General features: G+C 39.8%; 7 protein-coding genes across 10 annotated transcripts; 1 reads left to right on the top strand and 6 right to left on the bottom strand.

Moving 5' to 3' along the window:
* Nucleotides 1-596: 596 nt before the first annotated feature.
* On the bottom strand, nt 597-7,295 carry LOC140573862 (GTPase IMAP family member 1). Its single transcript, XM_072693463.1, has 4 exons — nt 7,140-7,295; nt 6,631-6,700; nt 3,993-4,159; nt 597-2,887 (listed from the first exon to the last, which is right to left on the bottom strand). The coding sequence occupies exons 2-4, from the start codon at nt 6,695-6,697 to the stop codon at nt 2,030-2,032; spliced, it is 1,092 nt and encodes a 363-aa protein (XP_072549564.1). The 5' UTR covers nt 6,698-6,700; nt 7,140-7,295; the 3' UTR covers nt 597-2,029.
* A 1,721-nt stretch (nt 7,296-9,016) lies between these two features.
* hmgxb4a (HMG box domain containing 4a) lies at nt 9,017-20,110 on the bottom strand. 2 transcript variants are annotated; one of them, XM_072694218.1, is made up of 14 exons: nt 20,096-20,110; nt 19,870-19,939; nt 18,019-18,113; nt 17,828-17,934; nt 16,794-16,869; nt 15,715-16,359; nt 14,645-14,878; nt 13,924-14,120; nt 13,377-13,458; nt 13,059-13,123; nt 12,790-12,889; nt 12,213-12,385; nt 11,278-11,400; nt 9,017-9,689 (listed from the first exon to the last, which is right to left on the bottom strand). In XM_072694218.1, the coding sequence occupies exons 3-14, from the start codon at nt 18,053-18,055 to the stop codon at nt 9,645-9,647; spliced, it is 1,884 nt and encodes a 627-aa protein (XP_072550319.1). In that variant the 5' UTR covers nt 18,056-18,113; nt 19,870-19,939; nt 20,096-20,110; the 3' UTR covers nt 9,017-9,644. The 2 variants fall into 2 exon arrangements, with proteins under 2 accessions (XP_072550319.1, XP_072550318.1); XM_072694217.1 differs by lacking the exon at nt 20,096-20,110 and having other exon boundaries at nt 17,798-17,934.
* Nucleotides 20,111-20,631: 521 nt separating this feature from the next.
* On the bottom strand, nt 20,632-26,933 carry ankrd54 (ankyrin repeat domain 54). The gene is made up of 8 exons (XM_072693192.1): nt 26,250-26,933; nt 25,431-25,478; nt 25,258-25,356; nt 24,442-24,513; nt 24,033-24,080; nt 23,722-23,846; nt 22,376-22,483; nt 20,632-21,012 (listed from the first exon to the last, which is right to left on the bottom strand). The coding sequence occupies exons 1-8, from the start codon at nt 26,605-26,607 to the stop codon at nt 20,938-20,940; spliced, it is 933 nt and encodes a 310-aa protein (XP_072549293.1). The 5' UTR covers nt 26,608-26,933; the 3' UTR covers nt 20,632-20,937.
* A 476-nt stretch (nt 26,934-27,409) lies between these two features.
* foxred2 (FAD-dependent oxidoreductase domain containing 2) lies at nt 27,410-35,316 on the bottom strand. Of its 2 annotated transcripts, none has more exons than XM_072693191.1 (10): nt 35,193-35,316; nt 34,091-34,313; nt 33,093-33,398; nt 32,616-32,867; nt 32,161-32,493; nt 30,826-30,992; nt 30,360-30,525; nt 29,985-30,211; nt 29,490-29,660; nt 27,410-28,717 (listed from the first exon to the last, which is right to left on the bottom strand). In XM_072693191.1, the coding sequence occupies exons 2-10, from the start codon at nt 34,306-34,308 to the stop codon at nt 28,485-28,487; spliced, it is 2,073 nt and encodes a 690-aa protein (XP_072549292.1). In that variant the 5' UTR covers nt 34,309-34,313; nt 35,193-35,316; the 3' UTR covers nt 27,410-28,484. The 2 variants fall into 2 exon arrangements, with proteins under 2 accessions (XP_072549292.1, XP_072549291.1); XM_072693190.1 differs by having other exon boundaries at nt 35,186-35,316.
* A 1,703-nt stretch (nt 35,317-37,019) lies between these two features.
* On the top strand, nt 37,020-41,712 carry hmox1a (heme oxygenase 1a). The gene is made up of 6 exons (XM_072693356.1): nt 37,020-37,287; nt 38,092-38,203; nt 38,504-38,719; nt 40,080-40,352; nt 41,015-41,063; nt 41,171-41,712. Exons 1-6 carry the CDS (start codon nt 37,244-37,246, stop codon nt 41,296-41,298), a joined length of 822 nt encoding a protein of 273 aa, XP_072549457.1. The 5' UTR covers nt 37,020-37,243; the 3' UTR covers nt 41,299-41,712.
* A 71-nt stretch (nt 41,713-41,783) lies between these two features.
* mcm5 (minichromosome maintenance complex component 5) lies at nt 41,784-48,200 on the bottom strand. Its single transcript, XM_072693599.1, has 16 exons — nt 47,920-48,200; nt 46,951-47,077; nt 46,632-46,760; nt 46,295-46,467; nt 46,017-46,172; nt 45,742-45,911; nt 45,433-45,604; nt 45,183-45,294; nt 44,861-45,004; nt 44,040-44,105; nt 43,771-43,947; nt 43,540-43,652; nt 43,227-43,355; nt 42,963-43,105; nt 42,574-42,701; nt 41,784-42,256 (listed from the first exon to the last, which is right to left on the bottom strand). Exons 1-16 carry the CDS (start codon nt 48,087-48,089, stop codon nt 42,155-42,157), a joined length of 2,211 nt encoding a protein of 736 aa, XP_072549700.1. The 5' UTR covers nt 48,090-48,200; the 3' UTR covers nt 41,784-42,154.
* A 926-nt stretch (nt 48,201-49,126) lies between these two features.
* Nucleotides 49,127-54,773, bottom strand: gcat (glycine C-acetyltransferase). 2 transcript variants are annotated; one of them, XM_072693535.1, is made up of 9 exons: nt 54,506-54,773; nt 53,471-53,601; nt 53,236-53,337; nt 52,885-53,031; nt 51,609-51,763; nt 50,801-50,883; nt 50,365-50,536; nt 49,661-49,782; nt 49,127-49,456 (listed from the first exon to the last, which is right to left on the bottom strand). In XM_072693535.1, the coding sequence occupies exons 1-9, from the start codon at nt 54,723-54,725 to the stop codon at nt 49,305-49,307; spliced, it is 1,284 nt and encodes a 427-aa protein (XP_072549636.1). In that variant the 5' UTR covers nt 54,726-54,773; the 3' UTR covers nt 49,127-49,304. The 2 variants fall into 2 exon arrangements, with proteins under 2 accessions (XP_072549636.1, XP_072549635.1); XM_072693534.1 differs by having other exon boundaries at nt 54,491-54,773.
* Nucleotides 54,774-69,392: the final 14,619 nt, after the last annotated feature.

Raw genomic sequence — 69,392 nt, forward strand, 5'->3', positions numbered from 1 at the left:
TGTAGCGAAGGCACAAATACAGGGACGGGTTTTTTTTGACTGATGGGTTTAGCAGACTATCACTTACATCAATGTCAAAACCATAAACCTGCCCTGACAAAAGAGAGAGAGGAACCGAGTGTGCGGGTGGGTCGAAGGAGAAGAGTGCTATAATTCTACATCTCTATCTGGCTGCTGTCTTCCTCCAAATGGCACAAACGCCCCCGCCCCCTCTCTCTCTCTTTCTCTCCTCTATGTTATCTACAACTGATCTCACACGCCCTGGGATACAGCCACTGGTAGCTGAGAGCTTTATATAGAAAACGAACTGGGAAACATTCCCGTATCTTCCCAACTGTTTGGTTAGCTAGGTCATAACTCATTTGGTGTAATTCGTTATTTTAGGTCATTTTTATATAGACAAGTCTCCAAGCGGGTTTTTTATTGTGTACAATTTATTTATATTTTATGCTCTTTTATTTCATATTTCATTCCCCAAGTCCAAATTCCCCAGGGCCAAAGCTGGCAAGAGACTTTCTCCAAGTCAAAACCAGGAGATCCAGTCACTGATAAGAAGGAAATGAATCAGCAGGAAAGTCATGAGTTACTGAGAGGAGTTATTCAGATTATGTCCATTTATTTTCAGTTTTTCATGCAGCAACATAGGAAAAAAGTGTTCTTTGGAAATCCACTGTCGACAAGAAACAAAACAGAGAAAAGTCCAATTGGTTTTCTCAGTGGATTAGCTAGCTGTTTAAACTGTGTGTGTGCGTGTGTGTGTGTTGTACGTTTAACGTGGGACTGCCTGACTTCTCCAATCGGTGTGCAGCGTACCCACTGTTTAACAATTGCAATTGGTAACAGACTCCACAAAAAAGCTATTTTCAATTACAGTACAGCCCATATGAATCTACAGTAGATGCACTGTGAACGATCGTGACTCCAATTTCTAAAGTTGGGTTTATTTTCATTCATTGGCCTTTGCCTCCTAAAAGCATTTGACATCAGCTAGAGCTGCTGAAAACGTGAGGAACGTGCACACAGACTTAACTGCGGGTTACGGTTTAATGCGTGCCATATATTACAGAGTGGTCTGGTTATTTTTATGTAATAAAATCATTATTTAAAAAACACAACATGCTGTCATTTCTCACCAAATATGATTTTGGGTAATCCTGTGAATTTCCTACATCATCAACAAGGCAATGATATAATCTCCTCAGGCATTTTCTTTTTTTTTTTTTTTACTTTTTTTTTGGGGGGGGGAAACAAATAATATTCTCCAAAAGAACACATTAGCGTTCAGATAGCTCAGCAGCTTTGAAGTCATGTGTAGAGTGAATGAACAGTCCAGAACCCGCATAGTTTAAAACAATAAGTCAGGTGTAAAGCAGCTTGGATATGTAGTTTCATTAGGGGGTCTACAGATATTTCTACTTTGGCTAATTGTGTAAAGAGGCAACTTCATGTCATCCTGAAAGAGGGATATTACGAAGTAAACACGCGTTGCTATTACAGCAATAAGTTTTGTTATCCTATCATAGCCGTCAAGCCTTTTACAACACTTATTTTGATCACTGGGTCTGGCAGTAATTTACCACAATAAAGAGGCTATGCAGCCAAAACCTGAAACGTTCCCTAATACGTCCACCCATAAAAAACGTTTCAGTGCGTAGCCTTAAGGTGCTCATAAATCTATTCAGTGTCTTCACAACTTTATCTTAATCCTAGTTTCATGGACCCAGTTTATATACATATGCATAGCTTCAAATTAGCACTGAGGATTATTATTACTTATTCTGGGTCTAACTTTCTGATACCCAACTCCTGTCCTTGAGTAGCCCTGTATTGCACATGTTTTCCTTCCTAATTAACAAGCCTTTACTGAGCTAAAAAGTGTGTGTGTGCATTTGAGCAGAGGAAATGCAAAAATGTGCAGAACAGGAGTACTCCAGGACTACTGATCGACAACGAGAAATCAGTCGTTTGCGTCAGCTCACATTGCTCAGTGACCCATTAATGAAGTTTTAGTGTTCTAATGTATGCGAAGTCACTTAGATTTTGCTTTTTGTGGTTTTCTCCTGCCCACCTCAGTGGCCACAGAGCCCACCGTAGCCCCCATGACCCCTCCAAACATTCCTCCAACAAATAGCCCCACAAAAGAACCAAGTAATGTGCTGCCCCTCAGCAGGCTGGGCAGCCACAGCACCCATCCAACCACACTGTCCCACAGCCAGCGCAAGAACGAAGGGGGGGGTGAAGGAGGAGACAAAGCATTGTCTTCACCCTCCACCACCTCCAAACCATCTGCATTCCCCTCAGCCATCTCCCCACTTCTTTCCTCTTCTTCATCTTCGCCTCTCCTCCTCCTACACACAATTTCGGCCGACAAGTCTTCCTCTTCACTCCCCTCAGTTCCTCTCACTTCTGAATCTGCCTGCATGAGTGGAGGGAAGGTGTAGAAATCATCCCCACTCTCCTTTACCATCTCCTCCACCTTCTCCAGCAACTTCTCCACGCTCTTTTTTTCCTTCTTCTCCGCTTCTTCCTCCTCCTCTCCTTCTCCTCTGAGCTCAAGGACCTGATATCGGTCCCCACACATCGTCACCAGCTCCTGCAAATCTTCACGCTCATTGCTGAGGTGCTCCTCTAGCGGCAGCTCTTTGGAAAGACGTTCTGTATGAGTGAAAAGTACAATAGTGTGCTTGCTGACAGCTTCCGGGCCAAACACCTTCTCTAAAGCGGCCAGTGCTTGGAGACCCTGCTTGTCTGGCCGATGCACAGGGACGCACAGCAGGAAGGCGTGGGGTCCCGGGGTGGACAGCGATTTACAGAGAGCCAGCTGGTGATGCACTTCCTCCGGGGGGCGCTCTGAGTAGAACCAGTCTGGAGTGTCGATCACGGCCACCTGCCGCAAAGGCAGCAAGAAAACAACATTACAACATGTCAAAGTCAACTTTTATGTAATATAAAACATACTGCAGTTTAAAAGTTGCCACAAACACACACACACACCTTATTAACGTTTGTTATACATAACTTATTGCCGCTGTCATGCAAAAACTCTCTTTATCCATTTTTGTTGTTTTTTCACTTTGTGACACATTGTGTATTGAGGTACAATGATCAACCATGATCAGTGAACCAACAGCAATGCTTAGACTTAAAATAAAAAATGAAAATTTACAACGACTTCCATTGAAGGTTTTTTCCCTCTCTTATTGACAACATATATTTTTTGATGTTTTATTCAATAATAATTTAGTAAGTTAATAAAAGTGATACATAATACACTGCAATTATCTATGTACATTTATTTGGGTGAAGTCCTTTACCTTTATATTTTTGACCTCCACTTTTGAAATCTGATCAATTCTAGATATCTTTTTTGACTTAATTATTGATGCTGTACAGCTTTTTGTTTTATTTATTATACATTTATTATACATATACATTTTTTACAGCCCCTTAGAGTCATCCTAATTTAAGTACTTAATAATTATGTAGTCTAGGACAGGTTTAATATATCATAATTCATTCCATTTATCAGCAACCATATTGGTTTGATTTTGTTTTAAAATACTGATAACAAATGATTAAATGTCATTTCTAATGTTGTATGGTAGCGTTTACAATTTACTTTAATAATATAAATGTTATATATTATATATTATATCCATAGATATTTAAGTCTTAAGTCTTAATTCTTCATCATCCTAATAAAATAAGTAAAATATAGAACACTAAGTTATATATTATAATTAATTTAATAGTTTAAACATAAAAAATAAAATAATAATATATAACATATAGCTATATTACATATCAAAGTCAATGTTACACATTACAGACGAAGTGACAATATACAAAGTTGCCGAACACACATTATTACACATTGTGTTAATTATAAAAAAAAACACAAACAATGCACCAAAAATATTTCTATTAAAGGACAAACCCTGCAAATGTGATGTATTACAGCATCATATCAAATGACAGAATGTGCTTCTGACCTTTCTCCCAGCTGCATTCGCACATTTCTTCTCACACTTCACAGAAACTGGCTTCTCGGAGTCGGCACTGAGGCGAGTTTCGAATGCTTTGACGCCGAGGATGGCATTCCCCACGCTACTTTTCCCCGAGCCTGCCCAGCCCAGCAGCACCAGCCTCAACTCACACTCTACACACATACACAGTGAGAGACGCATTCAGCAGGGACATAATATACAAATTGACTGTGTTGTATTTTGAGTCTTCAGCTTAAGTATAATATATATATATATATATATATATATATATATATATATATATATATATATATGCTTTTGAAACAAAAGGCAGAATATCTTTTGTAGGTTGTTTACTCTGTAAGACAACTGTGTAAAATGGAAATAATGCGAGGTAAAATGGAAATAAATATGTTAATAAATAAATAATAAAAATGTTATAACAAAAAAGCAGAACTGCGGATTTTGACCTATTTTAATGTTTTTAATTAACGGCTTTCTATTATATACAAAAAGATCTTACTATAGTACTACTATGAGTTACTGCATTTATTGTCAGCAGAGCTAATGTCCGTTATGTATTTTAAAATGTTTATTTCCAGTAGATTTTTAGCCTAATAATACAGAAACTCTTGTGTACGGTCTTCTGAACACATTTGGCACATTTCACATTAGTATATCACAAATATATGTGTACCTAATGCATTAGTTATTTTTTATAATTTTAATAATAATAAATGATTATTGTTACTTTTAAGTATCACATTTAAGCAGGACATACTGCAGCTGACCATATGTTTCAAATGCAAGAATTTTCCTCTTAAGCAATGTATGGAGAGTATCGCAAAACCAAAATCTTGCCTTTTTTGTTAAGCCATTCAACACAATTTCAAGCAGATCTCTTTCTTCAACATTCCATTAGTTTATACACTGATCCTGTGTCTTGTAATAAGTTAAATGGTAGTGGTTTCATGTGCACTCTAATCAAATCCAGTCAAGAGTATCATAATAATAATTACGCCATTATTTTTACCAGGTCTAGCGGACCTACTGTATCATTGCCCTCCCTCTGAAGTGCATCAAGAACAGATTCTAAGCCTTTGATTACAGCAGACTAACATAAACAAACACCACATCATTTATATTTCAGATTAGATTATGTTCGATTACATTATTCTTGAAGACTTTAGCTCATACGAGTTTCTCCATAAATCAGCTATGAAGTTCTTTATAATTCTACAGGAACCAGTAGAAGCTGTAGCTGGTCTCTCTCAATCCAAAAGATAAACAAAAGTGTAAGAAAAGTGACCCTGTTGTTTGTTTGTGTTTATGAAACAAAGAGACCACCCACACAGACCAAACTGCAAAGGCGATCATGCAGGCTCAAATATTTGCTCATATGTTTGGCTTGCATTATGGATAGCTGGCAGCATGACTCTTAGCCTTAGTCTCAGCTTTTGTTAGAGGCTCAGGCTTTGCCTCAGATAATGGTGAAGCAACAGCTCCATCTACTGGCAGCTGAGCTGCTGCACACTGTTAAAAAGTAATGAATGAGTAATGCAATGAGTAAGAAATACTTGAATATACTTCATTGTTACTTTGAATTCAGGCTGTTTATAGAAGACTCTTTGGCTAAGTAGAGGCCTGGCCAGAGAAGCCTGTTCCCACTGGTATCTGCTAACAATGGGCTGGGTTTAGCCCTGGGCTAAGGTGCAGCGTGGGCACCTGTTTAAGGCCTTTTTATAGGCATTGCTCTGCAGCTTCTTTGTCTGACAAGGAACCACAGAGATGAAACAGGAGTTTTACACTCTGCAGTAAAATCATCTCAAGACGTCACACTTAGGATCCTCCTAAGAATGTCACCATTGGCAATTATCTAAAGACTCAATCTGTGAAGAGGCTCATATTTATTAAGCAGAACACAGATTTAAGGACAGATCTCAACACTTTTTAGCACAACGTTGGAAATGCAGGCCCTGATCAGCACCATAAAACAACAACATTCTTCCACTGATTTTTCAAAATAGCCTAAAGGAACTTATTGAGTGGGAATTGAGCACAATGACAGTGATAGTAACCACCTGTTTAAAGTCTCTGAAAGCTACATCACAGACAGTCATTTATACACAACGGCTATAAATATACAGACTGAAGCCTGAGTGACTGTTTTACCTTTTAAAGTTACCTATCTGAACTACATGCAGGCTGTTGTAAGAAAAATAGTATCTCAAGAAACAATTTTTTTACATTTAAAACTCACGATATGCGAGTAGCTTCACTGGACGTTTGGGTGATAAAGGAAAAAGAGTTAGGCCTATATTTACAATGTAGATACCAAATGTATACTATACATATATAGGAAATACATGGCGATCCATTTGTCCATGGTCTGTCATGTTTTCCCCAAACCCTCAACATAACTTCGGTTACCTTTTAAGAAGGGAACTAAGCTGACATTTTTACAAATCTGTGAACTTCCCCTTTAACCATTATGAAATCATACCACTATATTTCTCACTCTTGTCCAGTCAGGCCATGGTTTCAGACAGGCTCACACGAGGCACTGACTCTCAAGTGACGTGGTAGAAGACATGGCACTCATAAGCCTGTGGCCTGAAGCCAACAAGACACAACACACACCAACCTGGTTCAGGATCTCTCCTCTCCTTTCCTCCCTCCATCTCATGGCTTTGTGTTGTGGGCTCTTCCATGTTCTGCAGGTGAAGCAACAACAAAAAAAAAAGCAGTCTTACAGTCTAGCAGAGCTTAAATTCTCTCTTCAGAGAGGCTGAGGGTGTGTGTTCAGGACAGAAAGAGAAGGGAGGGGACGGGGAAGAGGGGTTTGGCAGGAGAAGAATGGAGGATGGTCGTTTACATGACTCAGCACTAGAGAATGTGTTCACATACAGGCTCATTTAGTACAGCAGAGGCTCTGCACTCCTATATAAACTCAGCAGTGTCTTGTTCTCTACTTTCTGCTGGTATTTTAAATAGCTAAACATAAGCTAGTGCTAGCATCTGGATCAAAACTCTCGGCCCAGCTCGGTATTTTGATGCAACCCCATAAAAGCACCCCCGTAATGAAGGCATATCGAGTAGTTCCAGCTGGAAGCGCAGTCCGGTGGAAAACGAGGTCTTTCAGCAGTAGCTTACCTCTGAAGGGGTTCGGTGTGTTGGCAGCCAGCTCTTCGTCTCAACACTTCCTCATTCTCCAGTCGCTCTTCTACCAAAAAAACAAAAACCCAGCCCTTGTTTCTCTGCCTGAACACATGACTGTTTCGGTCACACAGCCCTTTTTTCTCCTCCTCTAACTCCCAACTGATACAGACAGGGTCCTGTCAGCGGTCTGAGGCACTGTTTCTTTACACACACCCCTGAGACAGTACTTTAGTGGTCGTTTTGGGACACACACACACATTTTGCATTTCTTTACACTAAAAGCGTTTCGTCTCAGACCGATTAAGAGGTGTTTCTGATAAACTATAAAACAAAAACAGCTTGGAAGCTCAAATCAACTGTTTTTTTCTCCTTCTCTGTTTCTTTCTGTCTCTGATCTGGATGATTTTCTGAAAAGAAGTCTCGAAATAATGACCAACTTTCTCAAAATAAATAACTCTTTAAAAAATTACCTAATTTCCAAAAATTGCTTCCTCAAATGTACTTAAATTTGCTAAATTAAAAGTATATCTTTTTTTTTTTTTTTGACAAATAGTGGCATTCAGAACTTTAGGCACCCTCAAACTTCGTCCCAACAATCAGCTCCCTAGCATTCGATGCTCACAAAGTAGGGGAATGCAGATGGTTAGCAGATAGTGAAGTATTTTCTTTTTCAGTTTGTAATGTAAGGAACAGCAGGAACTGTGGCGGTTAAGTTCAAGTCTGGAAAACCAGGAATATTGCTAGAAAGGCAAATCAGAAGTCCTTCAGGTTTTGGAGTGGTGGTGCACTATTCTACTGTGCAGCAACACTGGCACAAACATGGAGTTCATGGAAGTCATCAGAAAAAAAAGAAACAGTACAGTAAATGCATTTCCATTACAACGTTCAGCAGTTTTAAAGGAACCTCTAAACAAGCCTGATAAAGAAGTTGAAAATAAGTTCTGTGCACTGTTTGGAGAAAATTCATTCATGAGAAGAATACCTCTACAACTGTTTATGTTGCTCAGTCATTCTTGGGACTTGTGTTGCAGCCAGTGGCACAGGGGACATTTCAGTGGTAGAGGAAAGAATGGATTCAATTAAATATCCGCTAAACTTTTACTTAACTATTTTCCTTTTTTATCATTTATTATAATATGGAAATGATTGCAAAATTAGCTTGCTTTAATATTAAGTGTGATTTTTTGACCAAGGAAGCCTAATCTTTCACATGCCACTGTACCTCTAGCATAGAGAAAAGGTGGTTGTCTCAGACAAACAGTCTCAGTCTAAGCCTATTGTTGTGCATTTTTAGCACAAGGCAACAGGCCTTTTAGATATAACAATATAAAAAAAAGATTTAAAATAAAGATGTCAGTTTCTCAGAGTCTCCTTTTTCCTCCAGAGAGATGATATTTGTGCAGGAGAATCACCTTGTACTTGTATCCCCCTTTTTTTTTTTAACACAAAACATCTAAAAACATGCTCTATGTGATCAAACTCTCTCTGACAAAAAAATTAATTACATCACCTTATTAGACAAACAGATTCGGTGAGTTGTTTTGTCAAATGGGACTGCTGATGTTTACAAAATTGTAAAAATCCAAACTGAGTGAAGTATACATTACATGTATTAACAAATGTACCAATCAACAGAATGCTACGGAAATGCATTTTGACACACACTTATTAAATTGAACTACTGAATTATTAAAAGTGAAAAATTACACCTACAATATTCATGATCATTAAAAATGTCAATGTTGCCAATTATCAAAGCAAATCTGGCAACACTATAAAATCAACACTATTAATAACTGTGTTGTTTAACTGAAGTTGAAAATGTGCTTCCAATTCTAGGTAATAAAATAAATTACTTTCAAAAACATTCACAAAGTTTCAGTACATGCTTTTACTATAAACAAACTTTTTAACATTTAAATCATAGTATTCCATTTTTTGTATGTGTACAAAACTGTAAATGACACAATAAAATGACTAACTGCAGTCAAACTGCTGTTTGTTTGCATTAACTTAACGGTAAATGAATAAAAACAGCCTTGGGCCACAACATGAAACTGTACATTTCTGCATAAAAAATAAATTGCTCTGGACGTAATGAATGTATGCAAGTCGAATAAGAACAATAATAAATTGCCTTCCCTTCCCTTCCAGAAACACATTCACACAAACATACACATACACTCGCACATACACTCACAAAAACATACACGGCAATGATAAAACCCTACACAGACATGTTCTCTAAAATAGGATTCCTGATTCCTTTTTTTTAGTACAATTAAAAAATATTCAACATTTAAAAATTGCTTTTAAAAAACATCTACCAACTACAAATGTCCATTGTTTTTTTCCCCTCACGCTTGAATTGGGCATCAGTAAAAATCCTCTGGTTCTCTTTTTGCTATGTGAGCACAAAACTGGTGCTGCATGATGAGTGAGTCCAGTTTGTCTTGAAGTGCGGTTGGGGTAAAGCAACCTGGTCTCTGGTGTAAGCGCTCATAGTCCAGGCATTATGTAAGCTATGTTGTCGAGGGTGTTTGACTGCAAAAAAGACAAAAAGATGTTCATAAAGAGTTCAGACATTTATTCAGTGGCATGCAAAAGTTTGGACACACCTGGTCACAGTAAACAGAAGCGAGCAGAATATGAAGTGATTTCCAAAAGGCATAAAACAAAACATTCCTTTTAAACACTTTAAGCAAGATTAGTGTATTATTATTTGTTTATACAAAATTACAACTAAATAAAGTTTAGCAAAACTTTGTGCACCCCAAGAAATGAGCTCTCAGAAAACTTACCAAAATACCTTAAATAACTTGTTAGGGCTATGGTTTGTTAATAATCATTACTAGGAAAGGCCAAGTGATGTGATTCTCAAAGCTTTATAAACCTTGTGCCAACAATCAGCAGCCATGGGCTCCTCTAAGCAGCTGCCGAGCACTGAAAAATAAAACAACTGATGCTCACAAAGCAGGAGAAGGCTATAAGAAGATAGCAAAGCGCTTTCTGTTAGCCATTTCAGCTTGCGGTCAGGAAACAGCAGTTAACAGGAACAGTGGAAGTGAGGTTGAGGTCTTATCACAGTAAACTTGACTATGACGTTAGGAAACCAAGTCATCTTTTACTTGCTTAACTATTCACAGTACCAGAGACTGTGAAAACCAGAAAAAACAGACCAAAGGTGCCCAAACTATTGTAGGACACTGTATATAGTTAACTTGTAAATGACATTTACTCAGTGACACATTCTACACAAATCAAATATGGATAGATTTCTGTTGTAAATAAAAAATAATTTTACTTCTACCAAAGTACAGAGGAAAGTACTCTACTGCTCACTCAGTAATTAAATGTTAGGGACTAAAATGTAACTAAATACTTTTTTGCATGTAATTGTATTATGTGCACAACAACATCTGTATTACTTTGCGACTGGTCACTTCTACAACGTCACTTTTATCATTTAATTTTAGATCAAGAGTGCATCGAAAGAGAAGAATACGACTATATATAATAATAATTTCATATACTCATAGACTGTGGGTGTACTAAAAAGAAAAATACTGGTGCATTTCTAGAAGATACTCAGTGCTTAAGTAGTTTTTGACCTAGTTGGTTTGGTACTTCTGTAGTCATCTTAACCTACATATTGTCGCTGTTAGACAAAAACCTTGTATCTCCAAAAAGACAACTTTACAGGAGAAGGGGAAAAAATCTTAATTTTCAATGGAAGTCAAAATATTTTATTCCAAGTCCCGTTGGAGCATTTCTATTTGTCCATTCATGTAAACTTTGACACAGTATGAAGAAAAACTTTAAAATTTATATTATGTCAAAAAATCAATAACAGCAAAATGGAAGATACAAGGGATTTTTGCAGGACAGCAACATACTCCGACTTCCTCGGGCATTACATTTGCTTGTTTCTGTTGAGCTGACCCAGGCCATCCTGCCTAGCAGTGTGGGCTGGATTTCTAAGCAGTCTCTTAGCACTTAGCACTTAGCACTATTAGAAAAAAAATAATAACAGGAGCTTTACTTTAAACACTCTCTCTAATCCTCTTCTTATGAAAATTACAATACTACAAAACCACTGCTGAACTGGGGTGTATGCCATTAAGTGTCTCACCAAAACGCTGCGAGGACAGCCGTTGAGCTGGGGCACCTGGGCAGTGAGGCAAGTTAACGGACCAAGTGCGCACAATATGGAGTCTAAAAGGACAGAGAGGCTGCCAGACACTGCCACCATCCCCTGCAGAAACAACAGAACATTGCATAGCTTGTGTAAATGTTATACTGTACAGGTACACACAGTAATGCTTATTGTGATCTATTCTCAATCTCTTTGATAAATCATGAATCCAAAAAGAATCGCAGGACATGAGTATATGCCCTTGTAGCCATGGAATTAAGATTCATATGACTCTGAAAGTAATCTTTATAAACAGAAAAATGATGTAACCTCCTTTTAACACATGGTATAATGTTGAGCTGCCCATCACATTTACGATGTTTTGGACGGACAGAAACAAGCTCCATATCAAGTAGCAGTGTTGAGGAACTGAAGATAGGGTTTGCACATTTGGTTAGCTACAAAATACAATTCAACTAGTGTCTGGTGTACACATGAGCCCTGTGCAAACTCATCCATTTCATTCCTAACTTCAAGTCAGACTTTGAACTTCTCTAGTATAACCTAGCAATAATGCAGGATGAGATAATGCAAGAAAAGTCATATTCAAATTGCACTGCCTGCCAAAGGTGTGGAGACACTGTAATATGTACATAACTGTATACTCTTCAACTACACATCACCTGTAACTGCTGCACAAAGTGACTGCTTGTATGAACAAAGCTTTTATTTTTGTGCTTGGATATTTTAATAAATAATAGCATTTATTAATCAATAATAATATGATTAAATACTATTATAAAAGAATAATACAATTTTAATAATACAAATACTTATAAAGTTGTATTAAATGTAAGGGAGTGCCTGCATTTTTCTTTATCTTTAACAGATAATGGCAGTGTAGTGATTCAGTGATTTCTTGATATGCTGACCTCTGTCTCCTGCAGCCGATGTCCAATAAGTGAAAGAGACTCTCCCAGCAGCTGCAGGTGGGCAGCAGCATCAATGGGATCCACCTCTGGCACCCGCACCGGAGACAGAGCCATGCCCAGAGAAGAACGACCTGGAGAGGTCAAACCTGATCCTAATGTAGCCTTATTGGTCACTGATAGGGAGAGGGGAAAAGAGAGAGAGTCTGGTCTAAACAAATACTACAGAATATTACCATAATACAAATAGTATTTCTGGACCAAATACATCAAAAGCTTGGCATACTGTTGATTGGTTGTATTCCTCTACTATGTAAATGGTGTTCAGTATATATATATATATATATATATATATATATATATATATATATATATATATATATATATATATATATATATTAGAAGCAAAGCACTTCCTTGACCTACTCAGCCATGTCTGGCAGGCTACACAGTACCTACCACAGAGTACGAACACAGCAGCAATGACACTGCGACTCCTTGTTTAAGTAATACACCGACAGTAATCAGAATGAAATGGTGATAAAGTTAAGAATCCATTGAGAAAAGACAGAAAAGTTACTTTTGCTTTTGTTGTCCAACAGAGAGCTCTTCTGCCTAATTGTGGTGGCTTCAGCTTTATTTTGTTTATGTTGAAGATACTGAGCTTTCTGCTTCCAAACCTGCACACAAAAACAACCACACATTCAGCACTACTGGCAGTAGTTATTCAACTCACACTGTAGAAAAAAAAACAATAACAGAAACAGTAACTCAAATATCCACTACTTAATACTAGCATGCAGTACAAACAGGGTAAATTTGAGGTTTACCGTAAATTATTATTCTGACCTGTTTTTCTTTTTCAGGCAATTGCTTCCAAATCTCTGCAAGCTTCTTGCTCAGCTCCCCAAAAACTACAAAACAAAAATACAGGACAAGCCATGCCAAAATGCACTGAGGCTCAATTGTAGATCCACAGGTAAATGTAATCTGTCTATGTATATTCAACCATTTGTGTAAAATACAGAAACTGTACTTGGCATAAAATATGAGCATATTCCTAAAATCTATAAATGTGTCAGGTGTCATAAAGGTGTCAGGTCACAAATTGTGTCATTTGAACAGTAATGTGAAGCAGGACTATGTACTGATTTACTCAACACTCACCGAGTCCAGGCTGTTCTGCATTTATATTGAGCCTGTACTCTTTACAGAACACTTGGTATGCTGTCATACTCTTCTTCTTTGGCTGAAAGAGTCAAGGAGAAACCTGTTAATAGTCTATGGAATGTGGGATGTGTTCATAAAAGTGCTGGTTGTTGGAGCTTAAATGTGATTCAGTAACAATGTTGGGGAAGAAATACATTAACACAATTTCCCCATTGCCTTAAATGCAGTCAAAGAGCCAAGGCATTTTTAGTGCACCTTAGTTTTGCAATGGACCTATGAGGCTATTATCGCTAACAACTAAAAGAAGGTTATACATCACCAAATAGCACCAAGTAGCATCAAGAGTCAAGGTGGTTTAAGCCCTTTTAACATCTTTTTAGAAAACAGCATGTCATACAGTTCCATTACTAGTTATATACATTAGTGCAAAGCTATAAACGTGGCTGATTAACTATATTTGGGCTTAAGCAAAAACTGACCCATGACTTTGATAATGTTCAGCTCAGAATCTGATTCATAGTCTCTGTCAGCAGGGGAGCCTCACCTTGTCCTTGTCATGCTTGTCCCTGTCCTTCTCCTCTTTCTTTTTTTTCTTCTCCATCATGTGGTCATTGCTCTGATGGTGGTGATGATGATGGTGGTGATGATGTGACTGGACTGGAGGCGCCATAGTGTACATCCCTCCTGAAGTGCCATGATTGGAGGAGCTGTGGGAATGGGAATGGCTTCTGGAGGAGTCTCCTACAAAAACAGGAAATGGGACCAAGTTCAATTAAATTATGTTAAATTACAATTTAACTCAAACAACATTCTGTCGCCTTAAGAACAATGAAGCTTGAGAGAGAATGTTCAAATGCTTAAATCAGAATTAGAAATACTTTATTGATCCCAGCAGGGAAATTGCAGTTGTTACAGTTGTTTGTATAAATAAACAATCTATAAAATAAAATAAATTGAAATCAAAGAGAGAAAAAAATGTGACATATGTACATACACATATATATACACATATATATATATATATATATATATATATATATATATATATATATATATATATATAGTAAATTGGCATAGTGGTAATAACTGTGCTAATAAATATTTTAAAAATATTGCACCCGAGTTATTTCACACACATTAAAATGAAGTACACTACTATTATTATTGCACATATGAACATTATAATTTGAGTATTGCACAAATGAACCATAGTCTTACACATTAAGGGAGAAGTTATAGGAACATAGAATGCCAGGTACTCTCACCTGTAAACCCTTTCTTTCCCGTACTTCCACTCTTGCTGTGCTTCTTCTCCTTTGAGCTTTTGTCCTTGTCCCTGTCTTTCTCTTTCTCCTTTTTCTTTTTGCTCTTTTTGCTCTTTTTCTTCTTTTTAGAGAGGTGTGTATAGGAGTCATCAATGACCAGTTCACCTGCCTCTAGTTCTCCTCCTGAAGACGAGCTGTCGCCTCCTAGTCCTCCTAAAGGTCCACCATAGTGTCCTAAGAGATCGGATGTTGCATCATTAAGATTTTGTCCACCCATTATGGACAAAACAGCCAGTTCTGTACAGTCTTTGCACATTACTCTCCTACTCCTAATTTTTACACTTAAATCTAGCCAATATATATATCTTATATTTTTTGTTAACAGACTGTAAGATAATATTTAACTTATCTGACCTAATGCCACAAAACAAGTCCCAACATTAACTCATTAAGACTTAAATCGTTAAATTAAATGTCTTGAGATAAGCAGATAACCTTGAATGCTCTTACAAACATGTCAAAAAGAGGTGGACATCGAGAAATATGAACAGTACTGTAAGAAGCAAAAGAAACAGCAAAGTCATAGTTTGATGAAACATCAGACTGACACAATTTAGCCCTTGCCTCATGTGTAGGTTAATTAGTCAAGACATGTTTGGTATCTGAGGTTTGCTTCTTTAGTTTTGCACAAGAGCTTAAAAACATTTTGAAGAAAAGCATCTAGACTTTTTTCTGTCCTTGCACCAAGGTAGTAGAATGCACTTCCCCTGGGTGTATGAACAGCATCTCTTTCAAGAGCACTTAACTCAACACTAACTCTGCACTTACTAAAGGCTACTGACAGCATTCATGTTACTTACTGACATTCAAACACTGTGTCATACACATATGTAGTATTCTTTTTTTTGCTATTAATACAGATTTTTAGATCTGGCAGTGTTTAAGCTTGAGGTATCTTTGGAATCTAGCCTATTCACATAAGCTATGCAGTGGCCTGTGAAGAACTTTGTAAGTTGCTCTGTATATGATTTGTGCCAACCACTTTAACAAGTCTGAAAAATGCATCTCACCCTCCACTTCCACTTCCTTCCCCACCACAGGCAGCGGCTCTCGTCCATGCTGCTTCTTTTTCGGCGCCTTGGATGGCGCCATCCGGTCCTTTTCCTTCTCCTTCTTTGTCCCTGTCTTTTTGACGCTGGAGGATGGGTGATGTCCCGTTGTTCCAGAGGAAGAGTGCGGAGGGAAGGAGAAACCTTCATTCGGCCCTCCGCCTTCGTTCCTCTCTTTTGGTGAAAGGATGAGCTTCATCTTCAGCCCCTCAGCCTCTCGCAGAGTGAGCGGCTCGCCCCTCCCTGCGCCACCATGGAACAGAGAGGATTTTGAGGACGAGGAAGACGAGGACGAAGAGTGTTTCTTGGATGAGGAGGAAGACGAGCCAGGCGGCCGCGAGTGGGAGTGGCTGCTTTTGGAGCCACCTTCACGCTTACGGTCTTTAGAGGAGGAGTGAGAGGAATGGGGAGGGTAGGAGGGTTTTTTGTGCAGGTGAGGGCTGGGATCTGAGCCTGTGGCCATAGGGGAGGTGATAGCCTGCAAGAGGCCCATAGCAGTGTCTGTTGAGTGTGGAGGCTGCGATGATGATGAGGAAGAGAGCGAGGGTGAGCGGTCTGAAGACTTGCGTTTCTTCTTATGTGGAGGAGGACCTGAGCCGTGGTGATCTGAGGAAAAAGGGAATGCTTAAGTTCCTATGAACTCTAGGTTTACTATTCAGTTTGACATAAAACATATTTTTGTGATAAGTAATTTTACATCCGCTGATTTTTGCAAACTTTCAGAGGTAATTTCCCTGGTATTTGCATAGTGACAACCAAATTGACAGACTGATTGGACCACATGAGAAGAAATGAACCACATCCATTTATCTGGTCGATATCAGTCCTAAAAACACTGAACGGCTCATCTTTAACCCGAACCCTTCCGAATACAACCGACCCACCAATAATAATTGCTAAGCAACGAGCGAATGTGCATATTACCAAACAGCAGATTTCAGTCTGACTATCTAGAAACGCATTTGACTCTTTAGCATAAATGCATGTGGCAAAATCTCTCTACAGTGTAGCCACTTCTCTCTCCTCTATATTCCACCTACCTCTGTGATAGTGGTCATCAGAGTGCTTTTTCTTCTTCTTATGTGAATCTCCTCCCATCGAAAACAACTCTGAGTCCTAGTCATAGACAGGCAGAATTGGACTTAACAGAATCACACAGAAGTCATATTTAAAAGGCAAAAAAAGTAACCAAATATTTGACTAAAACTATACCTACACCATGACAGCAGATGCCAAATAGAATGAAGGGGAATTAAGTAAGCAAGAGCACATCAAGACCCCTTTATTCCAAATGTCATACCTAGGTAACACAACATCAAGTTGCATGTCTACCAATGTAACTACCAAATGCCAACAGGGGAGGGGATTACTCTTCCACTGTACTGCAGCTAGCAGGAGGCAGATATGAGTAGTTTTGTACGTTAGACAAAGATAATAAGTACTGCTGCTTTTTCAATTACATCAATTACATTACATACTACAGTAAGGATAAATATTTAAATACTTAAATATTTGGGTCGAATATGTTTAAAAAATGTTCAATTTTGGTTTTCAACTAAAATAAAAAATAAAATAAAATAAACAACAAAAGATTAAATGGGTCTACAAATGAAGTGTGAAAATCTAACGCTCATTTGAAGAATAATAATATAAAGGAGAACGCCATATGTTCCCCTTCTCACCAGACAAGCGATCAGCAAATTAATTCTGATGTCAACAGCAAGGAATGCAATGCCCAAGGACTTCTCTGTTACTTAACATACCACTAAAGGTTTATTTTATATAAACTGTTTTAATTCATTTTCATCTCAGTTTTGTCCTACTGAAGCGGATTTTATCAAGACTAAATTTGTATTTTCCAGGAATTTTCATTTCAGTGCAACGCTATACAGCAGCATTGTTTATCAAACGTAGACAGAAACTCCTCTATCTGCTCGGCATTAGCAGACAACTGGACATAGTTTCCAACCTTGTCACAAAGTACCTGCAAAAAAGCAGGGCAACTTGATGTGTAGTGTTACCATGTCTACTTCCCTGCTGTTACCTTTGGTCGGTTCTTGGAGGTTTTGCGCACCTGCGCGGCGATTTCTTCCTCCTCTCTCAACAAATCTTTATAGGAACGCCTCTTCTCCCTTTGACTGCGCCCAGCCACCAGACCCATCTCTCCCTCCATGCCTGACTCTGAGAAGAAAGAAAGAGGCATTAGATCTTATTAACAGTCCATTACTGTAGAACCATGTCTCATGATTACCTGACAGTGCTCACCCATCACTCCTTTCTTCTTTATCTCCTCAAAGGCCATGGTCACCTTTCCTTCACTGACTGGGTTTTACCAGTCAGTCACTTTGACTGGTACCCTACTGCATAGAAAGGAACTGTTAGCATCTATTTCTCATTAAATGGTATGTGACATCTTTGGTTGCTTCTTTTCCGTCCATGCTGAAATAAATCAACATAAAGTGTTTTAGTAGAGTTTGGCGAACCAGGAGCCGCAAGGTCAGCTTTAACATGCAAACAGGCATTTGGGTGGGTGGGACACTGTTATATTTCCTCAAGATATTTCCTCAACTGCTGTTTTGATGGTGGTGGTGGAAAGTTCTGTCAACACACAAGTCTCAAATCTTCAATACGTATACAGTATCTCAGTGGGTCACTGACAAGGCTACAAAAGATGATTCGCAAAATTCTCATGAAAAACTCATGAAACCACTCAGTTACCCGTTGTGCACTGTGGAAGGAGGTATTGTCAAGCTAAAGTAGACCACCCACATCTGGATAAATATGTTTCATCATAGGATAAAGATGATCAGTCAGAATAGCGTTGGACTGATTTGCATTGACCCTTCCTTCTGAAGGTACACAGCATGTCAGCAAGGCATAACAGGGCTCCCGGTCGAGACGCCTATCCGCATAGTTGTGACGCAACATACACTTTACACCACTATTTCCAAGCCTAATTACTGAGCTCTGTCCCACAGCTCTAAATGCAGATGTTCCTTCAGCCTCTGTTCCCACTGAAACACAAGCCAGGTTCCAGTTTCCTGAAAGCATCTTAGTGTTGAAGATCATCTTAACCAGGTACAGCTATCATTTGAGAAGGTCCTGCTATCAATGCCCTAACAGATCTCTGTTCTTTTCCTCTTGCCATTTGGATCCAAAACCAAGAGCAAATTGACCTGTTCAGTATTTTTCATTCATGCCTGAGAGCATGTTAATTTTGTGAACAGCAGTGAACTGAATCATGCAGTAGACCTGTCTGAAAGCCTCTGCAGTGAGGGGACTGTTTTTATCCACTGATTGTTCAGTTTTCCCTTTAATTTGTCACCCATCTGTATAGAGTCAGTATACTGAACTATGCTAGCTAGCAAAAGAGTAAAACATGGGACAGTTCAAAGAGTAAATATTAGGGTTGTTATCTGCAGCCTGTGCTGTAACAGTAACAGCCATGGACAGCAAAGAAAGTTAGGCTGGACAAAAAACTTGACAGTTACTTTGACAAGCACTGTCAAAGTGTTCCTCTCAGGTCCTCGACGGTTATAAAGCGATAAGCTAAGTAAGCCAGTCTAACTTCGCTTCTACAGGAGATCAGAAAGTGAGGGTGCGCTGTGTGGGTTTACTGTGTGTCAGGTGGACATGGAGAGGACATAGCTAGGACAGTCTGTGAGGCGCGGAGAGGACTCGGGCTAAACCTCACAGTTTTCGCAGCGAATACCGGCTATCGCCTCGGTCCACTTCCATACACACCGAAACGCTTCGTGGCGGAGTAACGGAGCGAGCTGAAGCCGCCTAGTTAGCTAATTGAGTGGCTATTTCCCGCCTACTTTCGAAAAGACACACAAACACACCCCCTTCACTCCATCGGGGTCCAGCTCGTTCCCGCGTTTGAAGTCCGACGATTCGCGCAGCTGAGGATGGGCGACCCTCCGCCGCCCCGCGCAGCCACGACAGGCCGCGGCTTCCGTTAGTACAGGCCGAAACAGGGCTGCGATTAAAGAAACGAACGCTTTCCTGCCCGTTTTGCTTCTTGCCTACAACGTCGGAAAAGTAAACGACAGCACAAGTTGTGTTTACGAGGCGGAGAGACGTTTTTAACGTCGAAATAAATAATAAAATTACCTTCGCCGATGCCTCGATTTAAGCGGCGCCAGACGCCATCTTTGATTTCAGTCAACAACAAAGCGCCGAGCTGAGAGGAGGGTCCAGACAGAGGAGCAGAGAGAAAATCAGCTACACTCATTAAAAACAACTCACACAACCGTACAGATACAGAATCATGATCATTTATCGGTTACTACCAAGTTATGGTGCCTATGTACCCTACCAGTCAAATATTTAGACACACCTGAATGAAAAAGATTAAGCTCAAATGCGTGAAACTGGGTTTCTATGGCAAATCTAAAAACTTCATGCATTAAACATTTCTCATAATAGAAAAAAAAGCCTCCACCAAGTGCAGCATATTTAGTGTATCATCTTCTGCCCTCCAGGAGTGAGAATGCAAAGAGTGTGTAAAGCTTAGCAAAAAGCACAGGGTTGACTAAAAAGTATAAGTAAGTCTTCTTTTATGGCAAGGACGTGGAACTGAAGGCCAGAGTCCAGCATACTTTGCTGATTTCCCTTCTTCTACACGCCATTTAACCCTGGAAATTGATCAGAGAAACCAGAGACTTAAATAAAGTGCGCTTCAGCAAAAAAAAAAAAAAAAAAAAAGCACATAACTGTTAGGGATCCAGCCCCCCAGGACTTCCCTACCCCTTTTATATAGCTCTAAAGCCTGTACTGTTTTGTGTAGTTCCACATACTTTGTGTCTAAGCTTCTGATCAGTCGTGTACTTACTGACTAACTGGCTAAGAGACAAGACAAACCAGGTCAAAAGAGCCAATTGACTTTTTTTTATTATTATTATTTTGTCATTGGTACAACAACCCACTTACAAAAATGGCTTACAGTGAACAGTAATGACTGGAAAGACCAACATGCAATTAAAAACAGAAAAGGCATACGTTTTTGTTTTTCTTTTATCCAAGAGACAACATGGTGTGAAGGCAATTCATTTAGTCCAAATCTTGCACAATGACCGCCAGAAAATATGAAAATGATAGCACAGCACATGGTCACACATAAATAAATATCTCAGGTATTTGACATCCATCCAGGATTCAGCCTTCTGCTATCCAGCTTCTCTACCTGTCTCCCATATTTTGCATCTGTATACTCAGAGATGTGAAACTGGCCAGTAAGTCAGTCACCTCGTCCACCTGTGAATGATACACACACAGACACACAAAACGTTTAAAAGTTAGTCAGTTAATATTAGCTGCCAAGAGTATATGAATATGATATGGATGGTATGATGACTGTGGGACAGTAAAATGAAGATATACGTTTTATTGTGTGCTTGGTATAGGACAATGCAACACCTAATGTAGACTGAGGATCAATTCCCCACCTGGGCAAGCACTCCAAGCCATACCAACTACAAAGAAGCCATAACCAAATTAGTCCGTCAAAATATTTTGCAGTTTGAAATACTGCCAGGTTACTACTTTTCCGTGATTCACAGCTGATGTGGAAAAGATCTGCCTCTGCTAAGCTCCAAAAATCAAAATTAGGAGTGGCCAAAATGGCATAAATTATGTTTTGATGGGATACAAAACATCACATCATTATTTTCCCCTGACATCTAATTAGAATAGGCATAAAGTGACATTTTAAAAATACTTTTTAAAAGAATACAGACAATATTAATGATCTGCTCAAAAAAGCTTAGTGACATAATGTGATTACTTTACTATGATGACAATTATATTTCCCAGTGCTGTGCATGTGCATGCATACTACTATACTCAATCAATACTATAGCATATACACTAGACTATACTGCAATCCTATCCAACTATTATGTTTATGTCATTTTGGGGCAGTGGTGGCTTAGTGGTTAGCGCACTGTGTTATTGAGGACAGGGCTATGAGTTCGATACCAGAGATCACTAAGCTGACACTGTTGGCACTGCAGTGAAGGCTGCCCACCGCTCTGGGCACATGCCCACTATCCCACTGTGTGTGTGTTCACTAAATGGATTGATTAAAGGCAGAGATCAGATTCCAACACAAATGGTGATTGTTGTCTTTATATAGTGTTTATACACCACATTAATATGGGAAAACTGCCAGTTTTCAGTTTAACGTATATCATGGTGTCATTCCATTATGTATTTTGTGTTCAATTAAATGTGTAAAAAAAGTGCAGAGCTTACATTATTGTATGCAAATATAGAAATGTGGTCAAGATCAGTCTCTGACCATCTCCAAATGTCTTTTTAAACGTAATCTGATCACTGCGTATCCTGCGCAAACGCTTCCAAATAAAATTTCTGCATTAACAGAATTAACAACAGAATAATAACCCTAGGGTTAAAAAGGTTAATGATTATACCTTTTAATGATAAATTGTTGGGGACTGATACTTTGATGCAGACAGTATTTAAGGCTTAAAATGTAGTCAGACAACTTTACTGGCATTCTTTTTCAGTCCAAAAGCCACCCCATCAGTTTTTGTGGATGGCGCCCAATTGCATGCATCTAGATGTGTGCCTGTCTATACATTCCATTGTTCGTTACCTGTTCTTTAGTGCGGGTGTGTTGTAGTTGGGTAGAAATATGCTCCAGTCTCTCTCGCTCCTCACTCTGACCCATCACGTTCAGGTACTCCCGCAGCATCTGAATTATCTACAGACACACACAGCAGCATTTCAGCAAAAGCAATGACAGGTGTTAATCTCTTCCACTCAAGAACACATTTAAAAGGTTGTTGTATAATTGCAACCATCATAAAACTGGCTATTCCCTGTAATTGTTCTGCCTATTGTACACCTCCATAAGGCAAAGAAAATACATCTATAATGGAACTTACTGCCCTTTCAACATCATTATGTCTTTGGGTGACTATCTCTATATATTACACATGTGTATTTGAAGGGACTGCCCTAGTTAGTGAACCAGAAAGACACTGTTTTAAAAAAGCTAGTACTCTCCCTCTCTTTCTCTCTCTTTCTATCTAGGTGCAATTTCACAGTTGCTCGAGCATGAAAGCTGACCATTCCATCCATGCCCCTGTCAAGTCAATGAGAGCTGGGTTAGTACCCAGGGGCTCCATTAACCTCACAGTTCATCGAAAAACTATATTGCATATGAACAGACGACACCAGGGATTGCTTGTACACCAGATTATCACTGTAGTCTGTACTGTTGTAATTAATTACAAATGTAATTAATGAAATGAAAATAAGTTACACAATTTATTTCATTTACTTTTACATTCAGTAACAGCAAACCCCCCCACCCCCATTTACAATATAAAAGTGACTTTTTCTGGATTGTTGGGGAAACTGAAGACTTCCATGTTTAAAATGCTCACACATTAGCACACATCTATTTCAGAATTCATAGAAAGTCAATAACTACCTTCTGGCTTTTGTTCTCAGCAGCAGAAACTACAGCTTCTAACAGTTGAGGATCTCTGCAGTTTTATGCTGTGTTCAAAACTGTTCCCTATTTACTATCCCCTACATACAAAAATCTAGCTCACGATACAGAGCACCATTACAGATAAAAAATTTGACAAAATAGTGAACAATTTTGGACACTAAAACAAGTGGTGCGAGAGCAGATTGCATCGCTTAAGCAAACTGAACATCTGTGTTCTTCACAGAAGCCGCACACGAATCTTGAAATGAATTATGGGTAATATAGTTATAGTTCAGTGAAATATATGCATTATGTTTTCGGACACCAATAGACAAAGAAAATTTGTGCACTATATAGTGAATGGGGCACAGTTTGGGAGACAGCTTTAGTTTTATTGATACTTGCAGATCTGCATGTTCTCCATTACGGTTCAACATTGCTGCTGAAGCAATCTTTGAAACACTGTATTAGTCTTAGGTTATTAAATCTTTCATAATAACCTGAGTGACTTCTCCTCGCAAGGTTTCCAAGCTTCGCGACTCTCCCTCCTGCAAGATGTTGAGCTTTGAACGGGCGAGGTGCAGAGGGGTCCTTCCTGCACGGTCCAATGCATCTACACGAGCACCTAAAGTAGGTCTGTAATGTTATGACTGGCACAAAACTGCTGAAAACAATAGTGTATACATACACACCTAGTACACACTTATTCTTCATGAAATTTTAGTGATGTATAAAATAGAAAATCTGTGTTTCTGCTGAACAGCTGGGCATTGTGTAATTCTCACTCAGGTCATTTCCATTCATATCTTACCTCCTCTCAGTAAGGTAGTGATGACAGGCACGTGGTTGGTACAGGCAGCTGTGGAGGCAGAGCCACAATCAATTCCAAATTCCAAACATTTCCTTTTACTTTGAAAGAATACTTTAGCATTCAGGTTTTCTAATATTCATCTACCGTTCTCTAGCATATGGCTGAATTTCACAAAGACAGGAAAGTACATGGTAAAAGAAAAAGAAAACCCAATAACTGAAGCAACAGTCCATCAACGTGCTCAAAGTCAACAGTGAACATAGAACTGTCTTGATCATATGCTACAGATAAAGCAGACTAAGCTGAAAATGTTTGAAGTATTTCTGTAACACAATGTTTTTTTTTTAATGAAAAAAAGTCAATGCCACAATTTTGAACACCTGACACCATAAGAAAGGGAATTCCTCACCAAGATGCAGAGGAGTGTTCCCCAGACTGTCTCTCTGGTTTGGGTCAGCGCCATAGCTTATCAAGAGCTGAACTAGATTTTTAGAGAAAAGTGGAGAAAAGAAGACAGAAAGGAACATCATCAACAGGCTAGCAAATGCTGGTATATGAGTGTGATGATTTTAATGCACAGTGGGGCAACACTGGTTCTTGTCAGGGTAGAAGGGGTAAAATGTAGTATGTACAATGTGGAGACTGCACTGCTTATATACTAATGTTTTCTATTAACCAGCAACAAACAACACCCAGTCTATGTTGTGTCACATTCCTCTCAATTCCCAGCTCTAGTCGCAGAGACAGATTACACTTTGAATTGCTGCATTTCATGTCTAAACAGTACCTGCATATACTATATATATGTCCAGACACATATGAGATTTTTTTTTTTCTTATTTTTTTTAAAAAGCACATCAACACATACAATATTTACAGTCATGTAGCTCTCATCTGTTACTACCAGTGTATCCTGTGTTATATCCTATATACAGATCCTATATCCTTTTTTAGATGCTGAAATGCATCTTGATGCAAGGTGTAAACAGCCTCTCAGATTACACAACATGAACAGAAGTTTTAATGGACCCAGTATTGTGAACTGAAACAATGGCTAAGGGTTACACTATGGACAACAACTAGTTTGTTGTTGTAGCGGTTGCAATGTCCTTTTGTGTTTGCTGAGGAAACGAATAAGAATTGTTCATGGCAATATGAAGGGCAGGTATCAACAATGCACAGGTCACTGGTCATTGAATCCTGTCTCTCACACTGCCTGGCTTACCAATGCTCTCATTGCCATTGCAGGAAGAGAAGTGTAAGGCTGTTCTTCCTTTGTCATCTGCAGCGCATGGGTCAATACCATCTTGCAGAAGTCTACGAACTAGAAAGAAACGTCTGTTAAAATGAGCAGGGTTTTTGTTTTTAAGAATTTATTCCCATGTGTGAGCTTCCTACCTGTGTCAATATCGTTACCGTTGGCTGCTTCTCTGAGCCTCTTCACAGCTGAAAAAGAGAAGGGGTAGGTTTACAGGAAACAGAGGAACAGTGCTGCTATGGTGTAGACACACATCACTGGTTACTGAAAGAGATTTTGCATATTCAACAGTTGTCCTTTAACACAAAGACACTGAAGCTTAGTTGCCCATTTTTCACTCCGATATTCACTTATAAATCATACCAGTCACTGTCAATATGTCCGACTGACTGAAAGGAGAGATGGCACTCCGTGAAAGAAAGTTAATCAGGTCCATATTAAGTCCGGTCTGGTTTATTTCTTTCGGAAAAAGCAGGCCATCACGTTAAGACACAGGCTGCTGGTTGGGCCCATGAAACACTCCCCAGTTCTTCTTTTACTGTCTTTCTGGCAAAGCAGGCCAGTCAGAGTCGCAGTTCAAATATCTGACAGAGGCAAGAAAACTCTCTCAGTCTTGTTTTTACTGTCTAGCAAAGCAGCAGCAAGGGTCATCACCATCCGGTAGGTCCACAATAACACACTAGTACTAACACGGGACTGTTTTTTTTTGTTGTTGTTTTTTTTGTTCTGATTACATTAAAATGACACCAAATATAAATAATACTAAAATAAATAATAAATGAAATATTATTAAAACTGCAAAGCAAAATGAGAAACTGAATAATTCCCCTAATTCACGCCCCAGTCTGTCTTTTTCTCTCCTGGTCTGAACAGCAGTCTGTAAGCTCTGTCTCCCACTGAAACCTAACTACCAAGCCACTGCACTAACCTGTAGGCTACGACTGACTGCAAAACTTTACCGTAAAGGTCTTTCCCTATGGGTCCCATGCTTCGTCGAAGCCTCCCGAGCCTCCTTGCCCGGCTCGATGTCATCTTTCCGGGCTTGCTCGCACCGCCCGCGTCCGCCTGCAGCAGAGCCCCCGGCGTCCACAACGAGTGCAGGTAGCGGATGTTCTTCTCCGCGGACTGTCCGGTCCTGTGCAGCCTGAGAGCGCCCAGCGTGTCCAAGCTGGAGAAGCCGAACCCCGGCGAGGCTCCCACGGCCACCCGCGCCCCATCCTCCCTCTTCTCGGACTCCTTCACCGTGTACTCGCCCTCGGAGCTGGAGCGCTCGTCGTCAGAAGCTGCTACCGCTGTAACGGGACTCCACCCGTCCATTCTCACTAAGTCATTTAACAGAAACCACTCTTGTGTCTCCACATTACTCAACGTACCGTCACTGATCGTCCTCCACACAGCCCTTAGCTGGGCATGGCATCTGTAGATCTGCGGCCTCCACCTACCTCGGCACCAGCGTATTCTGCTTCTGCATATGTCCAGCGGTTACACGGTGGAAGCTACAAAGCCAAACTGATCAATGGAGAAACAAAAGCACCATAATTTCCATTGTGGATCAATACAGAAACAACGATCTGCTGTTCGATAGACTGTCACGGAGCCAAGATGTCGTCTGCTTCGTGTTAGGCCTCGCTCCAATAACAAGCACGTCGATTGCGCTGCCCTCGGGTGCACACAGCCAATCAAATTCGGCCTTAGTGCTCTTTTACCCAATCAGAGCCCGCGGGGTCGAGTAGACTTCATGGAAGCGCCGTGTCGCTGAGTTTCAGTAGAAGACAGCACAGAAGTCCCCCAGCAGTCCTGCACCCACACCCACACCCACACCCACACCCACACCCTGCTGCACTACCTACACTACCAGACATTTGGGCGTCTGCTCTAACCTGAAAAAAGGGCAGCACGCCCCACCCCAGCGTTTTTATATCCTTTTTTATTAAATGTAAAATGTAAAAACGTTAAATGTAAAATTAATCTGAAATACCACGTACAAATACAAAATCACGTGTATTTATTATTTTTAGTTATTCAAATCTTAATTTTACTTCGTTAGTAGCCTACTTTTAAGGTAAAACATGCGTCTAAGAAAAGAGACCAGCTTCATATTAAATGACTTTAATGGACATTTCAATCATAATGTTTGATGCCAGCTCTCTTCAGCTATTCCTCCCTCAGTTCCTCCTCTCTGTTTAAGCAGCCACAATTAATATTGCATCAAAATAAACATCATGTTTTAATCAATTTAAACACTATGTAAGTTGTCATACTAAAAACCTTATTCATACTTATATTCACTTAATCACACCAATCACAGGCCACCATGTTAATACCCATATTGCTGGTTGGGTCCACAAAACACATCCAGTCCTTCTTTTACTGTCTTTCTGGCAAAGAAGGCCAATCAGAGTCACAGTTAAAATATCTGACTGACAGCAACAAGAAAACTCTCTAAAACAGCTCCACACAACACACCACAGTCTTGTTTTTACTGTCTAGCAAAGCAGCAGCAAGGGTCATTACAGTGAAGCCTTTATCATCCGGTAGGTCCACAATAACACACCAGTACTAACATGGGACTGTTTTACTATACACAATATTTCCCAAGCCTATCCAACTTAACACTAATAACATTAGTGAGCCCATGCTTCTTGTCCTGAATTTTTATGGGACTCTTTTGTTTTGATTATATTAAAATGAATAAAAATAAACTGTCATTATATGGACATAGTCTCTGCTGCAGCACTGTTGTACTCCCAGAAGACACCTAGATCAGGTAGGCTATACTGAACTTGACACAATGTAAAAAATGATTACAACAAGTTTACAATAACTCATAATTCTTTTATTTTAAATAGGTTGACGGTCCTAAAATTGGGGCGACTGTCCCCTGCATTGTGTTAAAAACTAGCCTGTACAGAACATTTGTGCAGAATGAATCTCACTCAATACTGGCATGTATCTGTTAATAAAAAAAAGAGTACCTGGCAGGTATAAGAAATAAATTAAGTACCCCATAGCTGATCCCAACCCAACATAAACACATTAATATTTAGAGCAGCATCGCTTATATAAAATCTTAACAAATGATAGTGTACAAATTATCCTGGATGAAAATATGAGGCTTTTCGAGAATACCACAATGAGGTATAGACGGATGGAACAGAGTTTCACATAGGAAGTGATCTTTGGTTCAGGTCAGTTTAGAGATCAAAGTTGATTGTCGAAGTCACTGCAGCACCAGCGTGGGTCAGGTATTCAGAATGTGGCCCGTCACCAGCAGGAGTAACTGAGCCCTGATGAGCTGGCATGTGTCCAGCCTCCCGGGCGTGCTGCCATAAGTGGTTGTTCCCCACAAAGCCCTCTTTGTTCAGGTAGCCTTGACGACAGAACAGGGGCGGCTTGCGACTGGTGAGGGAGAGTCGGAAACAGGATTCTAAGGAGGGAAATCAAAACAGATGGAGGTAAACACTAAAATATGCTCCAATACCTAGATTCAATTTTATTGTCCTGTTTTAATTTTTTATTATTCGTTATATGTACTTTATCTTCACTAAAGTATATCAGCTCCACTGACCATATACAAGAACTTTGTAGTTCTATATATACAGACTGTAGTCCATCTGTTTCTCTGCATACTTGTAAACCCTCTTTCACCCTGTTCTTCAATGGTCAGAGCAGGTAATATTTGTGTGGTGGATCATTCTCAGCACGGCAGTGACACTGACGTGGTAGTGACGTGTTAGCGTGTGCTGTGCTGGGAGAAATGGATCGGACACAGCAGTGCTGCTGGAGTTTTTAAACACTGTGTCCACTCACTGTCCAATCTATTAGACATCCCTACCTGATTAGTCCACCTTTTAGATGTAAAGTCAGAGACAGAAGCTCATCTGTTGCTGCATCAGTGGTCAAAGGATGCTGCTAGCTGGACATTTCTGTTTGGTGGACTATTCACAGTCCAGCAGTGACACTGGGGCGTTAAAAACTAGAGTAGCACTGCTGTGTCTAATGAAGTCGTACCAGCACACACCACCGTACCAGCGCAGTCGTACCAGCACACACCACCACCACCACATCAACATCTATAATAACAATCAGGGTATCAACTAAAGACACCCTGAAATAAATGGAAGCGAATGGAGAGCTCTTCTTAAATAGTCCTCTTGCACCTGATCCACTTAGGACCTGACCGATCCTCATGTACATACCTGCATAGAAGGCTCTGAGATCAGTCTGAAGGCAGTGTTCAAGGAAGCGTCTTAGTGGCTGGCTGTGAGAGATGGGCTGGTCCCACTCAGTCAGGAAGTCCTCAACCATGTGATGCACAGCATCAGGACGTGGCAGCGGCCAGCCAACCGGACGCTGCCTCATATCTCTCTCTGTGGAAGGAGATGGATAAAGACAGTTGCTTTATAAAATATGAACACAAATGCTTCATATCTTGGTGTGGATAAGGATGGCATTAACAGTTGTTTTATGAAGTACATTAATGCATTAGCGCAGTACACAGACTATAGTTGCAAACCTTGATGCCGAACATCATTTTACAAATGCTGTCAACCTCCTGAAACCAAATCAAATGTTCCTAGACCTGTATTATGCTTCAGCACTTCTGACATTATTTGCTCTATACCCATGTGCCTGATAGTGGCAACTGTGCGTTCATATTTAGCATTACTTCCAACTACTTTATGCTCCCTTACCTGTTGGCAGTGTTCGGTAGAAGTAGATGACAGGGTGGAGGAAGTTGGACTTCCAGGCTTTGGTCCACTCTGACTCAGCACGGCCTGACCCAAGTGTGTCAGTGCGGTTCAGTCCGTACTGCATGACCACGACCAAGAGCCCAGCCTCAGATATGTGTCGGCCAGAGAGAGCAGAGAACTGAGGCAGAGCCTGCACTGGAAACTCCTCCAGATACTCACAGTGAGAGCTAAGAGACAGATAATTGTAATTTAAACACATCAGAGAGGTGAGCCAAATAAGACTGAAGGGCATTTTCCAAAACAACAGCTGCCATTTCGAAATCATGCCTTCAAAGATGAATTCATTAATGACAAGGAAACAGAATAAGCCCTTACCCTTTCAACAGAATAATGTCCCCCAAAACCCCAAACATTTGGTACGGCCCAGAGGCTTCATTGACTCTCTTCAAAATCCAAGACAGCAGCTGACTGGTGGACAGTCTGGTAGCTGGCCAAGCACTGTTATGGTAACGCTGTTCTAAGATCTTATGCGCTGCACGCACTATCAAAACACAAGAGAGCTGGTTAAGCCTGGTAACAGCCAATGTACTTTAGACTGCAAAGCTTAAAAATACTCCTAGATACATTTTTGCTAGTACCATAGCTGTCCATAGCTACTTATTGTAGCTTCTCACAGGAAGAGGATGTAATATCTAAGAGCTGATGGAATAACTAGCTGCATTAAGGAAGACAGTCATGTCCATTGCTTCTAGTAAAACATTTCATAGCAAGATATTTAACACTCCTTTCTATGTATCAGACAAGATGCATTCAACAATCATAGCACACAATCACAGCTAACCTGTGTAGCGGAATCCATGAATGAAGCCTCCAGCTGACATGCGATAGTCTCTGGAGTGGGCTGCTGTTCCCAAGACGAACAGGTTGGGGGTTCCCCTGCCCTCATACCATGCTGTCAATGCTGGAAGACGGCCACGGGCACAACTGCTGTGAGGCAGACGGGCTGAGCTGTAGCAAATAGCACAAGAAGCAAATAATTTACTGTGTGTCAGAAGTTATTCTTGTCTTGAAAGTAGGACTCTAAAGATACTTTTCAAATGTATTTCTATACATTAGTGGTGTAAAGAATAAAAATATTACTATTTAAACATTTTTACTTATATACACATTATTAAAGTACAATATTTCAAACACTTTACACATTGTGTACTTTCTGCAAACTAACCTGTTAGTTTCAATATTTTACATTACTTTGTAGCACTGTGATACCATTCAATGCAATACAAATATAATAAAAAATATGCACATATTTCCAAAATTTTGAGAAAGACTCTTTTACATAGACTGTATACAAGAGCGGACAGTGCATCCCGGTTCATTCTCTCATTGTGATGTTTTGAAGCTAAAAGATGGTTAAAGTGGAAGTTGCCATCTTGTTTGTGCTTGTCCGGTACAGAAAGCCAGAGCATGCACAGCCCCAACTGGAGGTGAGGCTGCATAACTTTCTGTACCCCACCAGAAAAAACAATCATCACAAAATGACTGCTCTATCAGTTGCATGCCAGTTTATAAGTATCCCAATTTGCCATTTACTGTCTTGAATACCTGCACATTTAAAATATCAGACTGGCAGTATTAGCTGTCTATCAGCTTGCTCTCGGCTGGCTGCTCTGTTTATTTATGTGGATTGAGCGGGGTTAAAAGCCAGAGTCAGAAACTGTGCCCTATTCACTATACAGTGCACAGCTTTGGGGTTCTGCCATTTTGTAGTGGTGTCCGAAAATGTAGTACCAAATCTTTAGTGCACTGTAACAATCCCAACATGCATTGTAATATATAGTGTACAAACAATGTACACTAAACAGACATGGAATACCCATTATTCATTGCGTTGTCTGGTTTGAAAATTCGCACACAGCATATCTAAGGAAGACTGATGGTCAGATTGTCTATGCTGTCATTTTTGCAGTCAGACTTTACAAAAACTTTTTTTCTCAGGGTAGCACTTTCACAAGTATTTTAAACAATATTTTCATGTGTGATATTGTTTTCAAAATGAAAGAATTCTTTTATACACATAGCACATACCATTTTTATATATTACTGCTATATACATGTAGTACATAACTTTAGTCTATGACAGATCCATGTGTAGGTTGGTGTAAAACGTTTATACCCGTCATAGATGGAGAAGTTGAAGCGGAATCCCAGACAGCGAATCACGCGGTCATACGGTTGCCGTAATGAGAAGTTGTCATCATGGTACCCAGGCAGATTTTCAGCAGTGATGTTAGCGCTCCTGTTGCCATTACGGCCATCCAAAAGTTCGTAGAGAGTAAGATAGAACTGTTCTTTGCTCTTTAAAGATTTTCCACTCCTCTTTATTCCAGCTCTTCTTTTTCCTCCATGTCTTTCCCTACGGACAATAGCAATGTCCCCCAGTCCTCCCTCCACTAAACCATCCAGAGACTTCAGCTGGTAAGTGTCTAGCAGCTCATTATTCACAGCCCTGTAGGACAAAAAAAGATAATGTTCTGTAATAACTAAAGCTTCAGTATAGTGGTTGGTTTAGTGTAGTGGGTAAAAACAATACCTATGGCAGGGTTCGATTACCCAGCCAGGCAAGCATACCTGAGGTCTCCAACGTAGTGTGTCTGCCAGGCTAGTCGTACAGGGCTCGGGCTATACATGTGGATCCGACTGGCTCTGCCCAGAATGCTCTGTGCCGTCTCAAAGGCTGAGTTTCCTTTACCCAGGATCAGCACTGCCTGATTTTTGTAATTCTCAGGATTCGTAGGAATGGATTCGTAGCCTTCCACCAAGTCAGAGCCCACAAAATCCACCTGTACAGGAACCCACAGGCCAGTGCACACTAACAGAACTCTAGATAAGAGCCGGAAAGACAGGGCGAGGATGAGAAAAGTCAGAACCAATCACAGAACAGCAAATACATGTATTCCTTGCAAAATACATAAAAAAATGCCTGCCTAAGAGGTTCATGTTTATCTGCGCCAGAGAGTCCTATTCTATTGGCAAAGCTGTGTGTGTGTGACTCAAATTCTGCTTCCATTATGGAATTTATAATGGACAAAGCTGATAATGCAATACCTGCATTTATAATCTGTCCCATGCTGGTCAGTCAGTGTGTAGCCTTTGTGTCCAGTCAAATCTGAAGCTCGAACTTTTCCTATATCAGTACCATATTTAACCCGCAGCCCCAGCTCTCTCTCAAATATAGAGAGGTAAAGGGGGTAGGTGTCAGCCTCAGGGTACAGGTCCTGACTGACTCTCTGAAACAGCAGGTCTGGCCGGTCACTCAGCAGTGAGTTCCAATCATGGCGCAGGTTGAATTCCTTGTTCTGCCTTCCTGTGTAGATCTTGTTGATGCTGATGAGTTTTCTGTGCCGAGGATACCTGAAAAAAAACAAAGTGGGTAAACCTTTGCTTGAGCTCATTCATTCAGGTATCTGTGAAATAAGACAAGCCACTTGGTTGCTCCGCTGACTTGTAAAAGGTAGAACAGCATCTCTATAATTGCTACTCCGGGCCCAGGACACTGCTAACTGCACTATGTAACTTTTGGCGATGTGGGCAGAAAAAAGGCTTGCAAGAACACATCAGCCCTTGTGATTCTTTGACTCTTAGTGCCAGTTCTGTGTCTCTCAGCTTGTAAAATGCATGTAAAAAGCGTTTTCTTTAGTGATGTCTCAAAGTGCAAATTACACTTCCTGACTATAAGGACTAGAAGCCTGACTAGGATCCTAGGAGTACAATTCTGCTTCAAGTGTATGTGTGTGTGTGTATATGTCACTGCTAGATTGAGCAGGGACCTGATCTCAGAACAAACAGAGTATAGCTGTAGCAATGCAATCACTATTTCATTCGGATACAGTTGTGCCACATGTTGAACTGTACATGCAAGCCTCAAGCCCCGGAAAGATTAGCAAGTAACAACTCTTAAAATCATGATGCAGCACTCCTGGTAAAATACAGTTTAAAATCTACATATGTGAATGACCTGTAAGGCCTGAAGATCATTAGCTAAAGCATCCTAACACTGTCCCAGGTATTAGCATGAAAAGGACTAATATAAGGAGCTCACTTACCTTTGAAAAAAACTTCCTGGTCCAGAGTTTCGCTCTAGTATTATGTAGTCTCTTTGACTTTTGGACAGGAAGTAACCCATCTGTAGGCCTGCAGGTCCAGCCCCGAGCACACAGTAGTCATGATAATGAGTGCTGTTATCACCATGATGTCCACCAGGAACACTAAGGGCCCGGGATACTTGTAACAGGAGGCAGAAGAAAGCCAGGACTAGCTCCATTGCCACTGAATGAAGAAATAACAGGACAACCAGACTATTTATACATGCAGATAATGTTGTATACTTGGTGATGCTCTGAGAGAAAACATTTGAAAGAGATTGAGGTTTGAGATTCTTTACACTTTGTCCAAAAGTTTTAAGACACCTGCTTTTCTAATGTTTCTGAAATTAAAGGGTATTACTAGAGGGTATGCTGCAGTAACAGCTGTGTTAAACGCTTTACACTAGCTGAGTTTGCTGTGAACACTGCTGCATGAATATCAGAATGTATGTACAGTTATGTCCATATGTATGAATATAATAGTGATTATTTGTAGCTTTAACTCAAGGGGTTTCACTAGAAGATTACATAAGCTGCTGAGGAACTACAGTCATTGTGTATATAGATAGTAGATAGATAGTTTTATTACACCCATTAAATGAAAGCTGAAAGATTACATTTCAATCATATTTTTCACACCAGTTTCTAGTTTCATTACAGATCCTCTTGGAGGTGTACAAATGTGTTGAAGTGATGTGGTTTAACAACTAAAGCTAGTAGCTAAACTCTTAACCCAAACACTACACCTCCAGCTATACAGCCTGAAGAGGGTCGCCGCTGAACATTTCTCCTTGAGCTTAAACAAGAAATAAATACAGCACTGTGAAACATGCAGTACATTTAGTGAACTTACACAGCGAATATATACACTAAAAAAAACACAGAACAAAATGCAGAGCTACGGCCTGCCTTGTCGTCCCTGCCCTACTCTGGAAGCTCTATCCGCCAGCAGGGGCTCAAATCCTGAACCGACACCAACAGCAACCTCAACCGCGATACAAGGAGGAGGGAATAGATGAGTGAAATATCACCTTTTTTGAAACTCACACGACCTACCTCTTACCAAAACGGGTCCTTTTGCCCTTCAGAAGACGGTCCAGGGGTGTTTTTTGATCTGAATGGGATCAGCATCCTTGTACTTATTTCAGCCTTTCCCATAACATCCTCATCAGCGCAGCACACGGAGTTAACGACGCAACCCGCGTCACCACAGCGTCACGACGCACCACCAATGAGCAGAGAGTAGGGCGTGGCCTGTGAGTTACCAGGGTTTGTTTATTTATTTATTTATTTATTTATTTTTATAAAACATTTTAAGTACAAAGCCGCGTAGAGGTTCAATGAACTGCGTTTTTAAAGGAAATAAAAACTGAAAAAAATAATATACATTCAGCAGTGTAAGGCAAAAAAAATATTTTTATGTCTCAAATATTATGTCTCAGTGAGGAAAATGTTATTATTGAAATTAAAAATAAAACTCCGGATGAGTTATCGTTTTTACATTCAGATTATTTAGATTTACCACTTACTTTTGAGCGTGGTTGAAATGCAGGTCTCTTTACTTATTCTTGCCTAAGTGTCTCATTTACTGTAAGTTTTTTTCAACGCTTCACGTCTTGGTTAATTATAAAGATTTTACCGTACATATGTACATACATACAGTTCCTTATCGCAGTCTTATTGTCTATATTGCAGCACACTGTCACGGTTTTACTCCACACATCGTACGGCATATTACCCCACATATTACCACATTATTCATGTGCTATCAAAATTGTTTTAGTGTGTTCACACAGTTAATTTTTCAGATTTTAGAAATGTAAATACAACTCGCAGATTTAGAGTGTCCACTGATTACCTTTTTATAAAAAATACGAAAAGTAGATAGTAGGTTTAAATCTGAATCAGGGGTCGCAACTTTAGCGCCATCATCTGGTGAACGCTTTCCAAAACGCGAATACTTTCAGAAACGATGAGTCAGGTTAGCACTGTGCGGCAATGTGTAGTTCTAATACAAAGTGACCCAATATTTAAAAAAGTATATGTAAAAATAACTTTACAAATGTTAATTTAATTCAAATGGCAGCTTTTTATAGTAACTCTTAAACTGTTGTAGAGTCAGCAAAAAGTTAACATTATACTAACATTCATTTAAACATCTACAAAAAAAAAAAGACTTAGTGCACATATTTGACCTTGCTGTTAAATAAAAATGAGTTTAATGAATTCTGTATAGAGAGCCATGCCAACTCAAAGGACCATTTGAATGCTAAAGTGGATCATTGCCTGGCTAAAAGGTTATTTTCTTTGATGTCAAATGTTTTGAATATTTTACAAATGCTTTGAGTAAAAAGTAAAATATTACTGCCTTAAAAAAAATCCATTCACATAAATTCTGCTCTTTATTGAAGCCTCACGCAAAATGCTTGACAACGTTTTCCCTCACTTTTTGCTGTGTCATGGTTCCACTGCGCTCCGGCTCCCAGCTGAGTCACGTTAAGAAGCACACACACTGATTTAGTGCTGACTTCTGAACGCATGGGCGCAGTGCTGTCCGGTGGAGAAGACTTGTATATTCAGTATACCAACTGTTTCTATCTCCACAGAGATCCTAAAGAGATCACCAAAGACGTCCATGTTCGTGCTGAAAACACCCAGCTAATGCTCAGCTACCAGAAGGGACGGATCATCCAGCCACAGTATAAGGTAATGTAAGGTAATAAGGTATTAATACCAATTGGGGCACGTCCTTAAACACTAAAACTAAATACTGGAGCAGTCTGAACTCAGTCGTGTTGTCCTCCTGTGGCTTGGTTTTGTAGACCAATGGCCAGCTTTTGCTCTTCTTAATCTTCCACAGGTGAAATATGTCCACTCATGGTAAGCTCGGGCATGTGAGGCATTACTCAACATTCTCACTTCCCGTTTGCTTGAACTTGCAAACAAGGAGGAGAAAGAGTTGGTATAAAAGAGGCCAGGAGGACCATGAGAAAATCAGAGCAGCGGTCAGCTCAGCCTGAGGAGGAACAGCAGCAGCACAGCTACGCTTGGGATTGCTTATCCATTTAAATCACCTATTCACCATCACAGATCACCATCACTACTGTTTCAGAGATGGACAGCAAGACCAGCAGCCAACCAACCAGCAGAGCTGAAAGGTAAGACTTCTTATAATCAGAGCAGATTTGTGCAATTCCCATAGGGATCATACTCTCTTCCCACTCTTACAGTAAATTTGGATGAATTATTATAGTTTACTTTGAAATAAACACATACATTATTAGACAGTATCACATGGATACTGCAGGAGGCAAAACATTTATTACATATATTACAATAGGACTTTACACAGTCATAGCAGAATATTATGACCACCCCCTGGTTTGGAATGAACGCCTCCACCATGTCAGTGTCACTGCAATGCTGAGAATGACCCACCACCCAAATAATACCTCCTCTGTGGTGGTCCTGTGGGGTCTTGTGATTGAAGAACAGGGTGAAAAGAGGCTAACAAAGTAAGCAGAGAAACAGATGGATACAGTCTGGAATTATAGAAGTACACAGTGCTCCTGTATGGTAAGTGGAGCTGATATAATCGCTGAGTGTATTTCAAACCAGGGGTGCCCATAATATTCAGACATGACTGCGAACAGGACTACATCATATAGCTGCTTATTTTATTATAGGATTTCTATGGGGGCAATCAGAAACAGTTACATGCAATAATACGTTCTATAGGTGAATAGATGGCTAGACCTCCAGTCACTGTATAGATCAGTTCAGTGGCAGTTGCAACTTACCTGATTTACTTTAAGAAAGGATTGATTAGATAAACTAGCTGATGGATGGGAACTGTGCATACTGGTGACTGGATTGGATTTTTAGAAGCCTTGTCATAGGACTGTTGCACAGAGCGGAATATACAGGATACCAAACAGATCCCACTGTTTTTACCTCCACAGAGATCTGTCAGAGCAGATTAAAGAGATCACCAAAGACATCCATGTTCGTGCTGAAAACACCCAGCTAATGCTCAGCTACCAGAAAGGACAGATCACCCAGCCACAGTATAAGGTAATAATACTTTACAGCAATTGGGGCACGTCTTTAAACACCAAACTAAATACTGGAGCAGTCTGAACTCAGTTTGGACAAAAGCAAAGCCAAAAAAAAGCACTGTCTTCAGGAAAAGCTCAGTTCTTTAGCAGATAACCTCAAATGGCCCCATCTTTCTCTTCCCTTCCCAGGAAGAAACGCAATTATCCAGTTCTCTAAATCTGCACACTCAACTTTCAAGCATTTTTCTCTCTCTCTCTCTCTCTCTCTCTCTCTCTCTCTCTCTCTCTCTCTCTCTCTCTCTCTCTGCATTTGCAGCTTCTCCTTTGCTCTCTGTACGAGATCTACCGGGTGCTGGAGGACGAGCTGGACAAGAACTCAGGTCACCCAGCAGTGGAGCCTATCTATTTCCCTCAGGAGCTGGCCAGGCTGGAGCCCCTCGAGAAAGATCTTGAGTATTTCTTTGGGCCACAGTGGAGAAAAAGAGTCACAGTACCTGCAGCGACGATCAGATACGCAGAGAGACTTCGAGAGGTACAGCTCATCACACAGCTTGGCATTTTAGGAGCTGACATTTATAACAGAGAAATGGAGTGTGGAGACAAAGTCAAACTGGCAGAATGTCTCCTTGACCCAAATGTGGTCCAAGGTGAACTTTATTTGCCATTCAGTCCCCAAAGGCTGAAAGCGCAAAAGTTTTAGCCACCTGTTTCAATTAGAATTCAAAAAGTAGTGTTTTAATATGACAGTGCTTTTCCAAAGCTCTCGAGAGAAAACAGCTGCTACTGTTTTTAGCAATGCAGTGAACTTTTCCTCATTTATAGACAACAGCAAATCATAGTGTGTGATAAAAAAGAAAAGAGTTATAAATTTTTGCAACTTGGCAGCCAGATCTTGGCTGTCTCGCCGGCAGCCGGGCTTCGAGGTTGTCTACAGGCACTTCCAAGATCTACTCCCAATAAACCTCCCTGCTCTTCCACGAGCTCTCTCCAGATGTTCGCAAGCGAAATCATCTCATTTGGGAAATTGAGGTGAAGGAAGGAATTGAATGCTTGTTGATTAAAACCAATGTGGTCATCTTTAAACACAGCCATTTGTTTCTTGCCCACAAAGGTTATCCATGTTTGCAGCCCACTTGAACTCAGGGAATATCCCGTATTAGACATGTCCAGATCCCTGTCTGGAAAAGAATGGCGCAGTAGCGACATTCGCTTATGTTGTTTCACTGCTCTCTGTGATGAAACAACATAAGCAAGTCTGTCTAAGAATACTTTTTTCAGCATGGATCTAGGGACAATGTGGGCAGCTGGATAATGCTAACTACTACTTACATGTAATTACTTACATTACTGGCTACATTAGCCTCTTAGCTTAACTTTAGACACTGAATTTGTTTTGACTGATCAGTCACATTTGTGATGGGAGGGTTTCATGACCATATTATTTCTTTGATCGCACCACTGTGTAGTTGTTATACCGGTGTAACGTTGATCTAGAGTGCATAGCTAATGGCTGTTACAGGTTGAGGAGGTTTTTGCTTCTTTTGTTAAGTGACTGTTTGAGAACATTGGTGTGCCAGTTGATATGCTGATCACCAGCATAATGTTGTGTTTTGAATGCTGGTATTGTGGTCAACCAGCACCAGTGTGTACTTCAGGCTGATCTAAGCTGTTTTGTAGGGTACCCATAAAAAAAAGAGGCACTTGTTTCTTAGAGCCACTCTGAAAGTAGTTTCAGTGGCATATTGTTTGCAGAGTGTTTTTTTTTTTGAAGGTTTGATGAAATCCCCCCCTTGATTACTGTGAATGAGGATATGAAAGTGCCAAGTGTGATCACGTTACACAGTGAGAACTGTCCAAGCCATAACTCTCCCACCGTTCTGTCTGTGTCTTAGATTGGCAGCAACAGTCCCAATCTCCTGGTGGCTCACGCTTACACCCGTTACCTGGGCGACCTGTCAGGAGGTCAGGTTCTGGGGAAAATTACCCAGAAGACCATGGGGCTCAGCGGCAATGATGGCGTGGCCTTCTTCACGTTTCCTGAAGTGACAAGTCCTCATCGCTTTAAGCAAATGTACAGGAGCAGGATGAACAGCATTGAACTGACCGAAGAGGAGCGCAGGAAGGTCCTGGACGAAGCAGTCAGGGCTTTCGAGTTTAACATTGAAGTAAGTAGGTGGGCAGGGGGAAACACGCTTTATTGAGAAAGAATACACAGAATACTGTTACATTACGCTTTACTGAAGGTGAACCACTGGTGTCTTAAAATTTCAGCATAGTTTAAAAGAGTGGTTTAATGTTAAACAGTTACTTAGACCCCGTTTACACCTGGTCACTTCATCCATCTTGAGTATCAGGAATATATCTGGATACAGCCAAGCCACATAAAAAAATGCAAGTGTATACATACCAAAGACCCAATCATTTAAACCACTTCAGGAGGTAGAGGGGTATAAAGCCCCACAGCACAATGCACAGTGGAATAGTGTTCTCTGGAACGCTGGCTCAGAGAGTTGAGGATAAGGTGGGGTGGTGATCACCCAACATCCCGACCTCACTTTTCATAATGAATGCTGTCAAAGCTCCTCCAACCTTCAAAGTAGAAGGCCTTCCCTGGACGGTAGAAAGTTTCTCCAACAAAAGCAGTTTAAACATTTTTTTAACCCTGGATTTAAAAGAACAAAAAATGAGCAGGTGTCCCAACACTTTTGTCCATGTATACAGTATATGAACATCATATAGAAGTGTGCATGTGTTTGTGACCTTTAAATGTTCAGCATTAAATGGCTCTGTTTTCATGGAATGATTCCAAATATTCTTTCTTAAACAGGTATTTAATGACCTTCAGAAAATCTTGAGCATCACAGAAGAGGCTTCTGGTAAGCATTACAATCTCCCAAATATCCAGAAAATGAACCATAACTTAAGAACATCTGTATTCTCCTCAAGATAAAACCAATCATTTTACTTTTGTGTGTTTTTTTAGGCAGCAGTGGAGAAGAAAAGGCACATACCACTCCATTAACCATCGTTTCTAAATCTGCAGTTGCTCAGTTTACATTAGGAGTGTGTGCTGCACTGGTCACTGTTGGAATGGGAGTTTATGCTCTTTGAAGACAAAAGTCATGTGCAATAGCTGGGACACCCTTGTTCGAATAACAATGAAAATGAATCAACAAATCCTCAACAACCTAAACATGGCATTTTTAATTTAACATGGAGAGTACATGCCACATTATGTCCTCCAAACTTGTCAATGACTGTGAATCTGAATGTTTAAGGAACACTGATATTCCACTGAAAATATAATTTTCTTAATTTTACCTTGAAGTACTGTAATCATGAAAAGACAATACTAGCTTCTGTGAATTATTGCATTTCCTAAACTGTGATAGTAAACTGTAAGGTCAGAGTCACAGTAAATAATGTAAGACTAACATACCTCTAATACTCTGCAGTTTATATTGAAGGCCATGGATTGTAAAAAGCACTAAATATGTATGTATTAAAATCACTTATTCTCTTTAAGTGTGTCCTAAATACACTACATGGGAAGTACCTGCACACAACTTGAGTTTTACATTTCCACAATGCTTTATTATAATGTGTTACACAAAAACATCCCAGGACAAACATTACACTCAATTTGGGTGTCAGTTCAACACAATTATTTTCATCATTGTTGATGCAGGTAAATTTCAAAAGAACAGCAACAATCAAATATTTAGATTGCAGACAATAAACTGTACTTAACATGCTTCAGATTTCATGGGTAGTTAACTGGTGGTATTAATAGCAGATTGAAATTAGGGTGAGCATAGCTAATTCTCTGTGAACTATTTACAAACGTTTATAAGAGGATTTCTTAATAGAAAAAGGCTTTCCAACTGCACTAAATGCATTTTTTTTACATTCATCTGGGCAGTTCATTTCTAAAGACAGACACAAATACACATCCAGTATATCCAATCTACTTGACCCTGTAGAGCACTTTCCTCTGCATGCGGTGCTGCAGCTCTCCTCTCCTCAGCATCAGATGAAGGACCTTATGGATAGCGTGGTCTGGATACTTCTGCTCAAGAACAAGACATAGAAATGAGGGTTATAACAGTGATGCTGTTATACTTTGCGACAGATGTGTACAATTTGTAAGTTAGATAGCAGGGCTTTCAGTGAAAAAATGTAAAACTGGAGGTAGACCCAGTGACCTTCAGTGTATGCTACAATTCTATGAACCTTGCTCCCCCCATGCTACAGCGTATTCAGCCATACTTGTGCTTCTTTCATAATGGCAGATTCTCTGCATTAACAGCTCTCAAATATGTGGTGGGATGTATAAGCTGCAGCCCAGGACAAATAAACAGACCAGAATGAAATTGTGTTGCTCACCTGCTTGGTGAAGTCCTGTATGATGCTGTGTTCGGACACTTGAGATCCGATTGCGAAGCGTCTTTTTAGCTGTTTCTCGATGCGGGAGATCATCTCTTGATCCTCCTGGGAGGTGAAACCTTCCACACCTAAAAACAGACACATTTAATAGTTATAAACGTACAAAATGTACTTAAGGAAACTCTGACATGCAGGCACCAAGGTAAAGGTCATGCATGCAATAACTAAAGCAGTTATTGCCAACTAGATCACAAAACCCAAAATGGTTACCTGGCCATTACCTGCCAGTGGTTTGTTTAATTAATTAATGAATTAATTAATGATCTACTTAATTCGTTCCCAGTCCCACCAGTGGGATCTGCCATGGCTGTTCCCTGGTCAGTACATACCCGAGAGACTGCCGGACAGCGCAGCATCTAAAGTGGAAACCTGGAATAGTCGAAGCGCCTCATCAACCTCCTCCTCTCCAGCTATAGCCTGTAGCTTCATCTTCGCAAGAGACTCAGCAATTCTCACCACTGCCTCCAACTGCCTGTAGGGGGAGACAACACACAGATTAACATTGGCCCTCACAAACAGACTGCTCTGAAAACGTGCTTGACCCTAAACAAAGGCAAAGAATGCTCAGTGTCAGGGATGACCGATTTAGTCACCTGACTGTGATTGGGATGGAGGCTCTGCGGTCGCTCTCCCTCTCATGCTCCCTTGCACCGCTCCGCATTACCACATAGCGGTTCTTTAGTTTCTCTGCTGCAGCTGCAGAAAGACGAGGGCCGCATTTCCTGTCAGGAAACAGTCCAACGTTAAACCAATATCAGCGAACCAATAGGGCTGGAGAAAAAAATTAATTTGGTCACATCATTTATTAATAAATTGATTTCAAATCTCAGCAGTTTTTAGCAACCTCAAAAGAAGAAGAAGTAAGAGAAAGAACATGTTCTTCAGCAGTGAGGGCCATAAACTTACGTTCTGGAATAAGCAATGTACTTCTTCAGTGTGGCCAGAGGAATCTCCCCCTCTACACCCTCAGTCTGGGTTTGGGCACTCAGATGCACGTTCATCACGTGGCGAGCCAACGTCTGCACACAAGCACAGATAGACACTTTTATAAATGTGAACTGTCCAGACTTTGCTTATGAGTGGTTAATTAATTGCCACTGCTGGGCCATGTACAACATGCTAATCAACTCCACCCACCATGTCTCTCTGCTGGTCATGCTGGTCCTTGATGATGAAGATCATGTCAAAACGGGACAAGATGGTGGGCATGAAGTCAATGTTGTCTTCTCCCTTCGTGTCGTCCCAGCGGCCAAACACAGAGTTGGCAGCGGCCAGCACAGAACAGCGAGAGTTCAGAGTGGTTGTGATGCCAGCCTACACAAAGATCAAAACAGGTCACTAAAACTGTATAACAAGACAGAAAAGTAAGATCTACAAAAAACTAAAGAAAAGTAGATGGTTTTTACCTTGGCAATAGAGATGGTCTGCTGCTCCATAGCTTCATGGATGGCTACTCGGTCATCCTCTCTCATCTAATTAAGAAACAGCAGACATCTTAAATACCTTGAGGACTCAGGTTACTTTCAACAGAAGAAAATTCACTCCATTATAAGAGATACCTTAAAAAGTAATGGATCAACCAAGTTTGCTTCCCTAGGTTTCACACTTGAGTTATGAAGCTAATGTAGCTTCAAGAATTCAAACAAACACCGATTGGGCACCAGATCCATTCATAAATTGTCGGATTGCACCTAGTTAGGGTTCCCAACTTACTATTTCTCTCAGATAATAGATACAATGAGCACTAATGCTTTTTAGTACCAATTGATTTTATACACATTACTGCACGTACTATAAGCAACTAACCTTTTCCATAAGACACATGATATTTGTATAATGACTAGTGATTTACAGATCTATAATGCTTAAAACAATGGTGGTGTGACTGTCCACATGACAGTGAAGCATTAAAAACCTCAATAATAAGGACATTAGCAAAAAAAGGTCTTTGATGTCCCCAAAGTTCAAAAACAGTGAAAGTTTTGTTTACATTTCAATGGCATTTTAGTAATTTTCACATTGTCCAGATGTTTTCATGACTGTAAAAGTGTTTTCCAGGACACGAGAACCTTCTAATATTTCTAGCTACACCAGTCTTAGAGCTCTGGTTCAAAAACTAAAAGGCAGACAGACGCCAAACATGGTTGGTTGACTTAACACATTGACTCATTAGAGGCAAGAAGAAAGTGGAGTTTTATTTTATATGATATTCAAAAAGGAGTTTTACCTTGTCAAACTCATCAATGCAGACCACTCCTCCATCAGCCAGAACCATGGCTCCTCCCTCCATGATAAAGCCACGTGTATTGGGGTCCCTGAGCACAGAGGCAGTAAGACCAGCAGCACTGCTGCCCTTACCAGAAGTATATACCTAAAAGTGAATGGAATCAAGTTAGTGACTGAAGAAACAGGCATACGCTGTTTACATTGCAAATGCATCTTTATAATGGGTATCGCTGTTTACATGGGACGATAAAGAGTCAATTATCAATAGAGCTCTCCCTAAAAAAACAAAAATACTTAGCATCCCATTACACCCAAATGCATACCCCGATCGGAGAGCACCTCTCCACGAACTTCAGCAGCTGAGACTTGGCTGTTCCTGGATCACCCAGCATCAGCAGATTGATATCGCCTCTGCGAGTCAAACCATCTGGCAACCTGATAAACACACCTTGTTAATATAATATGTCCATCACACCATTAAAAGAGAATACAGTAGATATGACATGGGTCCAGAATCCATGTCAGAAACCTTTAAAAAGGTAACAGTAACAAACAAGCTACTGATCATCTCACCTCTTTCTTGAGCCACCGAACAAGAGACATGCAATAGCCTTCTTAAGGTCATCACTGCCATAGATTGAGGGAGCAAGAGAGCGAGCGATGGATTCGTAGACGGCAGGGGAGGCAGCCAAAGCCCTCAACTCCTCCTCTTCCTGAGGAGACACTGAGCCAGTTGCTCCTCGACCTGAAGAAAAAGAACAGCAAGAAAAGGATAAGCAGAAAATCTCAAAAGCATGGGAAACAGACGAAAGAACACTGGGATTACAGTGTTTTATCATCAACTACTAAATGAAAGCTATACAATGTAGACTTCACACACACCTGCTCCTTCTGTGTCCACCTGAATACCAACCACGCGAAGGTAAGCAGAGCGGATGCCCACACCAGCCCCTTTGTCGCGACCTTTGGTCTTGGATTGGGCCACTTTCTTTATGGAGTAGATGCCCATGATGGTCACTCTGTTTCCTGGCACTACACGGTCACATAGGTACCTGGGAGACAAGCAACAAGGGGATGTTCAGTTTAGAACATAAGGTGAAGTGGCATGTCAAATCTGGACCATGACACATGTCTCATGAAAGTGTGTGTGCGTGTACCTATCACAGTAGAGCTGCATGTGCCGGGGCATCTCCCCATGAGGCACAGCGTCAGGAGATTCCTGCAGACGAAGAGTCTGGAAATCCACGCAAACACATCGGTCTGGGATGATGAAGTAAGGATCCACAGGACACTTCACACGGCCTGCTTGCTCCCTGTGAGGATGCAAGCGGGTGAGAGACACTTACTACACAAACCAGAGTCATTAGTGAGGCACCTGGACAAAAACAGATGCACGGTCAAAATTAATACAGCCCTATAATCGCTAAAGACTTACGTGTTGCACTTGCGGGGCAGAGCATAGCCCTGCAGCCCAGGGGGCAGAGGGATGTTACTGATGACTGCACGGCAGCCCCTGCACTGCAGACACACTCTGGTGGCTTTGGCTCGAACAGCTGAGGAGGAGATGATGATACCAGGGATCTTTACCAGACGAGATACCTGCTCAGACTGTGGGGAAGGTTTATAAAAATACAATTATTGACAGCACGGACAGTCAGGCATCATCCAAATAAGGCCTTGGTATACACTTTATATGGAAGGGAAAACATGTGCAGGCTAATAAATTACACTAATTACATTAATTAAAATTGATAAGTACTCTGAACTCTCACCTTCAGGTTTCGAATAGAGGCAGGATGAGCATCGCTCTTCAGCATGACCTGTATGTCCTGCACAGTCTCTTCTCCGACAGGCCGGGGACGAGTGACCTCATCTGCTACCTCTTGTGCTGCCTCCTCCAGCTACGAACAACAGAGCATGAGCTTCATACAGTGTACAATACACAAAAAGCCAAAGAAATGATACACCACATTAAGACACACAAAACATGGTGGTGCTGAACATTTGCTTCAATCTGTACCCAACTCCACTGTCATGACTTTACAGTTGTCTGTTCAGTTTCACCTATGTAAAGCCACACTGTGTACTCACGAGAGGAAGGTTCTCTGTGGGCAGTTTATAAAGGCAGTCTGACAGGTCCTCATCAAAACTGGCCAAATCCTCCATCTCCACCTCCACCCAGTATTCTCCAAGCGTGTAGTGCCTCTTGAGCTCATCTCTATGGGAAAATGATGCCAACACAACAATCACAAGAGAGCAGGGTCAGGACATTATGCAAGCTACACAGTACTAAAACCATTGTTTCGCAGATGTATTCAGTTTTAGCTTCTAACAGTACTCAGTCTTACTGCTTGTGCACATCAGCAGCTTCATGTGATCAAAACACCCAAGTCAATAACTAATTTTTACGCAAGATCAGAAAACATATCATTATATATATATATATATATATATATATATATATATATATATATATATACACACACACATACATATATATATATATATATATATATATATATATATGTGTGTGTATATATATATATATATATATATATATATATATATATATACACACACATACATATATATATATATACACACACACATACACACATACACACACATATATATATATATATATATATATATATATATATATATATATATACACATACATACATACACATATATATACATACATACATACATACATACACACATACACACATACACACACACACACACACACATATATATATATATATATATATATATATATATATATATAAATAAATAAATATAGTACATACACCTAATACATACATTACTTGTTTACTGCTTGTTAGTTCTGCTGACTGAAGAATTTAACTAATAAAAAGAAATAACTAGCTAGCTAAGCTAGCAATAGCTTGCTTGCTGGCTAGCTGACTGAGGAAATGGCCTTGCAGCAAGCTAGCAACACAATACCTGCACGAATGGTCAACAAAAGACCAGAAAGCTCAGACACACACATTTACACGGCTCTGTTTTTAACTTTACACTCAAATATTACCTCACCTGTATTTATAAGTAAACCCAGTGCGGTCAGTGCCGACTCTGAACTGCCTCAAAAACTCCCGAAAGCGTTTTTTGATCTGGCTGCGCTTTACAGCTCCTTCATCCCCGACCCCTTCTCCTCCACCGAAACTGTCACTGTAGTAAACTCCGGGGTCGTCAAATCCAGACATTTTAATCACCTCTTCGGTTACCGACCGTTTCAACAAAAATAAACAAAAAACTAAAGTGCTGTTACTGCTTTAAAAGGTGAGCTTTTATCCCCGCTCTTCTCGCCGGTGCGCACACTACTTTCCTCTGTGCACAAAATGCCTGCCACGCTCCCAGTTTCGCGGCAAAACGCTTGGACTCCTCCCATTGATGACACCCGGACGCGTTCATTGGACCTGCACGGTGTCTACGTCAATAAAAGGCGGCGCTAAATGACCGCCGTGGCGGGAAAAATCTTCTGAGCGGTGAATAACAAAGAGGTTACAAACTGAGAAGTTGGCAACGGGTCAAAATGGCGTTTGAGGTGCTCTCGTAGTTAATATTTCACCGACTTCTTATAGGTAGGCCATACTCACTCTTAAATAAAGAGTGATGTTATACTCCTAGCCCTACTGGCAGGCACATGGGTATACAGCCTGAGATGTCAAATACAAATGGTGAGGGGTTCATTTCCCAGTTTAACCATTTTTTTTTAAATGTGGGTTTTATCACATAGCCTGATCAGGCACTATTCAGTTTTTTTGCAGATTTTTTAAATGCACAGAAATAAAACAAAACAAAGTTGACAAATTATTGAATGAATGTAATGAGACTTAACTAAGGAGATATGTCCCTGTTTTATGTTGTTAATAAAAGCACCTACTGGGATCAAGTTTGAGGTAACATTTTATAATGGGCCCAGTATACTAGAGGCATTGCTTCTTCTACCAAATACATGAGGAAGCTGCTTAGAAGTGCTCTGAACTCTTAACTATAATGCAGATCACATTTGCTGAAGATCCTTTCAGTAAAGGTTTTTCAAATTTCTATTTAGGGTTCACCCCAGGTAACCTCCACTCACTGCTCAGTGTAGAGTACTCTCTCCAACAGGTTGAGTTTTACCAAATTATAACCAGAGACTCAACTAGTAGCTCTATGGCTTACAAACTGTGACCGACCTTTCAGTAAAGGCTGAAACGAAACTAACTTTTGATGGTCAGAAGGAAAATTTGCAAACAAACATTGGTAAACAAAAGCGTTTATTAGTGCAAAAACACTTTGATCTTAAGGTCAACAGCACTATGTTTTTTTTAATAGTCTATTTCTTTAGTGTAAGGCTTTGCTGTAACAGTTCATTGGCTAGAAGCGGTCTGTCCAGGTTGAATCCTTGAAAGGCACTTATTGCTGTGATCTTAACATTATGGTATGACCCCATGCTTTCGGCCAGTCTGTATGAAGGCATCCACCGCACGGTCAATGTCTGAATCTGTGTGTGCTGCCGAGATCTGGACCCGAATACGGGCTTTTCCTTTGGGAACCACTGGGTAGGAGAAACCGATCACATACACGCCTGAGGGGAAGAGGGGGGAAAAAAAAACCAAAAAAAAACTTGCAAATCTGAGTGTCATCAATCATCATGTTTAGTTGCATTTCTAGCATTTCTAGCTATTTCTATGTATATGCCCTAAAACTGATGTTAAACAATCTCTGCTTGAAGTTAATTAGTGCAGGCTCCTATCCATTGGAATTGTGGAAACATTATTTGAGGTCTCACCAAGTTTAAGCATGTCGTCAGCAATTAACGAAGCCAGCCGTGCGTCTCCCAGCATGACCGGGCAGATGGGGTGAGCTGCACCTGCGATAGTGAACCCTGCCTGAGTCATATTGTTTCTAAACCTGATGGGTGAGATTAGAAAGACATGTTTCCTTTGAGAGTCTGAGAGCTACTATGATTTACTTTCACAAAAAAAGAAGGAAAATAAATATATATATATATATATATATATATATATATATATATATATATATACACACACACAGTTCTAATTTCTCATGAATACTTAAAAATTAAACCATATTTCAACCATCACTGATGAATCTGTGTATTAATACCCATTACTATAGTTAAATCACACTTTTCCTCTAAGACATCATTGTGTTACACTTGATTGGTTCATGACACCGGTATTGTGAAAAACATCACAATGTGAGCTAGGTGGCAATATCTAGTACTACTTTTTTGCAGGCCTAAATCTGATATAAATGCTGGTATAACAAATCTCAACTGAAAAAAAAAATATATATAAATATATATATATTTAAAGTTGGTGAGATTGTGGACCTCTTGTTTATTCTAGCATTTTGTAACATGAACAGCCACAGGCAAACACTGCAGTCTTATCTGCTTATCTGCCAATCAGCACAAACCTATAACTAAATCAACACAGTGCTGCCCTCCGCTCTCCCTTTTATTCCTACCTCATGGTTTTGGCTGCCATGCTCTGTGCAATTTCATTGGATGCCAGTAGCAGTTCCACAGCACGAGTGGCAGAGCCCACCACCGGAGGGGGGAGAGAGTTGGAGAAGAGATAAGGGCGAGAGCGCTGCCTGAGAAGGTCAATTAAAGGTTTTGGTCCAACTGTGTAACCACCTGAATGAATAAAACTGGTTACGACAAGTTACGACAACCAACATACAGCCTAAAGAACTTTGTGTAGGTAATGTATTGTAAAATTACACCAAAGATCAATATGTAACACCAACAGAATGCTTGTTGAGGCACAACAATAGTTCATGCATTTCTAACAATTCAGCTATGTCTATTCTCATACTTTACATAATCTAAACAGCTGAACATGTATAGCAAGTAGTGTATATATTTGCCAAGGATTTATCAATTGATATAAACACTTGCCTGCTGCCCCTCCCAGAGCTTTGCCCAAAGTGGAGTTCACTATGTGCACTCTGTCCATCACCCCCAGAAGCTCGTCAGTCCCTCTGAGTGGAAAACACAGTAACATATTTTCTCCCTCCATATCTTTGTGTCAAACAACACCCTGAAGTACAGAAAAACTGATATGTTTCTATGTTTTGCAACAACATATGGAGAAACAACCAGTAAACAAATATATGGATTACCCAGATATCACATGGTAGGGTTTAACATGACCTATTTACAACCCTACTATTAGACCTCAGAAGGAAAAACATCGTTTTCCCTTTTATCATGAGCTAAATATATTTATATATGGAATAATTTAATAAGCTCTGATCTGATTGGCTGGTTTACAGGAGCCATCATGGTGCAGTGTACAGTTAGCTATCTGAAAAGATTGTAGCCAGGGGCAGCCATTCTTTGAGTGGTGCTTCTCCTGGCTGGCTAGGGTTAGCTTTTAGCCTAGCATTGATGCCTGCTTGCTTTTGTATTGTCCTGAAAGGGCTGGTGCATTTTACCATGACATTGCATTGAAATGGCCGTGAATGGCTTTCAGTAGTGGGCAGGGTGTATGTAACTATACGTACATTCATTTGGGGGTCATGGAATCAGCCCGATTTACAGCAGTTTTGGTTATGCAGAATGTTCTTTTTAATGAAGAGAAAAATGTTTGAGGTCCATAGTATATCACTTTCATGTACTGAACTCTCATTATATATCTATACCTAGTTTACCATTCTAGGGCACCTTTAAGTTCGCTTTCCTTGGTTTGTAATTTTCTACTTACCTGCCTCGAATGCCCAGGAAACCTGTGGCGTGGCATTCATCAATGAAGACCAAGGCTCCATACTGCTCAGCAAGGTCGCAGATTCCCACCAGAGGAGCCACGTCCCCATCCATAGAGAATACTCCATCAGTCACCACCAGCCTCAGACGAGATGACTGCAAGCGAAAATGTAAGGCAGATTTTAGGTTCTGATGTGCAGGAATCCAGTGAAAGAGCTACAGGTTTCACCACTACTTCTCCATAGCTGACAGCACAATGAAAGAGAAGGTGCCTCAGTTTAGGTGCTAAAATTATAAAATGTATACATTTTTAAATAAATGTTTACTGAGGCCCAAATTAAAACACCATAGAAAACTAAATGACCACAGAAACTCAATTTTTCCCTTCTCAATCACCTCCTGTCCACCCATTAGTTAGGACTCGCCACATCATAATGCTACCAGCACTGGGAAGACAAAGCTAGCATGACCTTCCTCCAATTCAGACAAACCGAGCCACCTTTTCCACACCAGCCACTAAAAGGATACGCCTGGAGGAGAACATCAATTGCCAGTTCTGTTACATCACCATCTTTGCACTGACTAGCATCCTGCTAAATTATGGGGTGGGAGCTGCTTGGCTTTAAACAAAATTCCAAAAACAAAACTCTAAAAACAATTCCAATTCCAGCCTGTGCTCACTGTAGTAGCCAATTACTCTACAAGACTGACAGTAAGCTAATCCTCTTACGTTAAGACAGACAGCAGGGTGTTAGCTTAACTTAGCTTAATGTACCGTCTTATGCAAATGTCTGTGCACCACTGGTCCAATGACTGATTTGTGAAAATAAGTGTATCCACCTTCTACAGTAAGCAAATGTAAATATTTTAATATATTTAAATATGACATTCTGCAGATTTTAGAGCGGTAGTTCACAATTCTGGTCCTGGTGAACCCCCTGTCCTGCATATTGTAGTGGTTTCCTTCTCCAACACTCACTCCAACTCCTGTTAATTAGCTGATAAGCTGGATGTATGGTCGTATTAGGAGCAGAGTAAACACTAAAAGGGCAGGTGGTCCTCCAGGACCAGGATTTGAAAACACTGTTTTAGACCATAATTCCTATTTATTTTATTTTTGAACATACATAAAATGAAATAAATAAAAACATACTTAAAGTGTACCATTACTTTTGCCCATGCCACATAAAATGTTTTTCAACAATACATATAATTTGTTGCTCAACACTGAATACATCTGTATACTGCCAAGCACAGAAGCAATCATACATGCCTACCTGCGACTCTTTCAGCTTATCCTCCAAATCGTTCAGGTCCATGTGCTTGTAGCGGAGTCTTTTGGCACGGCACAGTCTAATTCCATCAATGATTGAGGCATGATTCAGTTCATCAGATAGCACGGCATCATCAGGACCCAACAGAACCTAGGCCAAGAACATTTCGACATGAACATGTTGTATGTCACAGCAAAACACTTGTAGTACAGAGCCGAATCATACGCATCAACAATTTATTACACAGTCATTTATCCTGATGACATACATGGTGTATAATAGTCTCTGATCATGTTGCAGTGGTAAGACACAGCCATCTTAAAATGCAACAGGTGCTTCGCACAGGGCGCATACCTCAAAGAGACCAGCATTAGCATCAAAACAACTGGCATACAGGATGCAGTCCTCTCTTTCATGGAACTGAGCAAGCTTCTGCTCTAGATTCTTGTGGAGGTCCTGAGGAAGAAAAAAAAGAAGTGTATTTTAGTCACACAAATTGTCCATAAAAAATAAGGTAAAAAAATAGACAATACTATTACTAGTGTTATTAACTAATGTTTATTAACTAGTGTTATTGTGCGTTCTTTACCTGGGTTCCACAGATGAACCTGACAGAACTCAGCCCGGCTCCATACTTCTGGAGCGCCTCTATTCCAGCCTGAATAACCTCTGGATGACTGGACAGGCCCAGGTAGTTATTGGCGCAGAAGTTTAGTATATCTAAGGAGAACATGAGGGAGAAAATGAATATTAAAAAAATCTGTTCACACTTGCATATCCCTTCAAACTAACTGGGCAATATGATGGTATTTTATTGTATTGTGATACATTTTGTTATCGTGATACGCAACCTGCTTCTAATGCATATCAGGGATATTTGTAGTGCTTAATAAACACTGATCAGCTGCACATTTCATTACCAACAGTGTAATTAGACTGCTTTAAGTGCAGCAAATAAAAAAAATTACTGTAACGGGAAAGTATGGGAGAGTATCTGCACAGTAGTAATTACACGTATTGTGAGAAATGTCTTTAATATTGTGATACAGTATTTTTATCATACCATCCAGCCCAGGGTACAACAGATCAGTGAGCTTTAGTCAAAGTTAGAAATCAGAGTGCTTAGCTAACTTTACTCCACTACTGCACTGGTATAGTCAAGCTGTGACACTGTTGACACAGAGGCAGGAAGCGGAGGACAATAGGCAAGCAAACAATGAGTGAGTAGCTGACAGGCAAACTAAACAGAGATAGCTGTCCTTCAAAATCTGACTATTACTAATATTAAAAAAATGACAGTACTTTGAACCATATTGTGACCCAACTATCAATCATTTACCTCGTTTATCTGTCCGAGGAGACGCTCATAGACGAGTTTATAAAGGTTTAAAGCTCTTCAACAGTCACTTAGCTGACCCTGCTCCAGCGAGGCTAGCTAACGTTAGCCAGCCAGGCTAAGTCCGTTCACAGAGCTTGACTAACGTTACATAAACACTGGGCTTATATACTCAAAACCTGTACATTACATTCCAGTCAAGCACTTTAACGCCCCTGGCCAGTTATCTGTAAGAACACAGCAGGCTGTTGTCTCTAAATACCCTCCACCCACCCCTGCTCTGCTCACCGCCGCTGCTGCCGTCCACACTGATATGAGCGCCCTGCTTGGAAGTGATCACCCGTTCTCCCTTCCAGGTTCCCGCAGCACGGATGGTTTCCAGCTCGTTCTCCAGCACAGACCGCGCCTGGGCGATGGCGCCGTATGACCGGCTGGAGATGAGGCTCTGGGAGCGCAGGAAACCTCTCAAAGGAATATTAACTTGTCGAAATAGTGTGTGAAGAGACATGGCGCTTCTGCTGTCAAACCGAGCGAGGGTGAGAAACGGGAGCAGCGCACACGTGTGACGTTGACCAAAGGAGGAGGGTGGACCACGTGGCTACATGGGCGTCAGCGAATCCACCAATCAAATGAATGGTGTGTCTGTCTCTCTCTCTCTCTCTCTCTCTCTCTCTCTCTCTCTCTCTCTCTCTCTCTCTCTCTCTCTCTGTGTGTGTGTGTGTGTGTGTGTGTGTGTGTGTGTGTGTAGGAACACATCCTCAAATATGAAATTTCATTAGAGAAGTTTAGCCCCATTCACTCATCCTACATCCGACCAGACCCACCCATTCAGCCTACAACAGTTCAGCCCTGATATCTCCTTATGTATAGTAGTATTTATTGAGGGGTTTATGGACAAGTACCTCCTATTCTAGTGTATAGGGGTGCTTATTAAGGGGTTATCTCCTATTCTAGTGTATAGGGGTGCTTATTGAGGGGTTATCTTCTATTCTAGTGTATAGGGGTGCTTATTAAGGGGTTATCTCCTATTCTAGTGTATAGGGGTGCTTATCGAGTGGTTATCTCCTATTCTAGTGTATAGGGGTGCTTATTGAGGGGTTCTCTCCTATTCTAGTGTATAGGGATGCTTATCGAGTGGTTATCTCCTATTCTAGTGTATAGGGGTGCTTATTGAGGGGTTCTCTCCTATTCTAGTGTATAGGGATGCTTATCGAGTGGTTATCTCCTATTCTAGTGTATAGGGGTGCTTATTGAGGGGTTCTCTCCTATTCTAGTGTATAGGGGTGCTTATTGAGTAGTTATCTCCTATTCTAGTGTATAGGGGTGCTTATTGAGGGGTTATCTTCTATTCTAGTGTATAGGGGTGCTTATCGAGTGGTTATCTCCTATTCTAGTGTATAGGGGTGCTTATCGAGTGGTTATCTCCTATTCTAGTGTATAGGGGTGCTTATTGAGGGGTTATCTCCTATTCTAGTGTATAGGGGTGCTTATTGAGGGGTTCTCCTATTCTAGTGTATAAGGGTGCTTATTAGGGGTTATCTCCTATTCTAGTGTATAGGGGTGCTTATTGAAAGATTGGACTACTTGGATATTGGACTGATATCTCTTATTCCATTGTATAGGAGTGTTTACTGAGGTGTTTATGGACTTATATATCATATTCTAATGTATAGGATTGTTTATTGTGGGGTTATTGGACTAATATATCATAGTTTCCAAGTGTAAAAATGTTCAACTCCAGATGAGACATGATGGTTAATTTTTAAAGAGGTAACCAATAACGAGAGCAAACCGGAGACAGACCTGAACGGTGGACAGATTTACTCTAAAAACGCTAGTTAATTCAGCATCCACTGATCAAATTTTTCTCAGCAAGGTTTGGTAAAAAAAATCTTGTAGTAGTTTTACATATAAATATGAGGCTGTGTCTCCATGCTAGTTGTGGTGTTCAGGATTGCGTAAACGGAATTAAACCTGCTAGTGAAGCTCAGAATGAAGCTCAGTAAATGCTGGTCTTTAGTCTCTCCGTTCAGAGATATGGGTCGTCATGTTGGCAGTGCTAAAACTGTTGCCAACTCCTCAGTAAGGAAAGTGGCTACTGGCTGTCCTAAAAGTAGCTAGAAGTCGCTAAATGACGTAATTGCATAATTTGCATAATTGTTCATTTGCGTGTATTTAAAGCAATAGAATAAAGGGATAACTACTGCCCTCACAAACAGAGAGAAACCTCTTTTCTAAAACATCTTGAAGGCTTTTAAGTTTTACTAGAAACATTTTATTCCACTTATTTAAAGCAACAAGAGATAGCATAATCCGTTGACACTAGCCAAGCACTAACCAAGCTGGCACTAGCTAAGTGAAAAAACTGGCCACACACATTACCAAGAACGTCTCTCCTCAAACCCATCTTAAAACATGGCTTTCAGGTTTTACCAGAAACATGTCATTTCTATTTTTGGAATAGATCGCTTATTTAGAAGGAGCTAAATAATTTGAGGCAAACGTGACCCAACTTAGCTATCTCCGCTGAGCGTCTTCCCGCTCAAATTAGGTGACGCCATGATATTAAGGACCAGTGATGAGCGCTGCTTTCTTCACTGTTCAAACTGTGACTTTGTGTTGGAAAAATGAGCATTTTAAAGAACAAATACCCTCATTTGTTTATCCCAATAACTAATATGGCTCTTTTTATTTTTTTTATAAAACTCACTGAGGACAGGAACACGTGTTTTCCTCATAGTCTCTAAAAGTCCACAATAACACCAGAAAAAGTCGCCAGAAAAGTTTTTTTTATAAAAAAAAAGTAAATGTAAATAAATCATTTAAACTCTTTCTTCACAGGCTCTTCCTCATCATCCCTCTTCCTTTTCCTTTCCCCGCAAATTTACATTTACATTTATGGCATGTATCTGACGCTCTTATCCAGAGCGACTTACAGGGTTACTCATATTACAGAGGTGGGCCAATGTAGTGTTAGGAGTCTTGCCCAAGGACTCTTATTGGTGTAGCACAGCATAGTCACCCAGACTGGGAATTGAACCCCAGTCTCCCACGTGGTGTGGTAGCTCAGTGACAGGTAGTGGTGTTATCGGTTGCGCCACACCAACCACATCTACTTTCCATTGTTTGTTGAAGACTCACCTGCTACCTTTTTAGTGCTTCCTCCTGATTGGTGAGTTTACAATGAAGCATCCAAGTGTCTGAACACCTGACAGTGGTATTTTGAAAGAGAGTGCCTTGAAATACTAAAGAAATGCGGTGTTAGGTGGGAGTGTGTGTAGTGTTCTGCTAAAAGTGTGAGGCTGAGAATGTGCTTATTGTTGTGCAGGTCTGGGCAGAGCTTCTGTCAGCCCAAAGTGAATATTCCTCAGCTCTTTTACTATTGGACAGACTTGACTTTAGGCTTAAGTTATCTGGCTAAACTGATAAAAAAAAATCCTGCTTATTTTACAAAGTACAATTTTCCAGTTGAACTAAACAACTTAAGCTCAGCATCGCCTGACCAAATAGAAGAAGAGCTAAAGGGCATTCTTATTAGACAGTCTTTACCATTTGGGCTTAAGTTAAATCAAGCTACGTTATACTGCTGTATCTCAGCCGTCCAATTATCTGAAAGCGGTTTAAAGTCGATCACCACTGATGCTTAAGAGGATAGCAATGAGGGAGTGAAGATAAGAAACTGGTGATTAAGAAAGAAAGAAGGTTCCAAGTAAACTTGTTCCGTGGTGCTGGATCTGGCCATCCAGCTAAGATAACATGAGCTCAGATGGCATTTCAAATCTGGCTCTGTCAGGCCATCCAAGGCCATTTTTCTTGGGACTCAGGCTACTCATCCTCATGAGTCACCTCCTGGTGAAATATTTCATACAGTTCGTTGATGTGTGTGTGTATTATTTCTCTTTAACACAGTGGGCTGGTTGCACTTTCTGCAGTCTGTCGTGTACTGTATTGTTTTTGTCTGTACTGTATTGGTTTTCGTTCTCGTTTTGTTCCATGTGGCACCCTTGTTCTGAAAAAAAAAAGTAATTCATTTCACTGTGTACTTGTACAGAGCTAAAATGACAATAAAAAGCCATTTGACTTGACTTGACATGTCTTTCTCCACTAGGTGGGGGAATTTCAATAGCTGGTTGACAGTGGCCAAGAAAACTCATTATCTAGTTCACGTTTGAGGGTGGCTGCATTTTAATTTAGACCTGTTGCCATCTGCACACTTATCTCTGTTTAGTGCTTTTCTGCAGAACAATATGTAAATGCACACTGTGTTCTGCCTGCATTGGATAAAGCACATCATCCATATGGCAGACATCCATCCAGCCCCTCTGTGACCTCTGACACAATCCTGCTTTGATAGTGTTCAGGTACTGAGGCGATGCCATTGAAAAAAAAATTGCCATTTTGGCATCAAACTTACTAAATACCTTTGCCATGACTCAGCTTGAGTAAAGGGAGTGCATACATTGACACTTTAATCTGGTGTGGCTATATCTACTACCTAGAGAGAGCCAAAACATGGTCCTAGTCCAAGTAACATTCACATGGTTTAATCTTAGCGACTGGGCACACCAAGGTCGTGTCCAAAGGCCTGATTAATACTTATTTTTTCATCTGCTTTCCCTGATTTTTCCTGATCTAGTACCATGTGGATTCATGTAATCACCAGCATGCCATTATATTTAGTAAGATCATGGCTTTATCAGTTGATTGCAGACAGACTGTTTAAGGACCTTTGAGAGGAAGGCAAGAAAAGATATTGGTCTGCAGTTGCTGCTGTATAAAAAGCTGTCTATAGTAGAAATACCACCAACCTGAAGCACAGCGAGTAGAAATACACAGTGACCAACAAGGAACATCTCACAAGAGTTAACAAGCGGGCAGGGCTAAGATGGAGAACACCTGGGGAAAAAATGACAAGGCAAGTCAAAGGCAGAGAAACACAAACACCGAGCCATGTGCTTAGAAGCGCATGGTGAACAAGACAAGCTGACAGGATAAAAAAAAAAAAAGGATGCGTTTCCCAAAAGCATAATTGCTGTCAAGGTGCCACCCTGGTGCAAGGAAGGTGGTTAAATAGGCTATGTATGTCAGGGTTTTGGTTCAAAACAGTGGCATGTTGGGTTGTAGGTTAAATCATTCAAGCAGGCAACTTGCCTTAGCCCTGAATATGGAGAATATGTGCTCCTGCTGTGAACCTTATTGTAGGCTATTAGCCTATGTATGTTTTTATAATGGCACAGGATGTTATTCACCTACTTGTGACTGTGCTATATGACAAAAATCTGCATTTTGAATCCAAACATTTACATACTGGGTTTTATTTGAAAAAATAAATGTAAAATGGTTTAACCTACAAATTAAAGTGCCTCACTTACTGCCACAGCATTTAAAATGGACAGGAAACACTGTCGGCAGTCGGTAGGGTATTTCCAGGCCTATGAGACAATGTTATCTTGTCAGACTTTATTACAAACATATATCAGAAGAGACAACGAGTAAATAATTCATTTGTGTTTTACCCACTGTGAAAATAAGACCTAGCACATCTGGAAACATTGTAGTTCAAACTACTAGGGTACAAATAAAGTTTTTGGGAAACAGTCAGGCCTCAGATGTTAGGTAGTTTAATGATGCTCTGTACCATATTAGTTCAATGCTAATCTCTGTCTTTGTACAGGAAACAAAGAGCAGGAAAGAGACAAAAAAGGTATAAATAAGGTATAAACAAATAAAGGTGTAACACACTAAATTACTTGCCACCACATCAGCTTAAACCCAACACTACTACACATTCCTTTCTATCCAGATGTAAAGCAACTGGGGACAAAACTTCCCTAATAAAAAACCTTGAATAAATAAACACTAATTAATCCCCTGTTTGCTTGTATTTGTCCACAGGCCAGTCTTGCATGGACCAATAGGGAGGATTCAGTTGACAGAAATGGGAAGAAGTGGCCAATGCAGTGTCTAGAAATAACTGTCTATGGTTATCGCTTCCAGCAGTGGTGGTTATATGAGTTATATAGTTGTTGTTAAGAACCCTGCTATCAACCTGGATTCACATCCTTCCACACCACAAATGTGCTGTACACACATGCATATGAGCATATGAGAGAGGAACAGTGCCCATCTGATGTATGAACCCAGTTTTATACCCATTTATTTGTGACCAAGAACACCAATGGTGTACAAAAGCTAAAACACACTAACAAACATGATCAAAATTAATGTTGTTTGTTCAGATTTGCCCTAAACAAAATTAACTAGTAATAGAGGGTTAACTAGTAATATAGAAAAGTCAACATAAACAGTTTTAAACCTCTATGCTAAATTTATTACCATGGCTGTGTCCAAAACCATTTTTTTGATCTGTGTTTAAAAAGTTTGAAAATGCAAAGTCAGAGAAGAGTACCAGAGGGGAGGGCACTGTTACCCAGAACGGTGGCCTCTGCCAGACTGTGTCAATGAGATATTGTTATGGGCTGTTCAGGGTCATGTGATGAATCATGATGGATTACACAAATCTAAGTTTATAGTTGCATTGGTAACCACCTATTTCACACGAAGCATGCATATGTGTGTGTGTGTGTGTGTGTGTGTGTGTGTGTGTGTCATCAATAGGGAGTAGAAGGGTTGAGGAGGGATGAGAAAACGGTGAAAACGTGGATCGGATGCAGATGCTTCCAGTTTCTCTTTGTAGAAAGACGGTTTTGCAGAGGTTACATTAATTCTAAAAAGAGACTGATACGAGTGGAGGTCGCATTCGGTTGTTTGCACAGAACATCCATCAGCCATGGGGGTGGATGGAGAAGATATTGCTGACCTAGATGAGAATGGACAGAGAAGGAGAGCAAGAAGGAGCAGAGTTGAAGAGTGGTGATCAGAGAAGTCAAAAGTAGTCACTATCAAAACCAGAGCAGAGACAGGTCTGCTGAAGATCAGGTTCTTGGTGTAGACTAGTTAAAGGTACAGTCGAAGGATGACAGCAATGAGTAAAGGCATGATGACAGAAGATCTCTCTGATGGAAGGTTGAAGTCGGTATGCAGAATAAATGAAGTGTCAACAGGGAGTCCACTCAAGAGAACGTCCAGTTTATCAATGAAATTGCCCAATGGACCAGGAGGGCAATAACGAACAATGATGTGGGAAAAGAGACAGTGACCACATGGCATTCAAAAGATGAAATATCAAGATTTGAAAAAGAGAGTGGGGTAAAGCGCCTGTGCCACCGCCCCTGCCAATTTTGGGAATGTGGAATGTGCGAAAAGGCAAAGGCAGAAGACAAGGAAGAAAAAACAGCCTACATTGTTCCACGTTGCATCATGATGGTCCTTCCATTTCGCTCCACTCTGTACTTCCTTACTCAGATGGAATGACAAAAAAGACCCTTGATTTATCTTGTTAAGCTTGTTAGCATGTGTCAAGTAGATATAGAAAATTCACTCAGTCAGTTATGTATTAAGGTGGTCGTTTAGGTTGTAAATAACAGCAAGGATAGCACTTGAAATTGTCTGAGAACAGTTACTAGCGTTCTTTTTTCAAACCAGCATACAGTGGCAGATCCTCTTTTAGTGGCTGTTTGTGTGATGTAAGTGTGACGTAAAGACTTGTGACATGGTGATTAAACATGTAAAAACCTACCAGATTGCTGTTTTTAGAATGAATGTATTATTTTAAGTATATGCAAAGATTGGCATGCCAGCATATTGATAACATGTATTACATTATTTTGTCCCCTCTTCATTTGGGAATCTGAACAACGTTTGCTTTAAGTGTGCGTTACACATCTCCTTCCCAACTAGAACTTCATATATACTTTTCAGTGGAAGCCAGGGAGCCAGTTGCAGTTTGATCTTCATGTAAGATTTGGGATATAAGAGACCTGATGTTAAGATGTACTCTGATTTTTAAAATCCTGTAGCGTGTACCACACTTTACGTTCCTTCTAAGCAGAAAAAATGAAATGCCATTTCGCGCCACTCTGTACTTCCTTACTCAGATGGAATGACAAAAAAGTCCCTTGATTTATCTTGCTACATAACTATAAATATACCACAAGTGTAAAAATATAATATATAAAAATATAAATATTATATCAAATATAATACTGTGGCTGCATTTGCACAAAAATGTTGAACGTTGAAGGTTTTTTCAGTAAGTACACATGCACACATGCACACTCACTCACAGACTGTGTGTGGGTGTGTGTGTTCCTGTAGTTTAACGTTTTAGTATTTGTGGTTTAAAAGTGCCATAGGGGAAGTCTTACTAAAGATCAGTAAAATGTATGAATCAATAAAATATTCGGACACTACATCAACCTATGTCAGCATTTACCACTAGCATAAACAAATCAGAATTCATGTTTAAAGTTTCTTATTACAAAATACAGGTTTTGAATGTGCATGGTGAGTTAAAACAGTGCTAAAATCAAAACTGTTAAATATTTCATTCTTGGCCAATGAGCAAGATCATGGGACATTTATGTGGATTAAAAATATATCTGAGCGAAAAGGCACTTTTAAAACACATGCTGCTGTTTGTTCTTATAATCAAATTGTACAGTGTGTGTACTGTTAAGCCCCTAGTGTTTGATTTTTCAGACATAACAGACAAGTGTCATTCATTTAGGCATTAAGTTTTACTCCATTGAGTTTCAAACAGGCTTTTTATTACAAGATGCCATGTACTTTCTGGTCCTGATTTAGCTACATTGCAATGTGGAATGGTACTTAGGGTAATGATTTCAATTTTTTTTATTTATTATGATATTACAGTGCATGCACTTTCTCAGTTTGGCAGTATTTCTCATGTAGAATGTCTTTTAGAAGGCAAGTGCTAAGGTTTCTCAACCCACTTTAGATATCTCGTTCCGAGTTTCCCATGCCGGTAAGTTGTACATGCTGTATGCGAGCACAGGGAGCATGCAAAGCTTTTGATTGGGATGTTGGCCATATGTTCTGCTACACAAATGTGCAAATGCACACACATACAGAGCCCTCCATTACTGGCACCCCAGGTTAAGATGTGTTAAAAGCCTTAATTGTTTTTGCATTTTTATTGCAGAAGCATGATCTCACACTACACACTGTAACCTCATAGATTGACGAAAAATATATATATATTTGACTAAGAAATATAGTCAAATATTTTTTACCTTAAATTAAAAAGTGCAGCAGTTACATAAAGGATACCTTTGTCCATTTTGTATCATTGTACCATTTTGTATCATTTAATAGAGGATATCCCTATATTAATCCAAACAAATTCGTCTTGATCGAAGTTGCGCTTGTATATCATTTTAAACCAAGTAAAGGCGAGCTGTGCTTGTAAATGATCAACGAATTAAAACGGTCTAAGAAAAATCAAAAAGGATTTATTCTGACGTTTGGATTATTCAACATGAAATGATTTGTTGTCCAAACTGGCTTAAATCCTGTTAAATAGAGAAACTGAGCTATAAGCTTGGCAAAAACGTTCTTGCGGTAGGTTTGGGACTCACCACGCTAAACGAAACCTTCAGATAAAAGCACAGAAGCACAGAAAAAAAAACAGAAGAAAGTGGAGCTGTAGGGGAAAAAAGGTTTTGATGTCCTGTGAGCTAAGGTTTTGTCTTATGGCGAGACCACAGGCGTGTTGTGTAATCTTTTTATAGTTTTTTTTAAACTAAAAGAATAAAGCAAACTAATTCATATTGGGCCTAGCCAAATGAATAAGCAATACATACTTCCAAACAAAGGAATAAATAAATAACAACAATTAACATTAACTAAATGAATAACAAAATAGAATATATATATTCTAAATAAATAACAACAATTAATATAGAATAGCTATTGGCTAGGTCCAATATGAATTAGTTTGCTTTATTCTTTCTGTTATCAAGTTATCATAATTGCGCACTCATCAGTGTCCTGGTTAAAATAAAATATAAAACTATAAAAAGATTACACAACACACCAGACCAAAAAACTTGCACCTCGTTTGTGATGCTTCCTGTGCACAGGAAGCATCACAACCTCACGCTGCCCTGCAGCTCTGTACTCTGCTCTGCACACCCAGTTGTTCTTCACTGCGATTTCTGCATTTTAACATTAACTTCACCTTAATCTGTGTGATGGACTCAGATAACACAGGTAAAACAACACGATTATTTAATTGTTGGGTATTATATTAGTCAGCCTTTGTTCAGATTATATATAGATTACATATATAAATACTCAAGCTGTGTGTGTGTGTGTGTGTGTGTGTGTGAGAGAGAGAGAGAGAGAGAGAGAGAGACAGAGAGACAGAGAGAGAGAGACGGCATGACATCGGTTTAGCGAGCACATAGCGATTTAGCGAGTTCGTTTAAAAGCCTTTGGTTCATAATATGTTCATACTTCAAACGAACCGCACCAGAGTTCGTTTAGATCCCTCAGGCGGTGTGGGTCCCGGTTACCACGTGTTGGTCTTGCAGACCTGCGAACACAACCCACAGTGTTTCTTGTTTGATACTGATATCAAGACGACGATGTTTGAATAAGGTTTAAGGGTTTAAGTCAAGACTAAAATGTAACGGTGTATAATTTCCCGGTCAAATCACTTTCAGCAATAATATATAGCCTAAGAGTATATTTAAAATCATTTACTAAAATGTTTTCAGATGTTGGACCTTTTGTATGCTCCAAGATACACAATTTTTTTGTCATATGTCAAAAACTTTGTCAAAAGCTCTGATTTTGCACATATTTTTGTAGGAGTAATAGTTATTTGTTGTTCAGATGTTTCATTTCAGTTTTGGTGTATTTCAAAACTAGTTAAAGAACACAATGTTTCTGAGCTGTTGGTTTCAGTTGTTATAATGGATGTATGCAACTTGAAGAGCCTTAAAATGTAGTTTTAATTGGGCAGCTATTTTCCATAAGTGATTTGAGAAGCTGGAACTAGTGAATGTTTTGGAAGTTTTAGTTACCAAACATGTGGGTTTTTTTTCAGTTGTGGAGTTCAGCATGGTTACACTTTTGCAGCTGTCTTAGCTTTTTTTTTTAGCTGTTTAGTTTTGGTCAAACTAAGTCTTTGTGCATCCTTCTTCAGGAGAAAAAGATGTACAATTGGTCTAATACGTCTTATAATTTAGATCATAGCGTTTCTTCACTTTATACTCAACATTTAACCAACAAAATACTAAACAAGGTACAAAGTTTTGTTTTAAAAACGTAATAAACATATACTCTTTCGTGTCTCTCCCCCCTCGCTTATGACCCAACACCCCAATCTTTTCTATTTCTTCCATTCGCTCGCTTTTTCTTCTTTTTCTCTCTCGCAGTGGCGATTTGAAGACTGCAGGAGAAGCTAAAATGTCACAAATGAAACTGTCAAATATGTACAGTTGTGTTATAAGATTGAGGTTCACGTATGTGAATACGCACTAATTGTTTTGTTTGTTTTGGTTAGTTTCAGGCGACAGCAGGTCGGAAGTGACTCATTCTGAAAGTTCTCTAGCCTGAGCACTGTTTTTTTTGGGGTTTTTTTTTTTTTTTTTGGCGGGGGGTGGGGGGGGGGTGGTTTTGTATTTGCTCCAAAGTTTCATGTAGAAGCGTCTATTGACTTCTTGAATACATCCAACTAATGTAGGAAACAGGTAACACAATAGGTTTACAGCTTGTTAGCATGTGTCAAGTAGATATAGAAAATCCACTCAGTCAGTTATGTATTAAGGTGGTCGTTTAGGTTGTAAATAACAGCAAGGATAGCACTTGAAATTGTCTGAGAATAGTTACTAGCTTTCTTTTTTCAAACCAGCATACAGTGGCAGATCCTCTTTTAGTGGCTGTTTGTGTGATGTAAGTACGTAAAGACTTGTGACATGGTGATAAAAACATGTAAAAACCTACCAGATTGCTGTTTTTAGAATGAATGTATTATTTTAAGTATATGCAAAGATTGGCATGCCAGCATATTGATAACATGTATTACATTATTTTGTCCCCTCTTCATTTGGGAATCTGAACAACGTTTGCTTTAAGTGTGCGTTACACATCTCCTTCCCAACTAGAACTTCATATATACTTTTCAGTGGAAGCCAATATTGTTGTTCAGATGTTTCATTTCAGTTTTGGTGTATTTCAAAACTAGTTAAAGAACACAATGTTTCTGAGCTGTTGGTTTCAGTTGTTATAATGGATGTATGCAACTTGAAGAGCCTTAAAATGTAGTTTTAATTGGGCAGCTATTTTCCATAAGTGATTTGAGAAGCTGGAACTAGTGAATGTTTTGGAAGTTTTAGTTACCAAACATGTGGGTTTTTTTTTCAGTTGTGGAGTTCAGCATGGTTACACTTTTGCAGCTGTCTTAGCTTTTTTTTTTAGCTGTTTAGTTTTGGTCAAACTAAGTCTTTGTGCATCCTTCTTCAGGAGAAAAAGATGTACAATTGGTCTAATACGTCTTATAATTTAGATCATAGCGTTTCTTCACTTTATACTCAACATTTAACCAACAAAATACTAAACAAGGTACAAAGTTTTGTTTTAAAAACGTAATAAACATATACTCTTTCGTGTCTCTCCCCCCTCGCTTATGACCCAACACCCCAATCTTTTCTATTTCTTCCATTCGCTCGCTTTTTCTTCTTTTTCTCTCTCGCAGTGGCGATTTGAAGACTGCAGGAGAAGCTAAAATGTCACAAATGAAACTGTCAAATATGTACAGTTGTGTTATAAGATTGCTGTTAACTAGAAGTTCGCTCTTCGCTCTAGCCTGAGGACTGTTTTTTTTTTGTTTGTTTTGTTTTGGCTCCAAAGTTTCCTGTAGAAGCGTCTTTTGACTTCTACGGGGCTTCATAAAACTGTTTTTACCTCTCACAATCTCTTACAATTTTTCTCACCTTTCCTCACTCTGGGTTTTTCTTCCTTTTCTGTTTCACTCTTGTGATCTTGTCCTTTTCTCTCTCACTCTCTCGTGATCTTTTAGTTTTTTTCTGGTACACGCAGATTTGAAAATAAAAGAACATCTCACCCTTAACATCAGGTGTCTTGATATGTGTAGACCAACACATTCCAAATTTGGAGTGAATCAGTGTGGAAACGGTGCACCTGGCATTCAGGGACTTAGAGACCGCTCTGGAGAGAAAGTGTAATTGCACTCAGTGGATGTGGAAGTTTACAATCATTCAATCAGTGGAGTAGTTCAGAAAAGAGCATTCAGAGAGAGCTCAGCCAAATCTTAAGAGAGATTTAAGAGAATTATATAGCTACTGTTGTCATTCATATTAGCATAATAATTGTATTTAGGTTTAAAACTGTTTAAATGCAGGTACATACTGTCATGTCTTTCCACAATAATACATTTTTAATGGAATGTAAAAGCGTTTTGAACTTTTGAACTTTGCTGGTTAATGTAAAAAAATGTCATGCATTGAAAATGCATTCCATTGCATTGAGCAGATATTTAAAATAATTTATGAGGAAATACAGAGCAATACATCCAACTAATGTAGGAAACAGATAACACAGTAGGTATACAGCTTGTTAGCATGTGTCAAGTAGATATAGAAAATCCACTCAGTCCGTTATGTATTAAGGTGGTTGTTTAGGTTGTGTTTACAAAATAACAGCAAGCACTTGAAAATATAGCACTTGAAATTGTCTGAGAATAGTTACTAGCTTTCTTTTTTCAAACCAGCATACAGTGGCAGATCCTCTTTTAGTGGCTGTTTGTGTGATGTAAGTACGTAAAGACTTGTGACATGGTGATAAAAACATGTAAAAACCTACCAGATTGCTGTTTTTAGAATGAATGTATTATTTTAAGTATATGCAAAGATTGTCATGCCAGCATATTGATAACATGTATTACATTATTTTGTCCCCTCTTCATTTGGGAATCTGAACAACGTTTGCTTTAATTGTGCGTTACACATCTCCTTCCCAACTAGAACTTCATATATACTTTTCAGTGGAAGCCAGGGAGCCAGGTGCAGTTTGATCTTCATGTAAGATTTGGGATATAAGAGACCTGATGTTAAGATGAACTTAACTTTACGTTCCTTCTAAGCAGAAAAAATGAAATGTATTTATTTTACAAAGTATTTACTCAGTACTAATAAAATGTCATTTTAACTACAGCTTATTTGATCATGTGTAAACAGTTTTACCATCATCCTTTCAGACACAAAGATATCAGAAAAAAAACACTGTGGCAAACACTGTCTCACAAGTACAATCTTACCAGTAGGGTTTGCTGTGGCTGGTCCTTGGTTGGTACAGTCTCACCCATGGGATTGGAACAGTCAGCTTCTGTTTGCTTCCCCCAAAAAGGAGCATGTCTCTTTAACATACAGCAACACCTGGAGTCAGTGTAATTCAGTGTAAGTTTGATGGTCGTACTGGGCGCCCTGCTAGTTTAAGTTCTGTATGTTTTAGGGAAGCACATTAAAAAATACACCAATGTGATGAAACATGGCCGCACCCACAATGCAGAACTTATTTGTCAACTTTTTACTAACTATTTTCAATTCTACTTTAAACACTGCAGAGGTAAGAGACACAAGAAAATAACTGTCACGGTTTAAGGTGGAACTTCAGCTTCAAGCTGTAAATAAGTGCCTGGCAATCCTTGTGTCATTATAAGAATTAAAGTCATTACAGTTTCACCACTGTATTAAAACATGTAGAAAACATGTGACAACTGTGATACAAATCATCCAATAAAAGCAGATGTTTCTTTCCCATCTTTCACTCCAGAGACCTTCACTGCTGCAATTAGATGCTTTCTCAGAACAGTATTCCGATTCTTCACTTGCTGTGGCCAAATTGAATTGGGTATGTTATCCTTTTAACATATGTGTCAAAGTCTGAGGGATATGATGGGGCTGGTCCCTGGTTGGTACAGTCTCACCCATGGGATTGGAATATTCATCTTAGATCATTCCGTGTCAAATCTCTACGCTTCCCCTAGAAAACAGTGTTTCTTTATTTAATTTATCATAGCCATCCATAGACCTTTGGGGAAAAGAATTTTAAACAATACATTAATATTTAAGTTGCAATCAAAAATGTAAGTTTAACTGTGCTGTTCAATTTGTGTTAAAAGTGGAATATGAAGTTCACCTTTCTGTGGAGGAAACTACCCCTGCATGTTCTTACCAGAGCTCTGTCAGGCCCTGGTAAGCAGAGGGAGAGACAGAATGATTTCATC

Source organism: Salminus brasiliensis, chromosome 12 (genome assembly GCF_030463535.1).
Source record: "Salminus brasiliensis chromosome 12, fSalBra1.hap2, whole genome shotgun sequence".
Taxonomy (NCBI): Eukaryota; Metazoa; Chordata; class Actinopteri; order Characiformes; family Bryconidae; genus Salminus; species Salminus brasiliensis.

Excerpts from the sequence above, each read along its gene's own strand:
- mcm5 (XM_072693599.1), bottom strand. The coding sequence starts at position 48,089 with ATGTCTGGATTTGACGACCCCGGAGTTTACTACAGTGACAGTTTCGGT. Across the intron at positions 45,605-45,741 it reads GGTGGACACAGAAGGAGCAG|GTCGAGGAGCAACTGGCTCA; the intron begins GTGTGTGTGAAG and ends CTTTTTCTTCAG. Across the intron at positions 45,295-45,432 it reads TTCGGTGGCTCAAGAAAGAG|GTTGCCAGATGGTTTGACTC; the intron begins GTGAGATGATCA and ends TGTGTTTATCAG.
- hmgxb4a (XM_072694217.1), bottom strand. The coding sequence starts at position 18,055 with ATGGCCTTTGAGGAGATAAAGAAGAAAGGAGTGATGG. Across the intron at positions 14,121-14,644 it reads GGGAAAGAAAGGGTTTACAG|GAGACTCCTCCAGAAGCCAT; the intron begins GTGAGAGTACCT and ends CTGTTTTTGTAG. Across the intron at positions 11,401-12,212 it reads ATCGGCTGCAGGAGACAGAG|GGGATGGTGGCAGTGTCTGG; the intron begins GTCAGCATATCA and ends TTGTTTCTGCAG.
- LOC140573862 (XM_072693463.1), bottom strand. The coding sequence starts at position 6,697 with ATGGAAGAGCCCACAACACAAAGCCATGAGATGGAGGGAGGAAAGGAG. Across the intron at positions 4,160-6,630 it reads GAGGAGAGATCCTGAACCAG|AGTGTGAGTTGAGGCTGGTG; the intron begins GTTGGTGTGTGT and ends GTATGTGTGTAG. Across the intron at positions 2,888-3,992 it reads CGAATGCAGCTGGGAGAAAG|GTGGCCGTGATCGACACTCC; the intron begins GTCAGAAGCACA and ends CCTTTGCGGCAG.
- hmox1a (XM_072693356.1), top strand. The coding sequence starts at position 37,244 with ATGGACAGCAAGACCAGCAGCCAACCAACCAGCAGAGCTGAAAG. Across the intron at positions 37,288-38,091 it reads CCAACCAGCAGAGCTGAAAG|AGATCTGTCAGAGCAGATTA; the intron begins GTAAGACTTCTT and ends TTACCTCCACAG. Across the intron at positions 38,204-38,503 it reads TCACCCAGCCACAGTATAAG|CTTCTCCTTTGCTCTCTGTA; the intron begins GTAATAATACTT and ends CTGCATTTGCAG.
- ankrd54 (XM_072693192.1), bottom strand. The coding sequence starts at position 26,607 with ATGGACGGGTGGAGTCCCGTTACAGCGGTAGCAGCTTCTGACGACGAG. Across the intron at positions 25,357-25,430 it reads CGGTAACGATATTGACACAG|TTCGTAGACTTCTGCAAGAT; the intron begins GTAGGAAGCTCA and ends GTTTCTTTCTAG. Across the intron at positions 24,514-25,257 it reads CAATGGCAATGAGAGCATTG|TTCAGCTCTTGATAAGCTAT; the intron begins GTAAGCCAGGCA and ends CTAAAAATCTAG.
- gcat (XM_072693534.1), bottom strand. The coding sequence starts at position 54,725 with ATGTCTCTTCACACACTATTTCGACAAGTTAATATTCCTTTGAGAGGT. Across the intron at positions 53,602-54,490 it reads CGGCGGTGAGCAGAGCAGGG|ATATACTAAACTTCTGCGCC; the intron begins GTGGGTGGAGGG and ends TGTTCTCCTTAG. Across the intron at positions 49,457-49,660 it reads TGACGACATGCTTAAACTTG|GCGTGTATGTGATCGGTTTC; the intron begins GTGAGACCTCAA and ends TCTTCCCCTCAG.
- foxred2 (XM_072693191.1), bottom strand. The coding sequence starts at position 34,308 with ATGGAGCTAGTCCTGGCTTTCTTCTGCCTCCTGTTACAAGTATCCCGG. Across the intron at positions 30,526-30,825 it reads TCATGGATTCCGCTACACAG|TGCGTGCAGCGCATAAGATC; the intron begins GTTAGCTGTGAT and ends GTGTTTTGATAG. Across the intron at positions 29,661-29,984 it reads CTACCGAACACTGCCAACAG|AGAGAGATATGAGGCAGCGT; the intron begins GTAAGGGAGCAT and ends CTCCTTCCACAG.